This window comes from Schistocerca gregaria, chromosome X (assembly GCF_023897955.1).
Source record: "Schistocerca gregaria isolate iqSchGreg1 chromosome X, iqSchGreg1.2, whole genome shotgun sequence".
NCBI lineage: Eukaryota > Metazoa > Arthropoda > Insecta > Orthoptera > Acrididae > Schistocerca > Schistocerca gregaria.
Genome location: NC_064931.1, coordinates 549799302 through 549871390, shown reverse-complemented (window position 1 = coordinate 549871390; position 72089 = coordinate 549799302).

Sequence of the window (72089 nt, the reverse complement as noted above, 5' to 3'; positions counted from 1 at the left end):
GGTTCAAAGCCGGAGAGAATGACGATGTGACACTCAGAGCTCATTGTCCTCTGAACCATCATGGGTGACAGCAAAACCTACAACATTACCACACTTAACGTCAATAGAATTCAAAGTGCGGTGAAACTCCGTTCGCTAACTGATTTCTTGTATGGTACCAGCGTTGACATTGCTCTCCTACAGGAGGTAGTCACAGCCTTAGAAGTGCCCGGTTACGTTCTTATTGATAACACCAATCTTCAGGATGCTGTAGGCACTGCCATCCTTTTGCGCGACGGTATACCCTTTACGGATGTGCAGCGGCTGCCCAGTGGTCGTGGCATTTCTCTTCTAGTGAATGGTGTGCAGATTGTTAACGTGTACGCCCCCTCAGGTAGCACTCATAAGAGAGATCGTTCAAAATTTTATAAAACCGAGGTTCCCATTCTTCTTAGCGCTTATCGTGAACATCTCATCCTTGGTGGTGACTTCAATTGTGTGCTCAACGACAGAGACCAAACTCCTAACACGAACAGATGTATCGAACTTGAACATTTAATTCATGGCATGCGTCTTCACGATACATGGGAACAACTGCACGGTGAACGGGTAGCGTACACCTTCGTAACCAGTCATTCTGCCAGTCGGCTGGATAGGATCTGTGTGTCCGATGCCCTCCAGCGACACACTGTGAACTGTGACATAGCTCCTGTCAACATCTCCGACCATTGTGCATATCAGTGTTACCTCAACCTACAACGCCAGCCAATTTACCGCGGGAAGGGCTACTGGAAATTGAATGTCAGCCTTCTGCAGGATGCCCAACTTGAAGAGGAGGTGAACTTAACGTGGCAACAGCTCCAGCGGCACCGACGTCGTTACGCTAGCGTTCTACAGTTGTGGATTCAGTGTGCTAAGCCTAAATTACGCCTGACCCTCATGAGCTACGTCCGACAAAAAAGCTTTTGGCAGAAACAGACTATTGAATTTTATTATCGCTGTTTGAGAGAACTTTACAGTCGCATTAACAATCCTTCTTGAGACATCGACGTAAAGATCAAACGATATAAAGCGAAAATCACGGCGATACAACGCCAACGAATGCATGGCATTATCGTGCGAGCCCACCCCAAGGACGTTGCCGCCGAAGAACGGGCCTCTCTGTACCATATCCTGAGAACGACGAAACGGTGTAAAGCCATGTTGATTGAAGCCGTCGTTGATGAGGCTGAGAATGCCATCACGAAGCAACGTGACATCATCTCGCATGTCTACGACTATTATAGTCAACTTTACAAGCAGCAACTCGTTGATGAACACTCGTGCGAGGATTTTCTTAGGACCTCGAGCTGTCGCTTGTCACAACAGGATAACGCAAAGCTGGAATCTGTTTTCACAGAAGACGAAATCCGTCTGGCGGTCCACAGTGCAAAGAAAGGGAAATCACCAGGACCTGATGGTCTCAGCGCTGAGTTTTACCAGCGATACTGGAACGTCCTCCGTCCGACACTCCTCGAGATAGCGAATGAACTCTGGCACCTGGAAGTCGTACCCAAGGCATTTACGGAAGGTATCATCCTGCCCTTACCGAAGAAAGGGAACAGCAGGAAGGTCGAAAACATGCGACGCATCACACTCCTGAATGCCGACTTCAAAATCATCACCAGATCGATTAAGCTAAGGATGCAAACCGTTATGTACAAGGTTTTAGGCAGTTACCAGTACAGTGCACTGCAAGGTCGAAGTGCAATCTCAGTTGCCTGCGATTTGAGGGACATCATCTGTTCATATGCTGAAACTAAAGGACAGGGCGCTCTGATCTTTCTAGATTTTGAGAAGGCTTATGACCGTGTACGTCATGATTTCCTCTTTCAAAGCATGAAGAAATTAGGATTTGGACCTCATCTCATAGAATTAATTGGCAAACTTACTACAAACGCCTCTTCACGGATACTCATTAATGGCCATTTTACAAAAGAAGTTTCCATCGAGCAATCCATCCGCCAAGGATGTCCTCTGTCAATGATTTTGTACGCCATTGCAGTAGAGCCGCTCCTGAACAATTTAGTGCTTAGCGGGATCGGGCTTAGTGTCGAGTCTGTCACTATCCCATGCATTGCGTATGCTGACGATATATGCGTAACTGTGTCATCATCGCAACAACTTCTGTCAGCAGCAACTCTTCTACAAACATTCACGTTTCTTTCAGGAGCAATACTCAATAGAACTAAAACCACAGTTTTGCAAATCGGTGGCGGTATCGGAGACATATCCCATGTTACCTGGTGCAAGGTAAACGATTCTCACACAACCCTCGGTGTTACTTTTGAAGCCAAACCAGACAAATTCCTGACGAAGAACTGGTCACACATGCTTAATAAATTACGTGCTGCTTTGATGCTTCACTCCGACCGTGACTTGAACATACCACAGAAAGTTAAGACCTTCGAGATCGCCATTACGAGCAAGATGAATTATTTGGCGCAAATTATTCCAATCTCCGACCACCTAGCCAAGAGTATACAACAAGCGTTATGTTGGTTTATTATTAGGGGGCATATTTTCAAAGTTCAGTTCGATACCTTAACCTTACCTTCGTCCAAAGGTGGCCTTAACCTCATTAAAGTACACAAAAAATGTGTCACCCTGCTCCTAAATCGCATCAGGAAGGAGTTTCGTACCCGGAGGACCAGTCTCATCAGAAACCTCATTCAGCGGTGGAAACCTCATAGCTTGGACCCACCCGTTAATATCGCCGGCATTCCACTTTCTTACCGACATGTGCGACTGTACTACATGGAAATGAGCTACATTCGACACAACATCGTCGATACCGGAAGCCTGACGAATAGGAAGCTTTATGACCTTCTCATGACCACAAACCACAGGAATCGTCTCGAAGAAAAACATCCACATACACATTGGAGTATAATATGGTGGAATGTGCACAACGACATGTTACCATCAAGCGTCATAGCCGACTGGTATCTCACAGTCAACGATAAAGTAGCAACGAATGAAAAGCTACATAAAATAGGCCTTCATCCAACGCCCAACTGTGACGCATGCGGAAGAGTCGATACGCTCCTTCATAGGTTCACTTGCGGACATGCAGAAGAAACTACAACATTTCTTCGTCAACGATTGTCAGTGATAGACCGTACGACGCCCAGTGGTGTAGAACTTTTAGAGATCACTCAGCCAAAAAACTGAAGTATCCACGAGCAAAAAACAACGCTACAACGTGGATCATGGGCCACACAGCATCGTTTATTATGCAGAATAGGCATGCTACTTTCCTAGACTATTATTATTACATAGAAACTGAACACTTTAAAATAAGCCAACATTGTGACTACAGGAGGATATTTGGAAATATGCTGAAAATCATAATTAACGGCTAAATGCTTCAAATACAATATTTGGATAGTAGAGGTTGCCAGTTGCCTGTATGTATGAATCCTATTTGCTTCCTGGGACTTTAGTTCTTGCCGGAATTTTAAGATACTATTCAGATGCTCACCATTGCAGAAGGCATTTTTTTTCTTTCCCGTTTTCTCTCAACATTTTCCTTCTCTCGCAGAGCAGCGGAGCAACTTTACTTTCGACAATGATGTGATAGTCTTTTGTGCACCTCAAGAAGCCATTTCCTTTCTCTTCTTATATTGCGCAACGGTAGCCTAGAACTCATATATACTATGTTCATTCTATTTTCATTACAAATCGGAGCACATGTTTATTTTCCCTTCCAAAAAAATGAATTTTTTTAATTAAAAAATTAAATAAAAAATAAAATAAAAAAGGGGCTAGTTTAAGGCCCCACAAAAAAGTGGTCTAGGGGTAAAAAAAAACAAAAAAGTGGAATAGTGGTCAGTGCGTCTGCCTAAAAAAAATGGTCTAGGGGTAAATATATATATAAAAAAAAGTGGGCTAGGGGGAAAAAAAGATGGTAGAGCACTTGCCCGCGAAAGGCAAAGGTCCCGAGTTCGAGTCTCGGTCGGGCACACAGTTTAAAAAAATAAAAAAAATAAAAAAAATAGTTGAATGGTCAGCGTGACGGATTGCCGTCCTAAGAGGCCCGGGTTCGATTCCCGGATGGGTCAGGGATTTTCTCTGCTCGGGATGTGGGTTTTTCTGTTGTCTTCATCATCATTTCATCCCCATCCGGCGCGCAGGTTGCCCAGTGTGGCGTCGAATGTAATAAGACCTGCACCAAGACGGACAGACTTGCCCCATAAGGGGCCTCCCGGCCAATGACGCCAAATGCTCATTTCCATTTTTCTACACTATTAAAATGTAATCCTCGAAGGAGTTCTGTTGACGTCAAGTAGAGACTGTAATAGTAAAATAAAGTCTTTCGATTGCTGCAGAAGCCGCCGCACTCTTGCATGGCTTGGCAGTGACATGCTGAAGAAGAGGTTGGTCCATGTGTGGATGAACGCTTCGAATATGTGCTTTTAGTTTCCTGAGGGTCTCGCAGTACTTTGCAAAGTTCATGTCTTTAGGTACGATTTCCATACGTATCACACTTTGAAAGTCACACAACAATATGAGCATGACTTTGCCTGATGATGGCATGATCTTGTACTTTCTTGTTGTTGGTTATCCCTTGTGACAGAACTCCTCTGACGCTCTCTTGTTTTTGGGTCAAAATTGTGAACCCCGCTTTCATCACCTGCTACAGTGTTTTTAAGGAACCCATTACCCTCACGTTCTAAAAGCAAGTGAAAATGTTGACTGATGTCCAGTATCCTTTTTTCCATGTTAAAAGTGAGCATTCGAAGCATCCATCGCGCACACAGTTTTCTAAACCATAGTTCTGCAGTAAGTCCTGTCCACACACTCGGGATAATCCACACTTGCTGAAAGCTGTATCTGTGTTATCAGATGATTGTCACTGATGAGTTCATCAACACGATTACAATGACTTTCTTCGGTTTCCAAGCTCTGTCGTCCACTCCGAGCTCTGTCAGACATGTTGAGGTTAACACCACTGTGTCGTTCACTGCGTGCAGAACAACACAACGTCGCACATTATTGATGTCAATAGAATCATGACGGTAGACAGCTCTCATTCTTATATGCATTTCAGTAGGACGCACGTTTCCTGAAATTAGAAACTCTCTTATAGCAAGCGGTTTCTCGTGCACCGACATAGTTTCGCTACACACTGACATATTAGACGCTACAGTTCATGGGCCTATAGAGTCCGAGGGTTGCAACTTGTGTCATAGAATCAGGAAGTCAATCGAATAATATGCATGAAATGCAATGGCTTCACCGACAAACAGAACACAATAAAAAAATTCGTTGGCTACACCTTAGCACGCATACGTATATGACATTATTTAACAGTAGTGAATAGATTGATTAATGAATAAATACAGAGTCGAGGGACATGAAAGGGAAGCAGTGGTTGGGAAGGGAGTGAGACAGGGTTGTAGCCTATCGCCGATGTTATTCAATATGTATATTGAGCAAGCAGTAAAGGAAAAAAAAATTGGGAGTAGGTATTAAAATCCATGGAGAAGAAATAAAAACTTTGAGGTTCGCCGATGACATTGTAATTCTGTCAGACACAGCAAAGGACTTGGAAGAGCAGTTGAAGGGAATGGACAGTGTCTTGAAAGGAGGATATAAGATGAACATCAGCAAAAGCAAATCGAGGATAATGGAATGTAGTCGAATTAAGTCGGGTGACGCTGAGGGAAGTAGATTAGGAAATGAAACACTTAAAGCAGCAAATGAGTTTTGCTATTTTGGGAGCAAAATAACTTATGATAGCCGAAGTAGAGAGGATATAAGATGTAGACTGACAATGGCAAGGGAAGCCTTTTTGAAGAAGGGAAATTTTGTTAACATCGAGTATAGATTTAAGTATCAGGAAGTCGTTTCTGAAAGTATTTGTATTTAGTGTAGCCATGTATGGAAGTGAAACATGGACGATAAATAGTTCGGACAAGAAGAGAATAGAAACTTTCTAAATGTGACGCTACAGAAGAATGCTGAAAATTAGATGGGTAGATAACATAACTAATGAGGAGGTATTGAATAGAACTGGGGATAACAGAAGTTTGTGGCACAGCTTGGCTATAAGGAGAGATCGGTTGGTAGGACGTGTTCTGAGGCATGAAGGGATCACCAGTTTAGTATTGGAGGGTAGCGTGGAGGGTAAAAATCGTAGAGTGAGACCAAGAGATGAATACGCTAAGCAGGTTCAGAAGGATGTAGGTTGCAATAAGTACTGGGAGATGAAGAAGCTTGCACAGGATACAGTAGCATGGAGAGTTGCATCAAACCAGTCTCTTGACTGAAGACCACAAAAACAACAACAGAAAACATTTACTTTAAAACTGTATTTAAATGTGCATTTATATCTTCCTAATATAATTCATAAACTTTAGTGCTCGGAAGTGATTTTGTAGTAAGATGTCACTTTGATACAAAGCAACATTGGCAGTATTTAATCTCAGGTGATAGCAAATGTTTAGGTGCAAAAGGAAGATCGTTGTAATGCAGAACGTGTGAAACACATTAATAAGTAAATGAAAACGGTTAGGAATCTCAACTGCTAAAATTTGTGTAGCATTTTTCGGGTCTTCCACGGCACTAAAGTATCAAAGATGACGAAATAATTTAAATGTGGATTTTGCTACTCAGAGAGACTATATTATATCGTTACTTTCTTTTTATTCAATGGCAGTGAAGAATTGTCGACATTCCATTGAAAGCAAACGCATATTTTTGCAATAATTATTATAACTGATCAAATACTTCTAATAGAAGGGGACATACCATTTCTGTTTCTAATCCCTACTGAAAACTGCATTTACTGTGAAACGTAAACTCCGTCCACAGAGCCTGAAGGGTACGTCGGTACCGACCAACCGCCGCGTCATCGTATGCCAGTAGTGTCATTGCATGCGCTATGGGGGTGGGGGCGGTGTCAAGCACACAGCTCTCCTAGTCGTCATCAGTTTTCGTGATCTGGAGCCTCTACAGCTCGGTCAACTAGCTGCCCATTTGGTATCACGAGGTGGAGGGCACTTCGTCCAGTCCTCACACCAAGGAAATATCCCACAATCAAACCAGGGTCTTCCGCATGGCAGCTATCTACGCTGATCACTCATCTACGGACACGGATACATTTCTAACAGGATATATTATTTTACTACTTCAGAGTATATCAATATTGTCTGATTTTTTAATAAAATATGTTTCAACTAGGTTACTTTATGAGTCGATAGAAGTTATTAGACACTAAACGGAGCTGAGTTTATTATCTTTATTTTTCAAAGATTATTGGTACTTTGAGTATATCTGAAAGTATTTACATTTAACAGGCATTGTTACAAACTGGAAAAAATCGCAACACCAAGAAAGTTGTGCGACATAAACGAAAGTTGGTGATTTTCTTTCTGCATCTGAAAGACGTTATCTATTCAAATCTCGCGCTAGTTACATAGCGTGGGTGCAGATAAGATTTGTTTGAAAGACCTTTGAGGCTGGGCATCGTGAGTTGATGTCAATAAAGAACCCTCTAAGTCGCTAAGGACGCCATTGTCAACGCCATACTGAGTACTAACGAGTTAGTGTAACTGGGCTACATGAAGCTGAAGGTTCCTTCTACGATACTGCATGAAGACTTGGCAGTCTGGCAGTCACTGTACGTCACTGCTGACAGCAGTTGACGTGAGAATTTACGGTCGCAAGAAGACCGGCCCTCGGACGACTACGCGGCGCCCCCATCTCCTGGTCGTGCGGTAGCGTTCTTGCTTCTCATGCCCGGTTTCCAGGGTTCGATACCCGGCGGGGTCAGGGATTTTCTCTGCCTCGTGATGGCTGGGTGTTGTGTGATGTCCTTAGGTTAGTTAGGTTTAAGTAGTTCTAAGTTCTAGGGGACTGATGTCCATAGATGTTAAGTCCCATAGTGCTCAGAGCCATTTGAACCATTTTTTGACTACGCGGCCCAAACCAGGGAGAAGACCTACAGGTTCGGCATACGGCTCCGGCGCATCGTACTGTATCTGCAGCAGCAGTTTGGGGAACAGTTGGCACCACGGCGACACAACAAACTGTTGCAGATAGGATACTTCAGTGAAAGCTCCGAGCCAGTCGCCCTGTAGTGCACATTCCACTGACCCCAGGCCACCGCCATTTCCGATTTCAGTGGTGTCACGGGAGATCTCGTAGGAGAGCAGGGTGGGGCCTGTTGTGTTTTCCGATAAAAGTTGGTTATGCTTCCGTGGCAGTGATGACGGTGTGTCGGATGTTGTGAGCAACATGACCCAGTGTCTTGAGGCGCATAGAACTTGCCAATAGGAAATAATAATAACTTCTGTCTGTTTAACTGGACAATCGCCTTCACCGTTTCTTTTTTAGTATAACTTGAGTCTGTTGTGTACTTTGTCTTCTGACACTGAGTAAAAAGATCTTACTGATTACTAATTTTAACCAGCTAATTGTTGGAGATACGATGAATGGCTGTAACACAATATATCTACAAAACCGACGTGCGAATGGGGAAGCATCTTGTGTACGAAGCTGCAGACAATCTGTTTACGCAGGCAGCCTACTGGAAGGCGCTTCTTCACGTCGCCAATCGATTGGATTCGCTTGCGTGAGCCTGTTATTCACGTGCACAGCGGTTCACAATCGACATCTGCCGCACCTCTTTCCCCTAACACTCCTCCCTCCTACGACTTACGACTTAAACTTGGAGTTATATGCCAACGATATTTGAGGATAAATGTTGTAATGTGCAATACTGCATCAGCAGGATCATAAAAGATTTAATGCTAATTCTAATGTATCTTCTTTTCCTCCATTTCCCTTGCTCTAGATGTCTCACACAGAAGAAAAAAGCTTCCACTCCAAAACTGTTGCAGAGATGAGGTCCGAGATATTTACTACAAACACATTACTAACGTGTAGCGCTCTCCTTTCTGTCACGTCATTGCGTTAATGAAGATTCATTTCATACACGTTTATTCCTGGTTTCGGTGATCATTTCATGTTGTTCAGTACCAAGCGGTTATCACTCATATAATGTGGCTAACATATAGTGTAAAATTTAAAGAAATCAAGTTAAGCTACAGTTAAAAGTGAATAGTGTAAAGACAAATTTGCCCCATCTTACACATTGCACGCGTCTAACACCAAGGCAAGCACATATTCTGCCTTTAAAGCAATCGATATTAAGAAAAGGTGATGCCATAATTTTCTAGTAAAGAAAAATAAGAACGAAAGTTTTAAGCACCGAAACGTGTAATAGAGTCTCTGAGAGGGACCTAATTTCGTAACAACTTTATTACTAGAGGGAATCGTAATACTATTCTATTTAGATTATCGAACATCTTCGAGTCAAAAAAACTGTTCAATAGTTTTACTCAAAAATTGCAATAACTAATCGTACTGAAATGGTGTATGTAAGTATAACAAAGAGAAACATAAGAACAGGAATCATTGCTTTGATAAATACAGGACAAACACATAACACTACCAAACATTTAACACTCACTAAAAGCAACTCCAATCACGAAACATCACATCTTAAACACAGAAATGCTAAGACAACTATGAATTATCCAGACAAAAACTAAAGCGAACTGTGGAGGTTCAAATGGGCCGAAAAAAACATCGATAACTATTGTGGCCTCTCATATTCCTCGGAACAGATCTATATTGGTAGTCGCTCAGATCTGCAACTGACACAAAATATTTTAATCTCACTGCTGCCTACACCACAGGTGAGGTGTGCCGCCCTTAATAAATTAACTCTGTTTCCTCACTCAGATAATCAATCAATCAAATCATACACTACCAGTTGAGGTGAAACAAGTTACAACAACATCTCAGTAAATTACTTCCTCAAAATCATCCCAAATAACCAGTCGGCAAAACACTTCTTCAGAACCATCTCAGATAACCACCACAACACAGGCTGTACTCAACCTGATATCAGCAAAATATTTTCACAAATAACATCTGAAACAACCTCTACAACATAAACTATAATGCTCTCGATATCAATGGAATACTTCAACATAACTTCCGAGGCAAGGCTAAGCTCAGAATAATCTTACGGATTAGCACCAACTTTAATTAAGACAACTCTCTATTTGTGGATCATCGTAAACTCTTAAAACGACATAAGCTGACTCAAGCCACATTATTCTTTGTCGACCATGAAGGGAATCCATCAGTCCACACAATCATATACCACTTAACACAACAACAAACAGAAATTAATTTTGTATCTCCACACCACAGTTTGGAGAATCAAAAATTTAAAATAGATAAGCGTTCCTGGGAACGGTATTCACATCATATCTAATTTACAGTTGTTAATTTCCCTCGCACAATTTATAAATCGAATAATTTAATTTTGTTATCTTCATACGAACATTCATTCTCCATTTCACAAATGGTAACTGCTCTAAACATTCTAGCAACAAGTATGCAAAGAGTGACGAACAATACCTTTACTCTCCACTAACAACTGCATATAGTCTCAGTGCATATCCCTACCTCTATCACGGCAAGCAGAAATGAACACTTAACGTGGATGAATCCCACCTTTACTGCCTACCATCCCAAACTATGTCTCTATCTGTACACATTCTTTACCTCTGTTCTCCTATTCCTGATCACTGAAACACTGACCTCTATGGTTCTATCTACAGGCTGAAAAGAAAAGGCTTTAGAAGAGTACATACGCTTACATCACGTCCGTCCCCTTTGTCTCGCTAATTTACGTCACCAACTAGTCAGTTCTGTGTACATGTCTTAGTGACTGAGCCTGCGCATGACTTTGTACATTCGTCAGATTTGCTTCTCAAATCTCCGAACACCTCACACCTTGGTTTTGACATCTTGTTCAGACAACGACGGCCCTCTTTGGGGGAATACAGCCAATGCCCCTTTGGACGCTTTTTATGTCTGCGTGTATTCGTCTATAGCCTGTTTCTGCTCACCGTGGAACAGGGAAAAAGTTGCAAGAATAGTCTCATTGAATATTTGAGTATTAAACAAGTACGAGTCCGCACTTGAGCCTGTGACTTCAGGCCGTTACAAGGCGCCACGACACGCCACTCACCTGCTGTTGTGACCAACTGAGATCGGACTCAAAACATGGACGAATTTCAGTAGAACTGCTTCGGATTTCGTGCATCTGTCCCTATGTTTCCTGCAGTATCACAACACTTTCCCGGTGTTGTACACATTCTACTGTTTGTCCATTCGGCTTCGACGCTGATTGCATGCCTGCATCCTTCTGCAACAGTTCGTCCCAAGCTTAATTTTCTACCCTTGTTACTCTCGTTGCGTGATTGATTACTTCACCTGCGTAAAACTCAATCTGAGCAACTAAATAGCCTGAAGTTTCAATATTGACGGGACCAAACACACTCTCCACACGTGCCTGTTGAGTAACCTTTGACACACCGAACAGTTCCACAGAACTGTTACAAATTCGTCTATCAGTGCGTCGGCCTCTTGTAGTGTTACAACGTTCCTCTGATCTGTCATGCACTCTAAACCTTGTCATTTCGGCGTCGTTACTGGCAGGTTGCATTCGATAGTCTTTTGTTGTTCTCCATAAGGTTCTGTAACGGCTTCCCTAACCCCATCACGGTCAGTACTCGCCACCTCCAACCTCGTTGCCAGTTCATTTTCGATTGACGACATACGGCCCCTAAAGCATTCTGGCCTCTCCCGTCGTATCCCTTGAGACTCATCAACTTTCACGTCCGTCTCATCTTCCCTTTTAATGAACTCACAAAGCTTCTCCGTTACTCTGGTCATTCTGCTCATCGAATTTCTTGTGTTGTGCATCGAATTTCTTATTTAGCGTCTCCTCGAATGCTTTTTGCCTTTGTAACGAGGGACTGGCTGCAACGGCCTTTGGAATAGCAGTTTCCGATATTACCAAGTGGTTATAACTGAAGTGCAGTTACACACGAAGGTCGAGTGTGGGCAGCAATTGTCGTACGGAAGCGAAGTTTGGTAGATATGCTAATACATTAACGTGGAACCAACATACGCAGGAAAAATATAGTTCCACACCTTGGCCACCACGTAAAAATCTGATGCTATGATGCAATTGTCGACGCCTCCAGTGCTCATATTGAACAAATTGAGTAAGCGGCGGTTAATAATAAAACCAAAATTATGCCTTTCTCCCCTGTTTGACGTTTACTGCCCACGTCCCATTGCTAATTCATTGTTTATGGAAACATTTCTATAACTTTCTTGCATTCACAGCGCCAGATTTGCACCTGGTGGCCAGCGTAAATCAGTTCCGCGTTAATGAATTAGAGTACCTTCCGCGTGCGAGCTAACATACCATAGATGTTCGGGCTCACATGCGGTTCCTCTTCGTCGAAATGTCTTGGCTCAAACTCGTCTAGGGATTGAACCGCACGTGTCGCATTACACGCCTTGTGACCCTTTGGTTAAATCGTCTGGCTGATGGCCAGTTTGTGAAATACATAGTTAATATAACATATAATACCCGTAATAATAATATCGGGAACTAAATTAACAACTCATAAATCATGTAGGCCACACAGTTACGGAGTGGTTAGAATAATGTTGATTCAGAAAGAAAACTTATAACGAAAGTGGTGATATTTAGAATTACTAATACACTCGAGCGCATATCCACAGTTCGATCATTCACAATCTCATCGCGAAACAAGTCCAATACTCCTCCTCGATATTTACACGAAAAGTTAAGAAATCACACCAAACGCGCGGCTGGACCCCGCTCAGAGACTAAGTCTCGCAATACCACATAACGCGAAATTTTCTAAGACGTTACACTTCCTAGCTGCCTATGGACCGACCAACCGCTTTCGCGTCTGCGTCCGAACTGTACACTTTGGTGTCTCCTGCCGAAGTGTCCGTTTTCGCGTCTCCATCCGAACTGTCCCCTTCGGTGTCTCGGTCAGAACTGCCCTCTGCCCGTCTCCGACCGTGTTTCCCGCCCGCCGAACATCTTCGCTCGACTGACTAGCACAGTTCCCTTTCCTGAAGCCGTCCATCTGATTGGCTACAGCTTATTATACAGGGTGATTCAAAAAGAATACCACAATTTAGGAATTTAAAACTCTGCAACGACAAAAGGCAGAGCTAAGCACTATCTGTCGGCGAATTAAGGGAGCTATAAAGTTTCATTTAGTTGTACATTTGTTCGCTTGAGGCGCTGTTGACTAGGCGTCAGCGTCAGTTGATGCTAAGATGGCGACCGCTCAACAGAAAGCTTTTTGTGTTATTGAGTACTGCAGAAGTGAATCGACGACAGTTGTTCAGCGTGCATTTCGAACGAAGTATGGTGTTAAACATCCTGATAGGTGGTGTATTAAAAGTTGGTATAAACAGTTTACATAGAATGGGTGTTTATGCAAAGGGAAAAGTTCTAGACGGCCGAGAACGAGTGATGAAAATGTAGCACGCATCCGGCAAGAATTTGTTCGCAGCCCAGGAAAATCGACTCGCAGAGCTAGCAGAGAGCTGCAAATTCCACAATCAACTTTATGGAGAGTCCTTCGAAAAAGGTTAGTTATGAAACCTTATCGTCTGAAGGCGATGGATCGGACGCCAGGCAGCCCGTGACAGAGCACTTCATCACTGGCCTCCAAGAAGCCCTGATCTTACCCCGTGCGATTTTTTCTTATGGTGGTATGTTAAGGATATGGTGTTTCTGCCACCACTCCCAGCCACCGTTGATGATTTGAAACGAGAAATAACAGCAGCTATCCAAACTGTTACGCCTGATATGCTACAGAGAGTGTGGAACGAGTTGGAGTATCGGGTTGATATTGCTCGAGTGTCTGGAGGGGGCCATATTGAACATCTCTGAACTTGTTTTTGAGTGAAATAAAATCTTTTTAAATACTCTTTGTAATGATGTATAACATAAGGTTATATTATGTTTCTTTCATTAAATACACATTTTTAAAGTTGTGGTATTCTTTTTGAATCACCCTGTACATTACTTAACATTTTAACACATTTAAATAGTCAAAGCTTGACCACTTTCATGTTCTAAATAAAGTAACAATAATATCCATTACATAATAAACGTTAAATTCTTTTACATAAAACCAATACAATTTCCTTCTTAGCTTTGAATGCAATGGTCAATAGCCTTGCGCCAATGTGCTTTCTGATAAATAAAAGAAGAACAAAAGTAACTATTATGCACTAATCTTTACAACAAATATTCTATTATCTAATGATTCAATAACGTGTCATGCTGTCATCGTTCCATGTGTTTTGTGTGGAGGATATAATGATCTAATGCTTAACTGTAAATACCGTTAATTTAAGTTTACACAGTTGATATTTACAAAGTTTGTCATTATAATTATGCGCTTCTGTATGAAATGTCGATCGTTAAGATCAACCAAAGCCTTCAAATTTTAGCATTCAGGTCTTTGTTACAAAACTTGTTAATTTCACTTTAACAGTAAATCCCAAATTATTACAGATATGATCAGTATTCAAGTTTTATTGGGATCACAATGAAAATTTATAGAGGATGGCAGATTAAAATTACTGTGGCTTGATTCTCTCCATTACTACAGAATTACATAGTTTTCGTAAATGTTTCTCCTTATGGCCGATCTTAGGTCTCCTTGGCCACAAAAGCGTTCTACTGGGATTCCCTATGACGTAGGTTCTCGTCTGTCTCACTCGCATAGTACAGCGTTTATGCCTCAATAGACAATAGACACCTGTGAGTTTCCACATCTCGTGGTGAATCTGCGCCCTTTGTGACATCTGGTCCTGGACGACAGGGTTCGTTTCACAATTACTGAAGGCTGACTCTTTCGGCCATACACTTAAATGTGTGCGCAATTATCGTTGACTCAGACGCGTTCCGCTGCCATTCGTTAACTACAGCTTACACTGGACCTCCGTGAGTAGCTGCACTTTAATTACAACCAAGCTATACCTACTCAGGCTCCAAACTCTCTCTTCAAATGTGTTCCTGTTTCCCCAGTAGCTCACGTTCCCTATTGTATTGCATCTGACCTCCTAGCTATCACCTAGGTATGTGCTCACGTCCTCGCTTACATTCATCAGCACTTCACTTTCCTTGAATATTCCAGAATTGATGTTAACGGTGGGTTAGTCCTCGTAGAATGCTAATCTTGCTTTGCCAGTGGCTGACTGCATCTCGTTCATGTACAAAATTTTAGCGTTAGACCTTGAAGTAATATCCATTTCTACTGCAGTCTAGACGCGGCTTTCGGTTATTAACCACAACAAAAAAGGAAAAAATCTATTATTTTACTTAGCAGATAACGTGAACATTCTAATTAAGTGTACAGTACTCTTTTAAACCATTAAAATCTTAAATAGATAACATGAAACACCAGTAGCAATTTAATAATCTTTTCATAACGCCGGGCCATAGTCATAATATATTTATTTAAAGTTAGTACCACCGTTAGACTGTTGTTTATTTACAATGTTACATTTATACTTACACAATCATGATTTCGGCTTCAAAGTGCCATTATCAAGTGTTTTAAGTGTTATAAATTGCCTAAGATTGCACATTGGCGTATTAAAATACACTATTAGACACGTTGTCTAAGAGTCGATATTTCTGGCAGGGTCTACTGTTTTGTTTCATTACTGAGTACACCATACAGTCAATATGGTGTACTCAGTAATGAAATAAAACAGTAGGCTCTGCCAGAAATAATGACTCGTAGACAATGTGTCGAATAGTATATTTTAATACAGGCCCTTTAACAAATATACCTATGAGAACAAGTTGTACATGCATACATGTCTGACGGAGCATTGCGTCGTTCTTCTTAACAACGTAGGCACTCCAATATCATATTTATCCGCCGATACCGGAAAGCAACTTCTTGTTAAAATGTCCCAGTCCTCGATGGGAATTGCACTGTGTGTGTTCGAGTACAGGTTATGAGGCAGGATCGACGACATATGGATGTTTAGGTTCGGCCGTGTGCCGTGCACGGACAGCCAAAGCGGATAAGACGACCTCTCACGTAAAGCGGTAAATTCGTGTTCGAGTTCCGGTCCGGCTCAAATTCTCATTATTTATTATTATTCCTTTACACAGTTTTGTTTGTTCGCATTTGCAATAGTGTGTTCATTTCATGCATGGAAAAGTGATGATATTCTGCTGGGGTACATGTGAGGACGAAAGGAAACGAGCGAGCTGACTTATTAACCTAAGAGGCCTTAAAGTAGTGACAGAGTTAAACGATGTGCCATTGGCCATTTGGCTGTGAACTCGAAGCTGAGCCAAAAAGCGAAGCATCAATGAGAGGAAGAGTAGTTGTAGCTGAGGCACAACAAGCTGCAAGCATATCCCCTTCCGGTTACTCACTCGAATAGATCAGACATGACATTTTTGACCCATCCGTTTGTGACGCCTGTGACGTATAAACTTCGATAGGTCGCATGTTAAGGCAGTGGGTTTTACTTTGTAATGAGAAGGCAGTAGTGGAAAACAAGACGAGTGTGTTCTGCGTTTGAAAATGTTGTAAATCGTCCACACTCCACCATAAACTCTTATGCTAGAGATTCTAGTCTGTTGCATAGTGGCTGGCTCATTATTTACTACTCCGTGGAGCTACCAGCCAAGATATATGCTGTTCTATTTTATATCTTCCATGTCACTTTTTATCTCTTAATAAATAGTTTTATAACTTAAGATTGACTTTAATATATATATTTGCCGGAAAACTAGACAAAATGAGACTCGTATTTGCAATGTGTACCTGGAGTCAGATCAAAAATGGTTCAAATGGCTCTGAGCACTATGGGACTTAACATCTGTGGTCATCAGTCCCCTAGAACTTAGAGAACTACGTAAACCTAACTAACCTAAAGACATCACACACATCCATGCCCGAGGCAGGATTCGAACCTGCGACCGTAGCAGTAGCGCGGTTCCGGACTGAGCGCCTAGAACCGCGAGACCACCGCGGCCGGCGCTCAAATTAAACAAGTACTGATCATCACATCTTTTATGTGACGTCCTCCTACAAACAAAATTAGTTTTAAAGCGTAATTTTGGCCGGCCGGGGTAGTGCAAAAATGGTTCAAATGGCTCTGAGCACTATGGGACTTAACTTCTAACGTCATCAGTCCCTTAGAGCTTAGAACTACTTAAACCTAACTAACCTAAGGACGTCACACACATCCATGGCCGAGGCAGGATTCGAACCTGCGACCGTAGCGGTCACGCCGTTCGAGACTCGGCAGTGGTAGCGGTCGCAGATTCGAATCCTGCCTCGGGCATGGATGTGTGTGATGTCCTTAGGTTAGTTAGGTTTAAGTAGTTCTAAGTTCTAGAGGACTGATGACCTCAGGAGTTAAGTCCCATAGTGCTCAGAGCCATTTGAACCATTTTGAAAGCGTAATTTTACATACCCGTTCGACGTAACGGTCCCAAATAGTCAGCGTGGGCCAGGACGGTGCTGAAGCTACTGGAGTACTAGTTGTTATTTGTGTTCTTTTGCCCCTGTTAACACATAGGGATGAATATCTCACTAGACTAATTTGGGACCGAACTATCGACCTCCGCTTTTAAAATCATTTTGTTGCAACGGGGAAAACACCGACGCTTTCCGTCGCGTGAGAGACATGGTGAGCAGCATTTATCTCGATTCCTGCTGCACTTTGCAAATAGGGAATCGCAAATATCGGCTGAAAAACCGCTCACACTCACTGACACACACACACACACACACACACACACACACACACACACACACACACACACACACATTGTGTGTACATTGATACATATGTACATATATATGTACATTGATCCATATGTCCATTGATCGTGACCGGGCCAAATATCTCACGAAATAAGCGTCAAACGAAAAAACTACAAAGAACGAAACTTGTCTAGCTTGAAGGGGGAAACCAGATGGCTCTATGGTTGGCCCGCTAGATGGCGCTGCCATAGGTCAAACGGATATCTACTGCGTTTTTTTTTTTTAATAGGAACCCCCATTTCTTATTACATATTCGTGTAGTACGTAAAGAAATATGAATGTTTTAGTTGGAGCACTTTTTTAGCTTTGTGATAGATGGCGCTGTAATGGTCACAATCATATAGCTCACAATTTTAGACGAATAGTTGGTTACAGGTAGGTTTTTTTAAATTAAAATACAGAACGTAGGTATGTTTGAACATTTTATTTCGGTTGTTCCAATGTGATACATGTACCGTTGTGAACTTATCATTTCTGAGAACGCATGATGTTACAGCGTCATTACCTGTAAATACCACATTAATGCAACAAATGCCCAAAATGATGTCCTCAGTGCATTTGGCAATAGGTGTAACGACATTCCTCTCAACAGCTAGTAGTTCGTCTTCCATAATGTTTCCACATGCATTGCCAATGTGCTGACGCATGTTGTCAGGCGTTGTCGGTGGATCACGACAGCAAATATCCTTCAACTTTCTCCACAGAAAGAAATCCGGGGACGTCAGATCCGGTGAACGTGCGGGCCATGGTATGGTACTTCGACAACCAATCCACCTGTCATGAAATATGCTATTCAATACCGCTTCAATCGCACTTGAGCTATGTGCCGGACATCTATCATGTTGGAAGTACATCGCCATTCTGTCATGCAGTGAAACGTCTTGTAATAACATCAGTAGAATGTTACATAGGAAATCAGCATACATTGCACGATTTAGATTGCCATCGATAAAATGGGAGCCAATTATCCTTCCTCCCATGATGCCGCACCATACATTAACACGACAAGGTCGCTGATGTTCCACTTGTCGCAGCCATCGTGGATTTTCTGTTGCCCAATAGTGCAAATTATGCCGGTTGACGTTACCGCTGTTGGTGAATAACGCTTCGTCGCTAAATACATAGAACGAGTGCAATAAATCTGTCACCGTCCCGTAATTTCTCTTTTGCCCAGTGGCGGAACTGTACACGACGTTCAAAGTCGTCGCCATGCAATTCCTGGTGCATAGAAATATGGTATGGGCGCAATCGATGTTGATGTAACATTCTCAACACCGACGTTTTTGAGATTCCCGATTCTCGGGCAATTTCTCTGCTAGTGATGTGCGGATTAGCCGCGACAGTAGCTAAAACACCTACTAGGGCATCATCATTTGTTGCAGGTCATGATTGACGTTTCACATGTGGCTGAACACTTCCTGTTTCCTTAAATAACGTAACTCTGCGCGGAACGGTCCGGAGACTTGGATGATGGCGTCCAGGATACCGAGAAGCGTACATATCACACGTCCGTTGGGCATTTTGATAATAATAGCCATACATCTACATCTACATTCATACTCCGCAAGCCATCCAACGGTGCGTGGCGGAGGGCACTTTACGTGCCACTGTCATTACCTCCCTTTTCTGTTCCAGTCGCGTATGGTTCGCGGGGAGAACGACTGTCTGAAAGCCTCCGTGCGCGCTCGAATCACTCTAATTTTACATTCGTGATCTCCACGGGAGGTATAAGTATGGGGAAGCAGTATATTCGATACCTAATCCAGAAACGCACCCTCTCGAAACCTGGCGAGCAAGCTACACCGCGATGCAGAGCGCCTCTCTTGCAGAGTCTGCCACTTGAGTTTGCTAAACATCTCCGTAACGCTATCACGGTTACCAAATAACCTTGTGACGAAACGCGCCGCTCTTCTTTGGATCTTCTCTATCTCCTCCGTCAACCCGATCTGATACGGATCCTACACTGATGAGCAATACTCAAGTATAAGTCGAACGAGTGTTTTGTAAGCCACCTCCATTGTTGATGGACTACATTTTCTAAGGACTCTCCCAATGAATCTCAACCTGGTACCCGCCTTACCAACAATTAATTTTATATGATCATTCCATTTCAAATCGTTCCGCACGCATACTCCAAGATATTTAACAGAAGTAACTGCTACCAGTGTTTGTTCCGCTATCATATAATCATACAATAAAGGATCCTTCTTTCTATGTATTCGCAATACATTACATTTGTCTATGTTAAGGGTCAGTTGCCACTCCCTACACCAAGTGCGTATCCGCTGCAGATCTTCCTGCATTTCGCTACAATTTTCTAATGCTCCAAATTCTTTGTATACTACAGCATCATCCGCGATAAGCCGCATGGAACTTCCGGCACTATCTACTAGGTCATTTATATATAATGTGAAAAGTAATGGTCCGATAACACTCCCCTGTGGCACGCCAGAGGTTACTTTAACGTCTGTAGACGTCTCTCCATTGATATCAACATGCTGTGTTCTGTTTGCTAAAAACTCTTCAATAAGCCACACAGCTGGTCTGATATTCCGTAGGCTCTTACTTTGTTTATCAGGCGACAGTGCGGAACTGTATCGAACGCCTTCCGGAAGTCTAGGAAAATAGCATCTACCTGGGAGCCTGTATCTAAAAATTTCTGGGTCTCATGAACAAATAGAGCGAGTTGGGTCTCACACGATCGCGGTTTCCGGAATCCATGTTGATTCCTACAGAGTAGATTCTGGGTTTCCAAAAACGACATGATACTCGAGCAAAAAACATGTTCTAAAATTGTACAACAGATCGACGTCAGAGATATACGTCTATAGTTTTGCGCATCTGCTCTACGACCCTTTTTGAAGACTGGGACTACCTGTGCTCTTTTCCAATCATTTGGAACCTTCCGTTCCTCTAGAGACTTGCGGTACACGGCTGTTAGAAGGGGGGCAAGTTCTTTCGCGTACTCTGTGTAGAATCAAACTGGTATTCCGTCAGGTCCAGTGGACTTTCCTCTGTTGAGTGATTTCAGTTGCTTTTCTGTTCCTTGGACACTTATTTCTATGTCAGCCATTTTTTCGTTTGTGCGAGGATTTAGAGAAGGAACTGCAGTGCGGTCTTCCTCTGTGAAACAGCTTTGGAAAAAGGTGTTTAGTATTTCAGCTTTACGCGTGTCATCCTCTGTTTCAAAGCCATCATCATCCCGGAGTGTGTGGATATGCTGTTCGAGCCACTTACTGATTTAACCTAAGACCAGAACTTCCTAGGATTTTCTGTCAAGTCGGTACATAGAATTTTACTTTAGAATTCACTGAACGCTTCACGCATAGCCCTCCTTACCCTAACTTTGACATCGTTTAGGTTCTGTTTGTCTGAGAGGTTTTGGTTGCGTTTAAACTTGGAGTGAAGCTCTCATTGCTTCCGCAGTAGTTTCCTAACTTTGTTGTTGAACCGCCGGCAGCGGTGGTCTAGCGGTTCTAGGCGCTACAGTCCGGAACCGCGTGACTGCTACGGTCGCAGGTTCGAATCCTGCCTCGGGCATGGATGTGTGTGATGTCCTTAGGTTAGTTAGGTTTAAGTAGTTCTAAGTTCTAGGGGACTGATGACCACAGATGTTAAGTCCCATAGTGCTCAGAGCCATTTTGTTGTTGAACCACGTTGGGTTTTTCCCGTCCCTCACAGTTTTACTCGGCACTTACCTGTCTAAAATGCATTTTACAATTGCCTTAAACTTTTTCCATAAACACTCAACATTGTCAGTGTCGGAACAGAAATTTTCGTTTTGATTTGTTAGGTAGTCTGAAATCAGCCTTCTATTACTCTTGCTAAACAGATAAACCGTCCTGCCTTTTTTTGTATTCGTATTAACTTCCATATTCAGGGATGCTGCAACGGCCTTATGATCACTGATTCCCTGTTCTGTACTTACAGAGTCGAAAAGTTCGGGTCTGTTTGTTATCAGTAGGTCCAAGATGTTATCTCCACGAGTCGGTTGTCTGTTTAATTGCTCGAGGTAATTTTCGGATAGTACACTCAGTATACTGTCATTCGATGCTCTGTCCCTACCACCCGTCCTAAACATCTGAGTATCCCAGTCTACATCTGGTAAATTGAAATCTCCAACTAAGACTATAATATGCTGAGAAAATTTATGTGAAATGTATTTCAAATTTTCTCGCAGCTGTTCTGCCACCAATGCTGCTGAGTCGGGAGGTCGGTAAAAGGAGGCAATTATTAACCTAGCTCGGTTGTTGAGTGTAACCTCCACCCATAATATTTCACAGGAACTATCCACTTCTACTTCACTACAGGATAATCTACTACTAACAGCGACAAACACGCCACCACCGGTTGCATGCAATCTATCCTTCGGCTGAATTTATCTCTGGCTTCAGCCAGCTTTCTGTACCCATAACGATTTCAGCTTCGGTGCTTTTTATCAGCGCTTGAAGTTCCGGTACTTTACCAATGCAGCTTCGACAGTTTACAATTACAATATCGATTCCTGCTTGGTCCCCGCATGTCCTGACTTTGTCCCGCAACCTTTGAGGCTGTTGCCCTTTCTGTACTTTCCCGAGGCCATCTAACCTAAGAAACCGCCCAGTCCACGCCACACAGCCCCTGCTACCCGTGTAGCCACTTGCTGCGTGTAGTGGACTCCTGACCTATCCAGCGGAACCAGAAACCCCACCACACTATGGCGCAAGTCGAGGAATCTGCAGCCCACACGGTCGCAGAACCGTCTCAGCCTCTGATTCAGACCCTCCACTCGGCTCTGTACCAAAGGTCCGCAGTCAGTCCTGTCGACAATGCTGCAGATGGTGAGCTCTGCTTTCATCCCGCTAGCGAGACTGGCAGTCTTCACCAAATCAGATAGCCGCTCTAGCCAGAGTGGATTTCCTCCGATACATAGCGACACACATCATTGATGCCGACATGAGCGACCACCTGCAGATGGGTGCACCCAGTAACCTTCATGGCAACCGAAAGGACGCTTTCCACATCTGGAATGACTGCCCCCGGTATGCACACGGAGTGCACATTGGTTTTCTTCCGCTCTCTTGCTGCCCTATCCCTAAGGGGCCCCATTATGCGCCTGACATTGGAGCTCCCAACTACCAGAAAGCCCACCCTCTGCGACTGCCCGGATCTCGCAGACTGAGGGGCAACCTCTGGAACAGGACAAGCAGACATCTCCGGCCGAACATCAGTATCAGCCTGAGACAGAGCCTGAAACCGGTTCGTCAGACAAACTGGAGAGGCCTCCGTTCAGCCCTCCGGAGTGTCTTTCGCCCCCTACCACACCTCGAGACGACCTCCCACTCCACAACAGGTGAGGGATCATCCGCAATTTGGGCAGTATCCCGGGTAGCCACAGTCGTAGTTCGATCGGGGGATGCGTGGGACGAGCTGGCCGTCCCCGACAAACCCCCATCCGGACCCCCACAGTGATGCCCACTGGCAACAGCCTCAAGCTGTGTGACCGAAGCCAACACTGCCTGAAGCTGTGAACGAAGGGATGCCAACTCTGCCTGCATCCGAACACAGCAGTTGCAGTCCCTATTCATGCTAAAAACTGTTGTGCAAAGAACGTCTGAATTAATCTACAGAGAGGACAAACAATTCGACACAAAATTTAAACGGTTATTAAAATACAAGAGTCCCTAGTAAATGCAGTAATGCTGCTACTTGCGCACTGCTGACACACTGCTTGGCGGCGGAAGGAGACTATGCGATTTTACACTATTCAGGTACTAAAAACGCGATGCTACAACTCAAGTACTATAATAAGCCCGAAATTTATGAATTAAACAATGCAAGTACCAAAACCACGCCAAGAAATTAAGAATTAAACTATGTAACAAATGAGTGAGCTAGGAGTATACGACTTGCTGCTGCAGCTGCTTATCCAACGGCGGACGTTTTCCGCGATTGGTAAACTGTCCATTTTAACACGGGTAATGTATCACTAAGCACATACCGTCCGCACTGGAGGAATGTTGCCTGATACCACGTACGTATACGTTTGTGACTATTACAGTCCCATCTATCACAAAGCGTAAAATGTGGTCCAACTAAAACATTCATATTTCTTTACGTACTACACGAATATGTAATTAAAAATGGGGATTCCTACTTAAAATAAGGCAGTTGATATCGGTTTGACCTATGGCAGCGCCATCTAGCGGGCCAACCATGGCGCCATCTGGTTTCCCCCTTCAGGCACACGACTTTCGTTCTTTGTAATTTTTTCGTTTGATGCTAATTTCGTGAGATATTTGTCCCGGTCATTATCAATGGACCACCCTGTATAGAGAGAGAGAGAGAGAGGGGCGGGTGGAGGAAGAGTGAGAGAAAGAGATATTTTGATATTTTTCTGGAACTCGTATTTTTTTGTTCATAGTGACTCCTTTGCGAGTTTCATTGTCCACAATCGCCTCTCGAGGATTTTCGTAACGGCGCTAAAGACCCAAATGAAACGCACCTAACAACATTTACCATAATCATCATCTCCGATTACTAAGAACGTTTCTTATTGGTTCTTCTACTTCTCTTGGAGTTAAATGATTTTTTCTGTTGCCTCTCTATCCCCTTGTAGAAAAATTATACAACATGAAAAGCGACCTCAATTCTAAACGATACAAAGTCACGATAATTAATTCAAAGAATGATTCAAGGTTAAAGCTGTTAGATAAAACTGAATAACTTTTGATGAGCGAGAAGCTGTTAAACGTTGAATCTAACTTAGACACAAAAACCATCAATCAGTTGACACACGTTTTTCTGCTGACCTCCGCAATGCAGGTATTTCGGTTTAGCGCTCTTACGTTGAATTATGTGTCGACACGCGTCGCTATGTCAAAAACCCTCATTCTCCATTTCATGTTTGCTGGCGCCCGAAAAGTTAACGTCGCTGTCAGATTTATGAAAGCGCAGAAATGAATTTATGCGACCCCGAGCATTGGTATTTGTGTCCAGAATTTCAACTTCGCAGCGAACAGCAATCCGACGTGCGAGGTATTTAACCTCTTTCAGATTCGATATGTAATAAAGACTGCTATGTTAACGTCGCCAGCACACTTTATTTTGCCGGAGGAAATGAATTTCTGGATACACGGCCATAAATATTTCACCTCTGTCGCCTGCCGCCGTCTCTGCTGACATTCATTTGAATGCTACCAAGTGTTCATACGCGAGGCGAACGCTGATGGTTCTACATCTTCAGGTGTAACGCTACAAAACCAGTACCTCAGATATCAACACAGTACCGTCAGTGGTTTCACAATTTATAACACTCAAAATATGAAAGGCAAGTATTTCTTTCCTGTGACTTCTGGAAATTCCCATATTTAATACCAAAATTAAGTTATGTATGATGATAACAAATGTTTCTAGTATGATAAAAATATGTATTTCGTTCTGCTCCAACAACCACAACTTCGGAAATACTTAAGGAACGACCATTTGAACACAACAAATAATTATTTGACGCTCGTTATGAGGGAAAGAATTTAAGCATCTACACCCGGATGGGACTCGTAGCAATCATCCTAAGCGTACTTCCTTAGAAAGCAGTTGTAGCATTCTACGTGGCAACCACGAAGTTTGTCCTAGGCTATAGATGGTTACTAAATTATATAATGCAGTCAAGCATTTGCTTCCGTCTCTGTGGAAGAGTGTTCAACGAACTGTAATGGGGTGCATTTCGATTCTTGAGGCTAAATAAAGAGTTCATAGAAAGAGAAGCACCAGCTCTAAAGGATGAAACGCGGAAAACCCCTACTGGAGCTCTTATCAGATACCAATCCGATGTCTTGAACCACAGCGTCGCCTCCGACGGAACCTAATCGACCAAAATCAGGGGGGAATTCTCAGTACTCTAACAGCCTTCTTTGATTTAGCTCACGTTATTTCCCGCATCACTCTTATACCAAACTCCCCTGTGTACCAGTGGCCGGCCGGATTTGCCGAGCGGTTCTAGGCGCTTCAATCTGGAACCTCTCGACCGCTACGGTCGCAGGTTCGAATCCTGCCTCGCGCATGGATGTGCGTGATGTCCTTAGGTTAGTTACGTTTAAGTAGTTCTAAGTTCTAGGGGACTCATGACCTTAGCTGTTGAGTCCCATAGTGCTCAGAGCCATTTGAACCATTTTTTTTTAATATCAGTGTTATGCAATACGCGTATTAAATTAACTCACGAAAGTTAATGATTCTCACATACTAAAAGATATGGTGAAGTTCTTATTAATATGTAGCCCAAGGTGAAATAGAAAAAATAGAAGTACTTTAAGGACTTCTGATGTGTGTACTATGGTGAGCCCATCCACCGTATATGTTACATTATTCCCTTTCGCAACCCCAAGGTAAAGAGTTAATGAACATCTGTTTTGAAGCACTCGTGAAGCTCGCTTGTTAGTAAAGTGTAAAATGACTAGTAGTCCCATTTGCCGATAGAATGGTGGCAACGAGAAGTTCGAAGACTGGAAGAAAAGGCAGCAGACAATTAGCCGTACAGTGTGCGGAGAAGTCAGAACTGAAGTGGAGGCTTCAGCCATCTCTCAGGGACGAAACATAATTCCAAAGAAATGAAATACAATGCATTAAGAGAAATGCACGCACATGAAATAACGAACAGTAGCCAATTTAACACAAATTAATGATTAATTTCTCGTAGCTGGGGTTCACACTCATGCAAAATTTGGAAAAGACGTGGTGGTCGCATTTGACTCTAAAATTTTCTGTGTCAGAAACCGACGGTGAATTGTTCAAATTTTACATTGAAAGGAGACCATGCTGTTTTTTTTTAGAAAACACGCAATTATATTTGCAGAGTTTTCCCTGAAGGTGGTCTACATGCAATCCGACAGGAGGCATCTGTAACAATGCCCCAACGTTTATACTGGATTAGAAACCTCTGGACAGCTTTACATATGTATTTCGAGTTCTATAGCCAGCGAACGGGCGCACTGGGTAAGGTAGTGGACTCGCATTCTGCAGCAAATCTTGGTAGGACCATCGACATTTAAGTTTCCCTTGGTTTCCCTAAATCGATTACAGTGAAGGATGCGATGATTTTTTGGTAAGAAAATTACCGATGCTGTTCCCAGTCCTTGTCTAATCGGAATTTCTTCTCGATCATCGGTGACCTATTTATCGAGTGGACGCTTCATGCTGATCTTTGGGCGCTCAGAATAGTAATCACCAGTTGTTCATTCCTTCTTGGGTAAAATAACTGCGAGTAAAATGGATTTCAGAAACGTCAGTCGGGTAACTCAGGATCAAGTACCATCGCAGTAGCCCACGATGGTTACCACGGTCATGGAACCTCGTAACGGCCAATGTGTTCCCACAGAAGTCTACAAATTTTCTGGGATGTAATAGAGATGATACCATGCGTCAACATGATTTAACGAATCCCACCGTTTTGAGGTGCAGAGTTAATGAATACAATGTAATAACAAGGGTAGTACATGCAAAATAGCTCAAGAATGAAATGAACGGATTACAAAATTACCCATGGCAACAACAATGGTCGTGTCTATAATCTGAGCCTCTTGAAGCTCTTAACAGTGTTTAAGTCTCTGAGACACGTAAAGGTTAGACGTGGAATTATTTCACAAATATTCGCTACTATTTGATTTTATGTTTTTATTGACCTCATCTTAGTTCAGCTTTTCTTTGAAGCTTTTTGATTGATTTGCCGTTTCAAGATGTATGCGTAGTGTTCGTACAGTCAAATTGAAGGTAATCTATATGCTTCGGAATATTCTTCCTTTCCGTGCCTGCCGAACATTTTTTTAATACTGAACAGTGATGTGCATTCTATATTAATGTGGTTCTAGTTAAACCTATTAGTGTCATATTGTTGCACCCAAGGGAAATGGTATGGTACATATACTGATGAGAGGTGATGGTTGGATACCCAATATAGTCATTGGCACTTTTAAGACACCTCCTTATTCTGCATTGACACTGAAATTCCATCTTAACATGAGAAGTATTAGAGGTATGAGTTCAGTATGAGGATACTTGTAGGCTGATAATTATTAATATACCAGCTCTCTTTGCTTCTAATTGGTTTTTTAATATACTTCAATTTAGTGAACCAGTATTTTCCGCCATTGGAACCAACGTAATTATATAGTGACTGGCGCTAAGCTCATACCGTCATTGGCCCGCACCGGAACATCTAAATGTTAATGGAGAATGCACAAAAAAAGTGTTGTGTCTATGTTGAGTGTTATGTCAGTCCACCAATATCAACAGCAGTGGGTATTCGTATCCAAAGCCCTCCATAAGAATCCTTAGGGGTTGAATTATGTGAACAGATGACAGACGTAAAAATTCGTCTTATTAAGGAACATGTACCTTGAGAACGTCCGATGTACCTACGTCTCATGAACTTCTAGTGCGCAACAAATACAGTGAACCTTTTGATGCTACAGTGTGCATGCATTTAGGTGAGGCACATCCCTCTTTACTACAAAATCGATCTCTGATGTCACGTACAGAGCAATATCGCTCTAATTCAATATTCTCCCTCCAAATTTTCTTTTTTTATTTCCTCTTTTCTGTAATCTTTTTTGTTTCTTGTTTTACAAGTTTTTGCCTTTTGGTCATACTGTCTGTGGTTCCAGTACTTACATGTTAGGGCGAAATACATTCTCTCAGTGTTTCTTTTAGATTTTCTTTTATTGTCTTTGTCCTTTTACGAATTTCTTGCTGTCAATAAAAATTAATCTGCAGTACCTCATCTATACCAGCAGTCAAATAATTAACTTGTAAGGTTTGTGAGTCAGTGTCTGTTCGCTTCCAGTGAAGCCATTATTATTATTATTATTATTATTATTATTATTCTGAGTAGACACGGCTAGGATGGATTGCACAGGCCTCTTTACTTCGTTGAATGACCGCCTTAGAGGGAATCATGGAAATTTCATAGCAGAACTCGCGTTGTATGGAACTAAATTCGTTAGTGTTTAGCATTTCTGTTAGATGTACTATAATCGTTTTATTTACATAGATGCGAAGTATCTTGGTGCAAATCCATATCCATGCACTTTACTTAGATTTTAGTGTACTTTAGGACTGTTGTTGGTAAGAGGGCAATTGTATCATTCAGCATTTATGCGTGAATGTATTATCAGTTTTCCTGCTGCGTCACAAAGGACACACCTCACATGTTACTTCCATTGAGTGTTGAAGCTACGTCTCGTCTGTTTGCGAAGTAAAGATAGAAAGGCCTGCCTTCAGTTTCATGTACAGTGGATTTAGAAAGACAAATCAGTTCTAATAGTTTGTATTAACCGATATTGTAGTTTATTTGTCATAAAAACGTATGTGATGACACTTGAAGATATTCGCTGTCACTGGAAACAAGCTCCCAATGAATGGCATCTTTACATTCTGTATTTTCTCATATTCGCTGCTTAGAGATTGTACTCCTTTAGTAACGTCGGTGTTTGAAGCTGCTCTCTCGTTAATGAGTTCCTCATCATGTTGTCGATCTGTTCACTCAGTGACATCTTACATTTTCTATGCAGAGTTTCTAAGCAATTCGATACCTCGAAAACGAAGTAAGGTTAAATAAAATGTATAATCCATCTTGCCCTAAACGAGGACGCGCGTTGCCCCGGGTGGCTGAAGGGTTCTCTTTAAGAGCGGCACAAACAACCAACTCAAGACAGCACCATTACTAATGCACGTGTTGCCATCTCTGCTAGCCGCCTAAGTCGCCACATCGTAAGAGAAATAGAGTGTTGTATAATTTACGTACTGATTAACTTTACTGGAGCCAAGTAAAATTAGATTGCGTGCGGACGGAACAGTGCAGAGGAGGCACCGCAAGTTCACCCCTACAAACGAAATGGCGCTGTCTGCTCTGAAACGCTTCGGCCATGTAATTACCAACTGTACTACCCAGTTCACAGAGCGCAATCGATCGTATCCCATACCTCCCGGCCCAGGTGAAGCGTACCATGTAGCACTTGTATCCATCACCTATCGAAATCAGTTCACGTTGACGAATGAAAGTCATTTACTGAAAAATCTGCTCTGTAGGAAGGACGATCAATTTCTTCCGTGATACTCACTGAGGAAAAACCCCGCGCATGTCGCGAAATCCTTGCTTGGGCGTCTCCACGGAAGATCTTCAAGCCACTCGACAACATACGTGTACATTTCAAACTCTATACTCGCCTAGCAGAGCCGACAGTTGCTATGCGACTTTACAAACGTACTGGACTCAGAATGAAAGAAGAAATAGAAAGGACCTATAAAGCGTATTTCCAGCAGAAGAAATTTATCAACTCTTATGCTAATAACGGTAGTTTGTTTTGAGGAACATTCCTACCGTGAATTTAATGGGCAGTTCTCGTTTATTTCAAATTGCGTTAGTGGCTCATAATTAGAAATTGTTCAGTTTGTGTCCAATACACTTTGAGACATTAGTTTCATCCTTCCTTTACTGGTCATCACCATTCACTATATACTCGTACACAAATGGCCTAGCAGATAACGTCGGAAATTCAATCAGGCTTTTCGCGGATGGCACTGTTGTCCACAGAGAAGTCGCAATGCTAAACAATTGAAGCGAAATGCAGGAGGATGTGAATAGAATCGATGCTTAGTGAAGGGGGTGGCAATTGATCCTCAACATAAACATAGTAGCTATCGTTGCTGCCTCTGGATCACGGGGTCCCATGATCGATTCCCGGCATTGTTAGGGATTTTCTCTGCCCGGGGACTGGGTGTTTGCGTTTTCCTCTTCATTTCATATTCATCATCATCATCGAACGGGTGGTGAAAAAATTGGACTGCGTAAAAATTGGGAATTTCTACCGACGCTTATGACCACGCAGTTGAGCGCCTCACAAACCAAACATCATCGCCAAAAAAATGGCTCTGAGCACTATGAGACTTAACATCTCAGGTCATCCGTCTCCTAGAACTTAGAACTACTAACCCTAACTAACCTAAGGACATCACACACATCCATGCCCGAGGCAGGATTCAAACCTGCGACCGTAGCAATCACGCGGTTCCCGACTGAAGCGCCTAGAACCACTCGGCCACCACGGCCGGCAAACATCATCATCAACATAAACAAGTGTAACGTATAGACAGAAAGACCATTTATTGCATGATTACATGATTGCGGAACAATTAATGAAACCAGTTACTTCCATAAAATATCGAAGAGTATGATTACGGAGCAATTGTAAGTGTAACGACCAAATAAAATTAATTGTCAGTAAGGCAGATGCGACACTCGGGTTCATTGGAAGAATCCTCCGGAAATGAAGTCCAGAGAAGTAACACCAGTTCGACGTATACGTGAATATTGCCCGTCAGTTTAGGATCCGCACCAGATATGACAGAGAGAGGAAAAACAGCAAATGCAAAGAATAGCGGTACCTGTCGTTAAAGGTTCATTTAGAAAGCGCGGAAGCGTCACAGGCATGCTCAGCTAACTCCTGTACCAGACGCTACAAGAGGTTCTTTTTGCATAATGTTACGGTCTACTGCTAAAATTTCGAGAGTGTGCGTTCCTAGAAGAGACAATGGATATATTGCTCCTTTCTACGTGTATCTCGCGAGAAGACCATGATATAATTACAGAGGTTCGAATGCACACGAAGGCTTACTAGCCGTCGTCCTTCTCAGATATCATACGCGAGAATAGATGTACATTTGGATGTTTATACTATTTTTAATTTTGCTCCCAATTTTCTTGGTCAATGCACCAGAAGTAAAAACACAATCAAAAATGAATTTTTTTGACTCGTTATCTTCGAATGACCTTAAAAATTGAAGAGTATGGTATTCCATGGCTAAGGTTATTTTCAATTGCACAAGGCTTAGTCTTTATTTTGATACGCAATTAAAGACAATAAAGAAAAAATGTCTGTGATAATATTCACAGTTACATAATCTTAAGCCCAGGTACTAATTTATATACAACTGATGCCACACAGTCAGAAATTTATATTATACTATGCAATTTGAGACACAACAGTACTGCTGAACTACTTAAATCACTCTCACTTGTCCCTGTCCATCCGGGAACTTATACTATCACGAGTCTACTCAATAAGCAGTCCTTCCTTAGGCACCTGAGATGCGAACATAGACAACCCAGTCACATTAATGTGACCACCGCCTATGTTCGAAGTCAGCCTGCAATAACCAGGTGGCAGCACTAGCAGTGGAGGTTGTGTAATGGGTGTCGGAGGTGACGCGAAAAACAGTGCAGTCGTTGTCGTAATGCAGAAAACGAAGCGATTTAACTGACGTTCACAAGGGCATGATCATTGGCTTTCGGGCCACGGGTGGAAGCATTTTCGAAAAGGCTAATTTCGTAAATAGTTCGCGCTCCACTGTGCTTGAACTACACTCCTGGAAATGGAAAAAAGAACACATTGACACCGGTGTGTCAGACCCACCATACTTGCTCCGGACACTGCGAGAGGGCTGTACAAGCAATGATCACACGCACGACACAGCGGACACACCAGGAACCGCGGTGTTGGCCGTCGAATGGCGCTAGCTGCGCAGCATTTGTGCACCGCCGCCGTCAGTGTCAGCCAGTTTGCCGTGGCATACGGAGCTCCATCGCAGTCTTTAACACTGGTAGCATGCCGCGACAGCGTGGACGTGAACCGTACGTGCAGGTGACGGACGTTGAGCTAGGGCGTATAGTGGGCATGCGGGAGGCCGGTTGGACGTACCGCCGAATTGCTCAACACGTGGGGCGTGAGGTCTCCACAGTACATCGATGTTGTCGCCAATGGTCGGCGGAAGGTGCACGTGCCCGTCGACCTGGGACCGGGCCGCAGCGACGCACGGAAGCACGCCAAGACCGTAGGATCCTACGCAGTGCCGTAGGGGACCGCACCGTCACTTCCCAGCAAATTAGGGACACTTGCTCCTGGGGTATCGGCGAGGACCATTCGCAACCGTCTCCATGAAGCTGGGCTACGGTCCCGCACACCGTTAGGCCGTCTTCCGCTCACGCCTCAACATCGTGCAGCCCGCCTCCAGTGGTGTCGAGACAGGCGTGAATGGAGGGACGAATGGAGACGTGTCGTCTTCAGCGATGAGAGCCGCTTCTGCCTTGGTGCCAGTGATGGTCATATGCGTGTTTGGCGCCGTGCAGGTGAGCGCCACAATCAGGACTGCATACGACCGAGGCACTCAGGGCCAACACCCGGCATCATGGTGTGGGGAGCGATCTCCTACACTGGCCGTACACCTCTGGTGATCGTCGAGGGGACTCTAAATAGTGCACGGTACATCCAAACCGTCATCGAACCCATCGTTCTACCATTCCTAGACCGGTAAGGCAACTTGCTGTTCCAGCAGGACAATGCACATCCGCATGTATCCCGTGCCACCCAACGTGCTCTAGAAGGTGTAAGTCAACTACCCTGGCCAGCAAGATCTCCGGATCTGTCCGCCATTGAGCATGTTTGGGATTGGATGAAGCGTCGTCTCACGCGGTCTGCACGTCCAGCACGAACGCTGGTCCAGCTGAGGCGCCAGGTGGAAATAGCATGGCAAGCCGTTCCACAGGACTACATCCAGCATCTCTACGATCGTCTCCATGGGAGAATAGCAGCCTGCATTGTTGCGAAAGGTGGATATACACTGTACTAGTGCCGACATTGTGCATGCTCTGTTGCCTATGTCTATGTGCCTGTGGTTCTGTCAGTGTGATCATGTGATGTATCTGACCCCAGGAATGTGTCAATAAAGTTTCCCTTCCTGGGACAATGAATTCAAGGTGTTCTTATTTCAATTTCCAGGAGTGTATATCATACATGGTAAAATAGCGCTATCTAAAACTGGCATCGAGGCAACTGTGATGCACTACTGGCCATAGATGACACGGGTGAACGACAGCTATGGAGATGTGTACAGACGAAATGACGTGCAACTGCTGAGCACGAAATCACCCACACAATACAATGGGCTACAAACAGTGTCTCCTCGATGAACATTCAGCGAAGGTTGCTGTTTAGGGCTTTCAAACAGGCGCGCTGTTTATCCACCCACGCTGACTGCTGTTCATCGACGGCAAGGGCTGCAATTTCTGGACGTCTACTGAGTGCCAACAGGTTGGCTTTTCAGATGAATCACACTTTACACTACTGGCCAATAAAATTGCTTAACTACGAAAATGACGTGCTACAGGCGCGAAATTTGACCGACAGAAAGAAGAAGCTGTGATATGCAAATGATTAGCTTTTCAGAGCATTCACGCAAGGTTGGCACCGATAGTGACACCTACAACGTGCTGACATCAGGAAAGTTTCCAACCGATTTCTCATACATAAACAGCAATTGACCGGCGTTGCTTCGTGTACGGAGGAGAAATGCGTACCATCATATTTCCGACTTTGATAAAGGTCGGGTTGTAGCCTATCACGACTAAGGATTATCTTACCGCGACATTGCTGCTCGCGTTGGTTGAGATCCAATGGCTGTTAGCACAATATGCAATCGGTGGGTTCAGGATGGTAATACGGAACGCCGTGCTAGATCCCAACGGCCTCGTACCACTAGCAGTCGAGATGACAGGCTTCTTATCCGCCTGGCTGTACCGGATCGTGCAGCCACTTCTCGATCCGTGAGTCAACAGATGGGGACGTTTGCAAGACAACAACCGTCTGCACGAACAGTTCGACGACGTTTGCAGAAGCATGGACTATTAGCTCCAAATCCATGGCTGCGGTTACCCTTCACACCGCATCACAGACAGGAGCGCCTGCGATGGTGTACTCAACGACGGACCTGGGTGTACGAATGGCAAAACGTGATATTTCGGATGAATCCACGTTCTATTTACAGCATCATGATGGTCGCACCCGTGTTTGGCGACATCGCGGTGAACTCACATTGTAAGCGTGCATCCGTCATCGTCATACTGTCGTATCACCGGGCGTGATGGTATGGGGTGCCATTGGTTACACGTCTCGGTCACCTCTTGTTCGCATTGACGGCACTTTGAACAGTGGACTTTACAGTTCAGATGTGTTACGATCCGTGGCTCTACCCTTCATTCGATCCCTGCAAAACGCTACATTTACGCAGGATAATGCAGATCCTGTACGGGCCTTTCTGGATACAGAAAATGTTCGACTGCTGCCCTGGTCAGCACATTTTCCAGATCTCTTACCAACTGAAAATGTCAGGTCAATGGTGGCCGAGCAAATGACTTGTCACAATACGCCAGTCACTACTCTTGATGAACTGTGGTATCGTGTTGACGGTGCATGGGCAGTTGTACCTGAACACCCCATCCAAGCTCTGTTTGACTCAATGCCCAGGCATATCAAGGCCGTTATTACGGCCAGCGGTGGTTGTTCTGGGTACTGATTTCTCAGGATGTATGCCCCCAAATTGCGTGAAAATGTAATCACATCTCAGTTCTAGTATAATATATTTGTCCAATGAATCATCTGCATTTCTTCTTAGTTTAGCAATTATAATGGCCAGTATTGTATGTTCCGTAGGAGAGTTGGCCATTCGCGTATACGTTCCTGGAACAATCGCCGAAAGAGTCCAGGAGAGCTTCTGTAAAGTTTGGAAGGTAGGAGACGGATACTGGCAGAAGTAAAGCTGTGAGTCGTGCTTCGGTAGCTCAGATGGTAGAGCACTTGCCCGCGAAAGGCAAAGGTCCCGAGTTCGAGTCTCGGTCGGCCACACTGTTCTAATCTGCCAGGAAGTTTCATATCGGCGCACACTCCGCTGCAGAGTGAAAATCTCATTCTAGTAAAATCATGTTAAAACAATAATTATGATGAATAAATAATCTACATCAACAATGTCATCAAAACTAGTACAGTGCAACAGCTAATTAGAAATTACAATATTAGTTTTATTTGGCAGCACTGTTGCCTTAGATGAATTAATTAGTTTTATTTTTTGTTTTTCACTTTATTTTATGTTTTATTTTTTACTGGACTTCACAAACCGCCAGTAACGTTTAAATTTGTTTGAGGAGTTTTACAATTCATCTTCATTAAGTGTAACATTCAAGATATGCTGTATTTTCTTACAGTGGGAATCGCACATGCATTTCTTGTTTCTCTCAAACTTTGCCCCAGTTTATCAATCATTTTTTCCTGGACATAACTGACACCGTCCTTTCAGTGATCTTTCTGTAACGTTGACATTCTTCTCTTCCTCGATCGGATTTCGAATGGAATTTGTAATAACTGTTGTTGGCCGGCCAGAGTTTGTATCCTCTTCTTCACGAGTGGAATTATCAGCTAGTTTCCTACTTCTAGAAGGAAATATCTGCTACGGTCTGAAGAATTTGCTTTACACGTGGGGTTTGTCGTCTTCTACAACAAAAACCCATTGATGGATCCCACGTCAATCAAGTTCATGGAGGGAAGATACGGCCACCTTCTGGTTGTTCAATTTGTGGAATACTCGAAATTCATTTTAGTCATTCTATCCAGACCGCTTTTTCTCACTTTCAATTGTCTTGTCGTGGTGCTCAGTACGTAGCAAACCTACAGCCTCATTTTCTGGGTACATAGGATAGCATTGTTAGTCCATCTTTGAAGGCAAAAGTAGAGGAGAACACTGGTCTGGATGCATTAGGAAACATAATTTAAGGAATATCTGCCTAGTTCTTTGTGAGGTACTACAGTAGGTCAAATTCTTTTTATAAAGCTCTTGTGCAAGAGGAACAGAAGTATAGAAGTAATATGTTGTGGCACAGTGACCCATTTGAAGACAGTTCGTTAAGCTAAGAGCAACGCCTTATCCTTGGTTCTTTTCACTTGGATTTCCCACTTTTGCGGTATAAACTTGCAAGTTTATACAATGTTTTGAGTTCGCAACAACATAGTCCAGATGTTGATGCCATATTCTGCCGTCTTTGACTTCATATACACTCTAAAGGGGCAGTGTCCTCTGAAGGAAACAAGATTTTCGTGGACAATCACATGTGAATCAGGATTGTAGGGGGATTTGCTGTAGGTAATTAAAAGCTCAAAAATAGCTCTAAATGCTCGTAATTTATCAGTTTATTTTCGTTCGGCCCTTGCTACACTTATATCAGCAAGGCTAATAAATGAAAAAAAAACTGTTGTCACCTAATTCGAGACATTGTAACAAAGAAAATGAATCTCTTGTAGAGTGGATCTATAGGTCACTGAAATTTCACAGACTATCTTATCGTTTAGGGATTTCATTGCGATGAGAATACCTGAAAATTCATATATTTCAACAGTATTTGCAGCACTGTATTGTTGTTTTATTCGAGTATTTTGCATGCCGTTCATCAAAAAACACTGAGCCATTTTATCAGTGGTATCTACAATAATTTTATCATTCCTTAATCGATGAATAATTTGAAAGTTTTGCTTATTGACTGAGTACCTTGAGATGAGGTGGTCAAACTAGGAAGCATAGTAATTAACTCTATGGGCAGTCCGTCGAGTTGTGTTTGGTCAGCCGGCCTAAGTGGCCGAGCGGTTCTAGGCGCTACAGTCTGGAACCGCGCGACCTCTACGGTCGCAGGTTCGAATTCTGCCTTGGTCATGGATGTGTGTGATGTCCTTAGGTTAGTTAGGTTTAAGTAGTTCTAAGTTCTAGGGGACTGATGACCTCAGCAGTTAAGTTCCATAGTGCTCAGAGCCATTTGAACCATTTGTGTTGGGTCGGTCAACCGACCATACCATACCACTTTTAACAGTGAGGCAATCTACACTGTTGTGTTCATTGTGTCTGTCACTGTTATCTTCGCGATCATTTCTATATTCTTGTGTATCTGGAGTTCCTTCTTTTCACTCTAAAGTATTCCCATTCTTTCAGTCCAAACCTTAAGCATTTGTTTCATATTATGTTCATCATTGCTCTCATTTATTATTCACACACATTTCTCTAGACTTCACCTTTCCGTTTAAACATCACTACACCCTGCAATGCTCACTAGGAGAGTACGGGACTGTTTCTGCACTATTTCAAACCAACAATTTATGGTAGAAAATAAACAAGGCGGCCAATAATGCATGCTAAATTAAATGGAAAACACCAGACACCCAAAATAAAACTCACAAGGAACAGAAAATTTTATTAGCCATGAACTTCTATGAGGTTTCCGACTGGACCCTAAGTTATATTTTACACTTACAAAGCTGTATTGACTGGAAAATTTAAGGAATTTCTTTATGGTGATAAATCTGATTAAATCCTTAACATAACAAAAAAACTTTCTAAAAAAACTAAAAAGTTTGACATTGGAGTCCAGCTGGATCCCGCATATGAGTCTGAAGGCATATTTAACCAACACTTTAAAAGTTTGCCATAAAATTAAATTAAAAGAGTAGCAATTCAAATAATGATATCAAAGTCTCTCTCTGTATAAGAAAGTATAAATTTATTAAGTAACCGTAATTTACTTAAGAAATACTGTTTGTAAGTTAAAAAATACAAACCTTGCAACATAACGGATGCTGAGCACTCACAGGGGACCTCTCGATTCTAACATGAGTACCTGTCGGAAGGAGTGGTGATAGTCTAGCCCAAGAGTCGGAGATTAAGCATGGATAAACGGCAAGGCGGTATTAGCATCCACAGTAAAGCAGCGAGACATTCTGTAAACCGGGTGGATTTCCCTGCTGCCGAGATACGTCACATCCGCAGACAGGGAACAAAAATGGGTGTCATGGTGACCATGCTCAATGAAGAAAGCATACCTGAGTGAAAAATGCTATAAAGCAATATTAAATCCAAAGCTAAAGAACTGAGAGCGCCGATGAGACGAGTCTATTGCCAATTAGAATGTTTTTATACGGCAACAAGTAGTACAAGTTGAATCAGTACTAATAACTTAATTTACACTTACTTCCTTAACAAATTAATTGTAACACATAAGCGCAGTGGCTTAGAACATAAATAATTTGAATGCTACAAGTAAAGAACAATTTTGCCAGAGTAAACAATTAAGCCAGAGTATGTAATTCTTCACTGTTCCAGGTATTATGAAGTCAGCACTGTTAAGGCACAACCAACACCTGTTACTTGTCTCACTGACTTTTACAGTGCGCAGTGTTTTTAATAATAATATTAAATTTGTGACTCTTCATGGTTTCCCGGCGGATGTGTTGTAAATAGTTTTCACGATATTGAATTTATTCAAATCGGCCAACAATGAGGGCTTTTGTCATGTGAGTACGGTACATACTGTATATTGTAAATTCTGAGGCACTAGGTGGAAGATGGTCGAAAGACGATTCCGAATAACAGAACACCTAATTTTCATGTTAAATTATAAACATGTTTACGGAATTATATTTTTACTCTACAGCGGAGTGCGTGCTGATATGAAACTTCCTGGCAGATTAAAACTGTGTGTAACTCCGAGAGTCTTGACCTTTGCCTTTCACGGGTAAGTGCTCTACCAACTGAACTACCCAAGCATGACTCATGACTGCTCTCAGCTGTAATTCCACTATTACCTTATCCCCTACCTTTCGAACTTCGCAGAAATTCTCCTGCGTAGCTTGCAGATCTAGCACTGCTAGAAGATGGGATACTTTGAAGATATGACTTAACCACAGTCTGGGGGATGTCTCCACAATGAATTTTTCACTCTACAGCGACGTGTACTCTGTTATGAAACTTTGGCAGATTCAACTGTGTTCCCGATCGAGACTGGGGATTTTTGCATCTTGCGAGCAAATGCTCTACCGTCTGACCTACCCGAACACAATTCACGACCCATTCTCACAGCTTTACTTCCGCCAGTACCTCATCTCCTACCTTCCACACTTCACACAAAGTTTCATATCAGCACACAATCCGTGTCAGAGTGAAAATTTCACTTGCTTAGCTTAGCTGGTAGAGCACTTGCCAACAAAAGGCAACGGTCCACAGTTCGATTCTCTCTGCAGCACACAGTTTTAATCTGCTAAGATGTTTTATAAACATGTCTTATTTGTGTAAACTAATGATGTAAAAAGGTTACAATAGGTATATTGACAGTAACAAGGGAACCAATAAACTTTCAGTGTAGTTTGGGCGCAAGAAAGGCGGCTATCTTTATCTATGTATAGTTTGAACGTTTTATTTGGACAATTTTAAGTTGGTCATAAAAGTAATTTTCATTGCAACGAACAGTACTGTGGGACGTTACCGAAGCTTTATAAGCTAGACTCTCCAGTGTCGCACCGTCTTTTGTGTCGAGTTCACGGTTGTCGTCTTAGCGCTCAGATCGGCGATAGTTAGCACTGGAGAGAGGTTTTTATGCAGTTTATCGGCACAGCCTAGTGCGGAAGAATTTAAATTTTGTTCTATGTGTTGAGTCCTACCTTCAGCGATTGCTTTCGAGTAGTCTGTTTGTATACTGCGAGAACTTTAACTTTCCATTGGTGTTAGACACTGCAGTGAGCTGAAACACTATGTTTTGCAGTAATAGTGTCCCCATATGCCACAGTAAAAGAAAACCTATTTCAATTAATTCCTCGCAATCTAGTAGCTCTAATGAGGAAATGCAAAGATATTATTTTACAGTTTTAATCCCGGCTTTCAGTGACTTCAAAATCATTCAGTCAACTTTGATTTACGATTCTCATGAAGTCAGGGCACATTCGTACTTTGAAATTTAGTTCCAACGTGTGATGTTTGGTTAGTATGGGAGTTCGCAGTATTCAAATCTGGTGTACAGCGTAATTATAATTAGCCTGCCTCTAACTAAAGCGGCCTCCAGGAAAAACGAGTGCTCGTGGCAAAAGGAAACTTTGTGGATATGAGGAAGAGATATAACGAAGAGACCATTGAAAGAAACACATTTTAATTTAGGCGTGGCAGAGAACATTTGCCAATTGCGTACCACGTATCGGTTCCAGGTTACAAACTCCGCTTAGTGTGCCGGCCATCTGCGTCTACAACAGCCTGGAACAGCACTGGAAGTACCATTTCATAATTATATGCATCACTTTTCAAATGGTGGCCTATGCAAAGTTCAGGTGTCGTGACACAGTTGGTGCACTGCTAGAAGGTCGGACATTGTCAACACTCTCTGTGCGCAATTGCTGTCGGCCTCTGCCAGAAGCAATTCCCAAATAGGCAGTTAATTCGAAGTTCTAAATCATGTTCTTCAACACGAATGCGTCGATATTCACAAACAGCACAAACACTGTTGATGTTGTTTTGATAAAATAGCTTTACGAGAAAAAAACCCTGTTTACCTTGTGCAGACCCATGTTGCCTGTCTGCATCTGTAATGCACACTGATGCTAGAGTTTCAGTCCTACGTCGCAGTACCAGTACGGTCGCCTAGCGGCAAGTCTTGTTACTAACAGTACTAACAATGCAAACCCTGCTGCGAACACTCTGAACATGATTCCCATAACGCTGGATACCCATACGATGAATAGTTTTCCGTCCACACTGGCTAAGGTAGCTGAAATTCAACTGTAACAACCTGGTACTGCCAGCTCTACTACTCGCATATATGGACCCTGCTGTCGAATTGTTTAGGTGGAAACTATTTCTATTTTATTTCCTTTATTGTGAGGCCATAATTCGCAGCTGAATTCAATATTATTTAATAATACAGACTTGCTCAATTTTAATCACTTAAAGATATCTGTTTATTAATTTTACCTGCAAATTTTGCCGTATATGGCAATCTTCGCCCATTGCTAACAATATCTCAGAAAGAAAATCTAACGAATTTACATCCAAACTTGGCAACCGGTGATAAATGGAGTGTAGTGTACTCACCCCTTGCACATGTGTGCCAGCCTGAAGACAACACATTTACCCAAACGTCAGCTACTTTGACAGCAATTTTTAACACTAACTTTATTAGTGGAAAAAGACATGGGTGCTCACATATGGGGGCTTGTTCCAGGAATTAGATTAGCACACATAGTTATCCGAAATCTAAAAATCATAGTCGAGAAACGACAAGTTTAATCGGATCTCCAAGCTAGTTAATAATGCAGCAGCTGAGCAGAGATCGTGAACAGAAAACGAAAACTAAGTGGAGAATAAGGGAATAAGACGCCTTTTTCTAGGGCAGCAGATTCGTTCACCACACGTGGACCCGATGGACTGAACAGCAGAAGCAGAGGCGTCAGCATATTTCAGAGTAGCAGTGGTAGTCCACATGGCTCAGCGGAGTAACTACCTTCGCTGACAGTGTTAGAGCATGTGAATTTTAAGACCTGCTTGTACATATGGAAAGTTTGGAGATCAAACAATTTCCGAGTCACTGCCTTTCAGATTGCTTTTGCGGACTTGAGAGCCTAAAATCAGATAAAGAAATTACTCATGTTGGTCAAGTGATGCTACTGTTCTGAGTAATTTTAAGCAATAAAACAATTTATGTTGGTGTCACTGGGAGTTTAAATCAGAAGTGGGTAATATGAATACTGAGATGGAGAATATGAACAATGAGTGAGGTAAGACTCATACTGAAATGGATAAAATGAAAAATGATATAGTCTAATGATATGTAAAGTGATGTGGGTAAATTTAAAACAGAAATCCAGGGCTTAATAAAAGAAAAGAAATGGAAATGAGCGTATGGCATCGTTGGACGCGAGGTCCCATTTGGGGAAGTTCGGACGCCAAGCGCAAGTCTTATTTCATTCTTCACCACATTGGGCGACTTGCGCACTGGTGATGAGGACAACATAAGACCCTGTCCACTAGCGCAGAAAATCTCTAACCCGGGCCAGCTTGCATAGGAGGCAAGCACGTTACCACCCATCTAAGCTGGCGGACTAATAAAAGAAAAGTTAACGCCTGTAAATGCAGAAATTAGGAGCATTAATAAAACCATGGGACAAATTAGAGAGAAAATTAACAAGACAGAAAAACCTCTGGGTGAGAAGATCAGGACTGTTGAGCATAATTTCAATGGCAGGATTGAAAAGTGCGAGTAAGGCAAACTGCGTCTGTCAAAGATACATACGGTAAATTACACACTTAAACCATGAGGGATACGAAGTGCTTAGACGAAATCTTCACTAGAGAAGAGTATTCGGGAAAAATGCGCAGTTGTTGGGCAACAGATTCCTGAAGTACGTGAAATAATCAGTAACATTGTTTCTGGACAGGAGGAAGTGTATTGGGTGCGTCTATATGTATGTTCTCTGGTGTAAAACGCATTTCTGTGGAATTAAAGTACAGTCCGCTGTTGCTTTCACTGCTATGTATGAGGATCTTATCGTGTGCACTATACGTGGGGACATAAAAATAAAATTCGCTGTAAACCAATTGCAAAAGAGTGCAGTTTTGTAGTTTAACCAAACGAATGAGTTCTTTATCTATTTTAATAGTTTTGAGAAATAATTTTTTAACACACAATGGACCGAAGACAAGCAGATGAAGCTTCAGAATGAGTTTCTGAAAGTGACAGCGTACAGAATTAGGCCGCAGTCTATGAGAGAATTTTGTGTAAGGGTGACAACAATTAACACATATCAACAGGCCGTTGGATGTGTTAACCGAGATTTCCAAATTAGACGTTGTTGTTGTTGTTGTTGTTGTCTTCAGTCCTCAGACTGGTTTGATGCAGCTCTCCATGCTACTCTATCCTGCGCAAGCTTCTTCATTTCCCAGTACTTACTGCAACCTACATCCTTCCGAATGTGCTTAGTGTATTCATCTCTTGCTCTCCCTCTACGATTTTTACCATCCACGCTGCCCTCCAATGCTAAATTTGTGATCCCTTGATGCCTCAGAACATGTTCTACCAACCGGTCCCTTGTTCTTGTCAAGTTGTGCCACAAACTTCTCTTCTCCCCAATTATATTCAATACCTCCTCATTAGTTATGTGATCTACCCATCTAATCTTCAGCATTTCGAAAGCTTCTACTCTCTTCTTGTCCAAACTATTTATCGGCCTTGTTTCACTTCCATACATGGCTACACTCTATACAAATACTTTCAGATATGACTTCCTGACACTTAAATCTATACTCGATGTTAACAAATTTCTCTTCTTCAGAAAGGCTTCCCTTGCCATTGCCAGTCTACATTATATATCCTCTCTACTTCGACCATCATCAGTTATTTTGCTCCCCAGATAGCAAAACTCCTTTACTACTTTAAGTGTCTCATTTACTAATCTAATTCCCTCATCATCACCCGACTTAATTCGACTACATTCCGTTGTCCTCGTTTTGCCTTTGTTGATGTTCATTTTATATCCTCCATTCAAGACACTTTCCATTCCGTTCAACAATGTCATCAGCGAACCTCAACGTTTTTATTTCTTCTCCATGGACTTTAATTCCTACTCTGAATTTTTCTTTTGTTTCCTTTACTGCTTGCTCAATATACAGATTGAATAGCATCGGGGACAGGCTACAACCCTGTCTCACTCCCTTCCCAACCACTGCTTCCCTTTCATACCCTCGACTCTTATAACTGCCATATGGTTTCTGTAGAAATTGAAAATAGCCTCACTCCCTGTATTTTACCCTGCCACCTTCAGAATTTGAAAGAGAGTATTCCAGTCAACCTTGTCTAAAGCTTTTTCTAAGTCTTCAAATGCTAGAAGTGTAGGTTTGGCTTTCCTTAATCTATTTTCTAAGTTGCCCGAATGTTTAAGATGGGATCTATTCCCTAGCCACACGATTCCGGTCGATGAATTTCTCGCTGTTATTGAGAAACTACATCCCGCAATGCAGCACAGGCCACGTGGTTCACACGAATACCATTCTAAAAGTGACTCACGCATTTACGGCTCATAGCAGCTGCTCAATAACAGGACAAAAAAGGGCGAAACTGGGATCAGAACAGGCCACATAATTCTCAGAATCAGCCAGAGAATAACTGGCAACATGGTAGCAATAATAACCATAGCAGTAACGAAATCAATAGATCGCACCATTATGGCCACATAATAATAATTATTCACAGAACAGAGATTAAATTCATCAGAACAATAGATTTGAGAGACCTGCTAGCAACAGACCTCAAAGCAAGAACAGAATTTCAGAAAACTAGGGTGCGCTGTGTCCAGGATCAAAGGATGGAAAAAAAACCGCCGAAAGAGGCCGGTCTGTATTAGTAGAAACGGAATGGCAGGAGTGTAAGGGCTGTGGGAGGAAAACAGTCACTAGCCATGGACGCGATTCTAGATGTCAACATACGAACAGGATGAGCTGAACATTTTAAGTGGCTGGAGTATGTGAGAAGAAAGTGCAGAATTCTTCGATAAATGAGGAATCAAATAATTTGAATCATACCAGTTTTCAGTGTATTAAAACATCGGAAAATTTAGATTTGGGACTCCTGTCAATGTACGTCTCTGTGTTAGTGCTGTACGCAAAACGAGTCATTTCGCAAAGCAGGTGAGCTGAGTTGTCTGTAGAATCGTAGCAACAGTGATACTGCACGAGACGAATTAAAGGAAATTGTAGCTGTCGATGGCGGCGTGACTGCAGGCGCTTCTGCTGGAGGTGAAATTGTTGGCAGAAGTGGGGGTGTGTGTGACGTAGGTGGCAACGAAATTAGCACGTCATTAGATGTGGCTCACACCGCGAATGCCACTAATGATGAAGTGTCGCTGTCAGGGGCAGAACTCGCTTCTAAAGTAAATGATGAATGTGTAGGTGAAGAGATTACCACGGGTATTGATGGCACCGAGGATGGAATCAGAACATTTGTTTGCGTAGAGGAAGGTGAGTAGTCAGCTTTTGACAGATGTGTCAATACGGCATGGATGTCGAAAGATGAACAAGATTTCAGGGGGGTGCACCGGAAGCCGTATGTCTTAATGAACAGGGCTTTACTTCCTAACCAATGCGAAAACAATAAACATGGAATCGCTTGAAAGTTTGGGAAGTATAGTAGTGATGTTCACTATGTCGTTCAAAGAGGATGATGAGATAGAAGGTGTATATTTCGATTATACGTGTGTAATGGAAGCAGATCTACAAAGTTGCGGTAGGGAAAACGAGTTTTTGGTAGAGCGGTATTTGGAAAGAGACCCTATTGAGTGTGTTCAGCCCGTCACTGACACTTCTGTCCATGACGTGCGAGAAAAGGTGATTTTAGATTGGGGAGCAACATGCCTCAATAACACAGTCATTTTTAAATAAAATAACGAGCAGAGATCAAGTGATTTTTCTACTTAAAGGTGGAAAAATAAAAAGGGTTACACGAGGGCTAAATAAGCCCGATAAAGAAGAAACTTTGTTGTTAGTTACATGTAATAAAATAGAATGTAAAATAAGTTGTTTAGTAGTGAGTGATCTAGTTCGGGAAGTTATTCTAGGCAAGGATTTATTGATTAAATACAAAATTTATCTGTTATATGGGGAGAACTGTCTCAACTTCAAGAAGGAAGGGAATCGAGGTTGTGTAAAATTGAAAGATAACATTTCACGCGGAAACTGTTTCGCACGTTTGGAGAAGACCAATATCAGAGGAAGAATATGAAGGAACAAGTCACGACCAAATTCGACTCAGCCGACAAGTTAGGAATAACACGGTAGAGCGGTGCATTTCGGAAATAAGCTGGAAGTTGTACATGTCATATCACACTTGCGGATGGGGAGGCTGTAGTTTCTGGGTTAAATCAAACGCTAGATTGGGGTGTCTCTGAGCTCTGAAGAAGCGATTAATTTAATGCCATAACAAATGCTAAGAAAAGGGATAAATCAGTAAGAATTGCTTTAGTCGCACGTAAACTGAACAGTATTATAGTTAGAGAGCAGATCATATAGAACTTCAGGAATGTGGAACGCATTTCCAGTGCAGTACTGACGTCACTGTCGAAAGAAAGCAGGTGATGCACTGCTTTCATGTTTCAGGAACGAATTCGCCGTTTCAAGGTTGTCCCTCTGCGTTCTCAATTTCAGTAGCGATATTCGCTATGGTGCTGATCCGTGTCTTAGAAGCTAATCTTATGCGAAAACTTTCATTTTCCGTTGATGACATTTTGATAGCCAAAATGTCATTGGAAGAGCACTGTAAGTCGCTAGAGGATGTGCTCATAACTCTAAAGAAGGTTGGAGTACGGGCACTTCTTCGACACGGTACGCAACAGAGTTAAGAAGACTGTTACGGGTTTCTCCTCGTGTGAGATGAAACTGGAGATCAGCTCACATTTCTATTGTCACACGTTATAAAGTTTCCGCCAGCCGTGAGAGGGGATTCTGTAAAACACTAAGCGAAGAATAAGGCTGCTGAGAGAAAAAAGAGGCATAATGCCAGATACAAAACTGACAAATATAAAGTCAGAGATATGGTGTTAGTCCTCACAAAGAAAAATAGTGTGATATCGATAGGGATACCAAGAAAATCTTCGAATTACACCACGGACCATTCGTGGTTTCAGAATATTCATGTCCCAAAGCGTACAGATTAAATTATCCTGTGACTAAGAGAACCTTGTGATTACAGAATGAAACTAAATTACGGCTACATGTATAAGAGAAAGACATGCCATGTGCAAGCGATTCGCTATGTTTGTAGTTAGGCTGTCTGAAGGGTATGCCAGAGAAGGTTCGTGTTATCCGTACTTGGCAAGAGTAAGGGCTTGCTTGCGCAGTTCATATGGGAGTTCCATTGCCTACGTAATTTTTTTCTGTGTGATGTTTCATTCAGCTGAATCAGTAGCTTTTCTTTACAGCTCATAAATTATTTCTCTGATTATTGTGACGCACAGACATGGATACACCAACGTTCAACATTAACTTTTCTAAAGGGATGGCACATTTCGTACGTGGGGTGGTGGTTGTCAGGAGCATTTTCAATTGAATTGAGTGGAATTATTGCGTTAGTTTCGATCTGGATTAATTCGTGTAGTTTACTTGTAATTTATTTATTTTATGTGTTGTTTTCATTTTATTGTTTGTGGATGCTAGAAGAAAGGCATTTTAAAGCAGGGTATAGAGAGTAGTACTAATTGTAGGAAGATTTGAACTTTTTCAGAAAATTTTGTTGCAGACAATTGTCTTAAGTTAGGTGCCTCACATAGTATTCACACAGCAGCATGAGCTGAGTAGAAAAGACGGTAAGTAATTGGTATTACACTGAAGCGATAAAGAAATTGGTATAGACAAGCGTATTCAAATACAGAAATATTTAAACAGGCAGAATAAGATGATGCGATCGGCAACGCATATATAGGACAACAAGTGGCTGGTGCAGTTGTTAGATCGGTTACTGCTGCTACAGTGGCTGATTACCAAGATTTAAGTGGTGTCACGGTGGACGCACGAGCACTGGGACACAGCATCTCCGAGGTAGCGATGAAATGGGGCCTTTGCCGTTAGACCATTTCACGAGTATGTCATGAATACCAGGAATCCGGTAAAACATCAAATCTCGGTCATCGCTGTGGCCAGAAAAAGCTCCTGCAAGAACTGGGCCAACCACGACAGAAGAGAATCGTTCAACGCGACAGAAATGCAACCTTCCGCAAAATGCTGCAGATTTCAATGCTGGGCCATCAGTAACTATCAGCGTGTGACCCATTCAACGAAACATCATCGATATGAGTTTTCGGAGCTGTAGGCCCACTCATGTACCCTTGGTTACTGTACGACGCAAAGCTTTACGCCTAGCCTGAGTCCGGTCAACACGGACGTTGGACTGTTGATGACCGCAAACATCTTGCCTTGTTGGGCGAGTCTCGTTTCAAATTGTATCGAGCGGATAGATGGATACAACCTCATGAATCCATGGACCCTGCATGTCAGCAGGGGACTGTTCAAACTGGTGGAGGCTCCGTAATGGTGTGGGGCGTGCACAGTTGGAGTGATATGGGATCACTGATACGTCTAGATACGATTCTGAGAGGTCACACGTACATCCTGCTGACCACCTGCATCCATTGATGTCCGTTGTGCATTCCAACGGACTTGGGCAATTGCAGCAGGGCAATGCGACACCCCACATGTCCAGAATTGCTACAGAGTGGCTCCAGGAACACTCTCCTGAGTTTAAACACTTCTGCTGGCCACCAAGTTCCTAAGACATGAACATTATGGAGTATATCTGAGATACCTAGCAAAGTGCTGTACAGAAGAGATCTCCACCCCTATGTACTCTTACGGGGTTACGGACAGCCCTGCATGATTCGGGGTGTCACTTCCCTCCAGCACCACTTCAGACATTAGTAGAGTCCGTGCCTCGTCGTATTGCGCCACTGCTGCGGGCCCTGCACGATATTAGGCAGGTGTATCAGTTTCTTTGGCTCTTCAGTGTATATAACAAAAAAGAAGCAGATATAACAATGAGACAATTTGTGAGGACCATCTTTTGAAGTATAGTAATTTCGAATCACTTTTTCTTATGAGAGTATTCAAGCTTTAATTTATTCAGCTGTACCTGTATGAATTAGGAAGAATCCCAGCACAGTAACTGAAAATAACTGTGAAGTCAGGTTCTTTCCTTACAGTTCAGATACGAAGATTATTTAGGTACTTATAAATTATATCAAACACGTTTTAGTTGAACGGCTCACACGAACAGAGCGTCATGGTAAACTATGATGTGAAACGATTGTTTTACCGTGTATCAAGTACTTGCAAGGTCATCGCTGTTCATAGCAGTCAACTCTTTGGTAACTGTTTGCATTTATAAAGCGTGAGATTGACAAAAACTGCTTATGTTTTAGATCATATGGTATTTGCTTCATAACAATCTGTTCCTATAGGTACTTACATTGCTGACTACCAGCTTCACTCGACTCGGAAAATATCCAAGGATTTTTGTAGCCTCATAGTTAGCTCCACTCTTCGTGTCACGCTCAGCCTCGCCAGAAACTAAGTCTCACCACCTTAACAGCTTCTTTAAGCGGTTGCGTCACTTTACCAAGCACGTCTTGTCCGCCCCCGGTAGCTGAGTGGTCACTGCGACAGAATGTCAGTCCTTTGGCCCGGGTTCTATTCCGGGCTGGGTCGGAGATTTTCTCCGCTCAGGCACTGGGTGTTGTGTTGCCCTAATCATCATTTCATTCTCATTGCCTCGCAAGTCGCCGAAGTGGCAGCCGGTGAACGGTCTACACTATTGTAGGCCCTAGTCACACGACATTTACATTTTACCAAGCACGTCTTTAACTGTGATGATCAGTTATGGCTCATAGAAACATCCAGAGACACAAAGGTGTCGCAGAGAGTATCCCAGAGTGCCCCAGAGAACTAAAACACCAAGAAGAATCGCTTCTCGGCTTTAGACACGATCAATGAGTAGTCTTTTCATTCCATGTCAACACTTTATTGAAGATAATACAGAGTTAAGTTACCAAAAATTCAGTTGTAGAGTTCGTTTGTTATCCTAAAGTTATAATTAAGAATATTACTGTTTTCCTTATGTTGTGAGCAGTTGTCAATTGGAATCACAGTACAGTAGAGCATTTTATCAGTGTATCCTTTTGGTGTCGAGAGCAAAATGTGGTACCATAATAAAATTATATTTGACGAGATCGAGGTGAAAGTTCTGAATTTCATGAATTTCGAACAAGGACAGAAGGTCTCTATCAATGCTATCATAACAAATACCATTTTCCAAATTGGCATTGGAGACATCAAGGAGACATCTCGCTGGAAAGATCCCCGCTGCTAGTCAGAATTGCTTTCTCCACAAACACCGAGCTGTTTATTGATGTAAACTGTTGGAACTTTAATTACTCCACGAATAATTATAGAAAACCCTTTCGAATTGTTTTAGCTGTTTTTACTCTGTTACGATAAACTTCATTACAGTCTCAGCGTCATCTCAGTGGAAAGGAAATGGCGTAGTGATTGTCTCATGCTGAAGTACTGTCAATCAGCTTCGAAAATGTAAATGGAAAGTTGATTACGTATCACAGTTACTATCCGCAACTGTTGCTGTCAGCACCAGTGCTCTCACTATGTTTGAAGAGGACAACAGCAGCAGTTCATAGGTAATCGTATTGGTTTTGTCTGTAGTACAGGTAACTGGCAACACATGTGAACAACACTGAGCGACACATTTAGAAGGTCACTTTCTAGATATCGCCTATTTGTGTCCCATTGCAGCGCAGAGGTTTGAAATTTGGCTGAAAGGTGCACTCAGCTTTCCTCTGTAACGGTGAAGAAGCGTAGTGTCTGCGACGTCAATCTCAGGCTCAACAACGCTTCAAACAGCAAGGTGTCGGCACATGCGGAAAAAAGGCCATAGCTCAGAATTTCATACGAGTCGTAAGGTGGGTTAATGATATAACATTGTCACCAAAGTTTGCTAAAATTCTACCCAGTGCCACCGTTTACGTTTCACACGACGAAAATGTCGTCACACACCATCTTATCCATATTTCGCCGCTTCCTTTGACGCCTCGGCGAGTGAGGTCATACCCGTGACGTACAATATTGACATCAGGGGGTTTTAGTGTAAGTGGCTGAGGAAAACATTTCAGACGCGCAGCCGCTCAGAATCGACACGAGAAGGGCTCAGTGAATGGCATACAGAACGTCACTGAAACCACCCCTTCTGTTGGGGCGTTGATTCCCTTACACTTCGCGGTTGAAAACAACATTTCCCAGTGTGATGAGCAACCAGTTCTTGACAACCTTTGAAAGTACAGACACCTGCGGACGATTCAACCTTTCTATAAGGATACTGTATGCCTGTAACTGCTTTAAACATGATCACATCCCTTTGGAGTGTGGTCCTGCCACAATTTCTGCTCTGGTGTACAGGGTGGAACCACTGGCGTCAATTCAAAACCATTCAACGATATTTGAATGTGATGAGAAGCAGCAATGTGTGTTTATGCTTTCTCGGCACTCTCGTTTTGCATGCTTCCGTGGTGTGAACACGGAGATGCTACACTGACACGTGCGTGGATAAATCGACAAAGAGTCCATCTAAGAGCCCACAGTTCGGTAACACAGTTGTTGGGCACTTCAAAAATGTCCCTATACAGAGAGAACCATTCACTGTTGCCTAGGCGCCGACGTGAAAAGCATCCCTTTCGACACCTCTGGGAGTCAGTGTGCGGACTGCAGGGGCTAGTTCAGTGATGTAGCACCACTCAACTGAGATGTGCCGAAATGGTTGCCCGTCACACTGGGGCGTAGAAATGAGTGAATGCCTCTCTCGATCCAAAGACATTTTTAAAATGCACAGCAATGGTTTGCTGGTGGAACCTAGGTTGTTGCCAAATTGCGGGTCTTAGAGAGAATCACGCTGTCCTTAGTGCTCTGGCGTAACCACAAGCGCCGGAACGCAGAGGAAGGACGCAAGACCAGAGAAGGCGGTGAGGCCACTTCAGCCAATAGTGCGCTGACAAGGACAGCGCTACGAAAGGAACGACCTCTGAAAGAAGTGAATATAAGCGCCGTTCCGGCCACATTAAATATTCGCAGACTATTAGCACGGACTAGTAGAGAGTGCTATGAGAACAGTTATTAGTGATCCATATCCATTGCTTGTTAGGACTTTGTCTATAGCGAAGAAAATTACTGTTTGCCTGTTGCCCATCGCTTGCGACTCTTGTTCTAAATACAAAGTTAGGTATTGTCAGTCTGCTTTACTGAAATAAAACTAATAATGTTATTTTCTTGAATTATTGTATAGCATTACATGAATGCAGCATGCTTTAGGCACCCTTTACGAGACGAGTGGGGAGGACCCCTCACTTAGGGAAGATTGAATCGTCTTGGGGGAGGTGTCAGCAGTGTCAAGCGCCATCAAAGACGTCGCCATATTGCACGTCGCACTGTGCACTGTCGTTTCCGACCACAAAGTCTGTGGGAATCAACGCCCCAAGGGATGAGGTAGTTTCATTGAAGTCTTTTACGGCATCCCGTGAGGCCCTTCCGTGTCAATCCTGAGCGGAGATGTGTATGTAGTATTTTCCTCCCCCCCCCCCCCCCCCCCATAAGAAAAATGTCGCTTTTCTAATCTCCATTGCAGAGGCGTCGAACAGATCGTGTAATGTGGATAAGAGGGGAAGTGACGACCTCCCCATCGCATAGCACGACCACTGTGGCGTTGGGTAGAATTGTGGTGATGTTTGGTTCCAATGAAACATCATAAACTCACCTTACAAATCACATGGACTTCCGAGCTCTGTCCTTTTTTCCCCTAGTGTCGGCAACGTGCTGTTCAGTTGGCTCTGAGCACTATGGGACATAACTTCTGAGATCATCAGTCCTCTAGAACTTAAAACTACTTAAACCTAACTAACCTAAGGTTATCACACACATCTATGCTCGAGGCCAGATTCGAACCTGCGACCGTAGCAGTCGTGCGGTTCCAGACTGATGCGCCTACAACCGCTGGGCCACTCCTGCACGGAATCACAGGTGCCAATGGACCTCATGGGGGAATGGGCGGTTGGGACCACCAAGATTTGAGAGTGGGAGTGGGTGGAACTGATGTACATTAGCTAGGTTAAGCGGTGTTGAGTTTTCAAGTTGAGCAAATAAATTCCGGGTTTTTATGGAAGTTGTACCTCGTATAGGCAATGGTTACTGAGCAATCTTAGGCTTATATTTCTCTCTTGAAAATCACGCTGAAATTAACCTTGATAGGCGTATGCCACAACTCGATAGGACACCGTCATCTCTGTTGGAAAAATCCGGAAGTGCTACGCAGCCGGAGGTTCAGCCTGGCGCAAGGGGAATCACCTTAATCGCGTGCATGGACACTAACGATCAATTTATATGATTGAGCACAGAAAATTACTCTGAAAATATTGTGGGTAAGTGGAGAAACCCATATACTAATAGACATATTCTTTGTAGTTGAGCTGCTACGGAGAGATGAGGAATTAGTTACAGCACTGTTTTTCGTACACGGGAGTGTAACACACGTACAGGATATAGATGATAAGCAGGAAGTGCCCTTGGGAATACATAATTTGGGCATCACGGACTTGGAGTTGTCTAAGGTTTGTTCAAATGGCTCTGAGCATTATGCGACATAGTTTCTGAGGTCATCAGTCCCCTAGAACTTAGAACTACTTAAACCTAACTAACCTAAGGACACCACACACATCCATGCCCGAGGCAGGATTCGAACCTGCGACCGTAGCGGTCACTCGGCTCCCGACTGAAGCGCCTAGAACCGCAAGACCACTCCGGTCGGCGTTGTCTAAGGGATCGACAGTCAGCAGTTGGGAAACCTGATAGAAAGTATATCTCGATAGGGCTATTCGGATTCTAAACAAAGCAAACAGCTAGTTCAGCTACATTACACGAGAAAACAGTGTACTTGAAAGGAAGAGAGAAGATCTATATCTGCATCTACATATATACCCTGCAAACCACCGTACTGTGAATGGTTGGTACCACGTCATTGCCTAATCATGTAACTTCCTGTTCCACTAGCAAACAGAATGGGTGAAAACGATTGTCTAAACGCCTCCGTACGTGCTGTAATTAATCGCATCTTTGCTTTGTGGTACTTACCCGATGGAGTAATTGTTGTAGAATTATGAAGATTAATTTAAACCGGTTAGGTCTTTCTCAACGACTCCAGTGATATAGTGCACAATCCCAAATGGAAGTGGACTGCCTGTGTACCGTAATATGTAACGTACATCCCATTACCTACAACCGGTGATGGAAGACTTTCTTAACAACACTTACGAGACAGTATTATTGTGAAATGGACTAGCGTCTGGGAAACGCTAGCGGAAATCATTCTGCAGAAAAAGATACGCTATTGATACCTTAACAAACATACCGTTATCATATCTCACTTTCTTCACGAGAAGCTTTTCATTAGGTCTAACTCAATTTGCAACAGCTTACCCTTAAAATTTTTTGATGATTCTTCGGTATGTATTGTCTATCTTACTTATCAGTCATGCGAAAGCAAAAAGACTGAAGTTCCTTTTTCGCCCTTATTCCATCAGAAGAGTTACTAAGAATTAACTAAAATCCGTTAATGGGCAATACAACCCATTCAAATACTAAAATACTTAGCTCTGAGTACCTTATTGTACCACACTATAAAGAATAGAAAGTATTCACAATATTGCGCCTTTCATATCCGAAACATAAAACCGTTCTACAAAGTAATGATGATAACATGATACAGTTAATGTTGGTAGCATTTTACACAGTCAAGCATCATTAATGTGACTACAGCATACGTTCGACATCAACGTGCAATAACAGCTTACAGGTGGCAGGTTTGCAGTACTAGTAGTGGATTGTACTTAAAACGTTTCGGCGGGACTCGAACAACGTCGTAATGCGGAAACTTATCTGACCTTCAAAAGGGCATGATCATCGGCTTTCGAAACGAGGTTGGAAGAATTTGCGAAACGGCTAAGTTTGTAAACTGTTTGCGCACCGCCGTCGTTAAAATATACCTCGGATGGCAAAATGGCGCTATGCAACACCGACTCCCAACATCCAGGCAACTGTGGTGCACCACGGGCCATAGGAGACATGAGTGCACGGTGACTGCGGAGATTTGAGCCGGTGAGTAGATGTGCAACTGCTGACCAACTGACCGCCCATTTGAACCAAGGGGCTACGAACAGTGTCTCCTCAACGACTGTTCAGCGAACGTTGCTGCGTGTGCCTGGTTCATGCCCCAGTGCTGTTCATCAGCGACGTATGATGGAATTTACACGCAAATAGTATACCACAAATGTTCAAATTTGTGTGAAATCTTATGGGACTTAGATGCTAAGGTCATCAGTCCCTAAGCTTACACACCACTTAACGTAAATTATCCTAAGGACAAACACACACACCCATACCCGAGAGAGGACTCGAACCTCTACCGGGACTAGCCGCACAGTAATATAACACACTTCGACTTTCACACAGTGGCGAAAAATGGCATTTCCAGATAAATCACGTTATATGTTCTTCCGGACAGATGGCAGTTGACGTGTACTGCGTGTCAACGCAAACACTCTGCAACAATCCCCGGAAAGGTCGAGGCCGGAGGAGGGAGTGTTAAGGTCTGGGAAATGTTTTCGTATAATTCCCTAGGTGGTCTCGTCGCTCTGAAAAGCACACTGGATCAACTCAAGTATGCATCCATCCTTGAGGGCCATGTCCACCCCTACAGTCAGTTTGTTTTTCCTCAGCATAATGGCGTCTACCAGCATGACAATGCAATGTTTCACACAACTTGCAGTGTACTTGCGTGGTTCGAAGAGCACCAGGATGAGTTTATCGTACACTCTTGGCCATCAAGCCCCGCCCCTTGTACCCCTCCTCACCCCCTCCCCAGGTTTAAACCTAATCGAGAATATGTGGAATCACCTCGATCGGGCTAGTCTCAATAGAGAAACCTAACACAGCTGGCCACGGCACTGGAGTCATAATTGTTCCACATTCCTGACCTCACTGACCCTGCAAATGCAGCAAAAGGTGGCTATTCTGGCTTTTGACAGGTGGTCACATTAATGTGACTGGACAGTGTACAGTGGCAAATAACGATGAAATTAGAATATAGTACTGATCCATTCCAGAATATTTCATTAACTTCTGACCATACCCCTTCATGCGTGTACTTGTAACACAGTTCAGAACAGACTCTAACGTTTTAGAAGCATGTAAAGTTTAATGGTTGCTAATGTGGGGAACTGCATACTTAGAGAGCGCTTTGGCAGGCACAATGGAGCACTTGATCATGGAAGGAGAGTCTTACACAGACACAAAAATAAATTTGGGTGTGCTTGCAGAGAAATGTGATAGGGTCAGTTTTACAATGATTTTAAATAAATGGGGTAGCATAGAGATTTGCTTGCAGTATCGCATTTTCCTTAAAGTACATACTTTTGCATGAGGAAAGTACTCTGACCTGTCACACTAATGTGAGCAACTGTCAAAAGCCTGAAGGCTTGTGCAGTGTGGACCCCTGCTAGAGACGCAGAAAGAGAGTCAGTGAGGTTGTAGAAGGTACCTGGGATGTGGAGCCGTGGCCAGCTGCGATAGCTTTCTTGGCGGAAGAACTGTGGAGCGAACCGCTTGATCGAGGTGGTTCCACACATTCTCGTTTGGGTTTAAATCCGATGGGTCTGATGGCTAACAGAGTACGGTAAATTCATCCTGGTACTCTTCGAGCCACGCACGTGTCTTGTGAGCTATGTGCCACGTTTCATTGTCCTGCTGGTAGATGTCACCGTGCTGAAGAGAAACGAACTGCATATGGGGGTTGACATGACCTCCAAGGATAAATGCATACTTGTGTTGATCCATTGTTCCTTCCAGAGTGACGGGATCACCCAGGCAATTACACGAAAACGTTTTCCAAACCGTAAGGCTTCCTCTTCTGGACTGGACCCTTTGCTTTCATACGTTTCACGCTCTACACGTCAACGACCATCTGTACGATTGAGCATAACAAGTGATTCATCTGAAAAGGTTACCTGTAGCCACTCAGTGGACGACCAGTTGCGGTTGAAAAGCGTTAAAGCTTTTCATGTTTTTAATTAAAGGAGATAATTGCTTTTAAGATCAGGCATTTGTTTATTGCAATATATGAAGTGTGATGGAGGTGAATTATTGTCATTAAGCATCGGTAAAGGGCTATGGTTCTTCTCTTTGCAAACTTGGTACACTTTGTGAATGGAAGGAATTCTTCTATGCGTTCCTAGCTAGGAAGCCAGGCGGCCAGGTGGACACAGGTAGTGCGCCCACGAGCGAGCGGCGGTCGCGCGCCTATGTCGGCACGCTTCACAGAGGGCAGGCCCCCACAGGATTAGCGACAGGCGAAGACGCTGCATAGATCAACACGCTGCGAAGTGAAGCCGTGGACATTTGCACGAGTGTCCGAGGCAGCGGAAACTACAAGCTTAGAGAGAAAAACAGTTTTGTCACGATTCTAGGTAACGCGGACAGAGTGGGTAGTTAAATAGCAATAGCACGACTTTGGTGTCCAAGAATCTCAAGTGTCTCTGGGAATTCTGGCCGTTTCCCACGATCAGAACTCCTGGGAACGTAGTGGCAATACTCAAAGGGAGAAGTCTTGGTCTCTTTGTATACTCTGTCTCACAAAGAGCATCGCTCTCATTTCCTCGCGGAATGCGATGGCAAGGAGGGAGGAAATTTTGAAAGGGACTTCTTCATTGGCAAAAATATAATGTTTGCTTTGAAAAATAGTACGAGCTACGTAACTTGCGGAAGGGCAGAGACAAGATGCTGGAGGGGAGCGGCTCTCTCTCTCCAGGTGCGAGGAGCGCACTAGTATGGGGCATACTGCTTCTGAGGAGGCAGGAGTTCACTCTTAACTGCTTCCGATAAGTCGCAAGGATTCTCTTATCGCTTGTCATGAGACGGTGCACTTTGCATTCGTCGCAAACAGCATGGAGAGCAAAGTTTGTTAGATCCAACTAGGTGAGCTCCACTCACTGTGCGCGTTATCAAGAGATTAACTCAGGATCACATTTTGATTTACTACATGTCCGATGACAGTAGTACTGTTAGAACAGTTTTGAGTTTTGTTTAATGCAGTTTCGCGTAGGTTTGCACTTTGAGCTGGGCGCATACCGTCGTGCAGTAATAATAACTTCCGGAAGCAGGGTTCGGTCACTATTTTCAGCGTAGGGCATGTTAGACGCCATCAACTACGACGCCGGCAGTCTTGATGCAGCCGCATGCGATCAACAGACTCCACCGCCACGCCGACTACGCTATGAACATGGTAATACAGAAAACGCCCGCCTTCCTAGCTGCGCATTCTTCATTCGCTTTCTACAATTTTTTTGCAATGTGTTAAATGCTTATACAGACGCAAGGCACAGTATTTACCGTTTGCCCGTTAAGAGAGTCATATGTCCAGCTGTTTTTTTGTATTCTTTCCTCATTTAATACACCAGGTCAACCCGTCTCCCATAATTTATTTATATGTTAAATTAGAATGAAGTAATACAATGCTCATGTTAAAAGGCAAATACCAGGGCGGGCACCTTATATAATTCACTTGTTGTGAGTTCTTGGTGCCAATTACCCAATATTTTTATTTTTGTTTATCATTATTTGAATAATTTGTGAGTGATTGTTAAATGAATTTGATGAAATTTCAATAATTATTGCATGTGCCCTTTAATGCAGTTTCACCGAATAAACCACTCACATGTTGAACAGCACTCCTTGCATTTCATATATAGAATCTAAATAAAATTCACACCTCTTTCTCCCTCTCACATGAGGTATCTTGCACGGTACTGGCGTGCAAATTTCAGACTTCATCGGAGACGACACAACAATCAGCATGGGTGCATGAATCATTCGCCTCCTGCGGAGACCTACACGCAAATGCGTTCGCTGAACGTTAGTTTAGAAGACGCTGCTGGTAGCCTCTTCGTTCATTGGAAGTCAGCTGCTCAACACGACTCTTCGCCCATACCCATCCCCACAGCCGTCGTTCACATCTGTCATCTACGGCCCGTAGTGCATTACAATCGTTTCTGGAATGCTTCCACCCTTGACCCAAAAGCCAATTATCATACACTTTTGGACGTCGGATAAGTTGTACCATTTCCGAAGTACGACAATGACTGTACTGTGGTCCGCGTGCCCCCGACACACTTTATGAGCGCCCTACTGTTGGCGCCACCACCTGCCGTCTGTCAGTAGTTATTATGCGTTGAAATGAACATGGGCGGTGGTCGCGTTAATGTGTCTGGTCTGTGTGTTATTCTGAAAATAGTGCAGCCGTATTCTGTTTTTTCTTCAAAAGCTATCATCACTGTTGAAAGACTGCTGCTTTAAGTGTGGAAAAGGGTAGAGTTGTGCACGTGAAAATGTAGTTGACGTTGATTGAGGGATTACTGGTTCAGAACAGGAGATAAAATCGGGTTAACAGAGATCGCTGCGTATTGTTAAAAGGATTACCGCCTTTCGGGCTAAACACGGTAAATCTCGACCGGTAGACTCTCGAAGAATTACACTTCACATCTCCCGAAAAAGTACCTAGAAAAATCATAGAATCGGTTTCGGAAGAAAAATATGCGAATAATTATTTCCAAGCTTCATTCATACTTTCAACACAAGGAACATTAGGATTCAGTTAGTTAGTTAGTTACTCGTTCCGTAGATAATTTGAACGATTCTTTTGTGGAAATTATGTACAAAAAGTCAGTTTCATGATGTTTAACGTGATTAGTGTTAACATTAACGAGCAAATAATATTTAACCCTACTCATGGGACCACATTAAAAACTAGTCTTTTTTTACAAGCTACCAGTTATAAGAAATTTTCCATAGAATGGAAGGAGTTGCCCAGGAGAAGTGATTGTAGATTAAAGTTCAAACTTGCTTTGCTACCTGTCGGACATTTTATGGCATTTGGCAACTGATCAAAAGACTTTATTGCTACATAACGAACTCCTTTCTGAGCTACTGACAACTTCAATAGTGGATAATTAAGGTCACTTTCTCCTCTAGTGTTGTAGCTATCGGCATCACTGCTCTTATCAAATTGTGGTGGATAATTTCATTAGAGAAAATATGTAATGTGGTGCTGCAGCTAAAATATCTAACCTCTTGAAGAGCTATCTACATGACGAAAGCAGGTGAACTCAGCATATTATTCTTACTGCTTGCTTCTGCGAGCTTTATTTTTAATTACCCCAGAAAATCACTGTAGAAGACATTATTGAGTGGAAATACGCAAAATACGTGAAGACACAGAATTTTTTGTTTCCACGAGTAGCAAACATACGAACAGAAAGAGCGTCTGAAGTTACTTGTGTGAGCAGCTCAGCAATATGCTTATTCCACTTTCAGTTTCCATCAGTAAATACATCAAAAAATTTGAAGCATTCGACCATGTTTACTGACTCCCGTTCAAATTCTGCGGCAATTGTTGGTATGCCTGTATATGTTTTTATAGAACTTAATATTGTTTGTTTTCTCAAAATTAAGGGAGAAACAATTTTTAGACAAACACTTAACAATTCTTGGAAAAACTTCCTTAACAATTTCTTCTGTTGCTTTCTCTCTAACTGGATTTATTATAACACTAGTATCGTCTGCAAAAAGTGCCCACTCTGCTTGATGAATGTTAAGTTGAAGGTCATTCACGTATGTAACGAATAGCTTTGTATCCGAGATTCAACTTCGTTATAATCCCTCTCTTATTTTTCCCTAGTCACTAAAATTTTCCCTCCATCGATCGGCGATTGAATTATTCGGCACAACGTTTAGTATTCTGTTTGTTAACTATGATTCGAGCCATTTGCGTGTAAAGCCATCAGTTCCATAAAACGTAAGTTTTTCTAAGACACTAATATCATATACGCAATCAAAACGACTTTGTTAAATTACAAAAATATCAACTGGAGGTACTGTGATTTAAAGCTTGAGATATTTGGTGAGTGAATGTAAACACAGCATTCTGAGTCGAGCAACCTTTCTTGAATCCCAACTGTGACGTAGTAACTTAAAAGCGATACTACTCTTAACTACATTAATTTTTCGGATGTTTTGGAAAAAACGTCAATTATTTAAATCTTTCTTGTCACCTTCCTTAACTGCTCTTTTTAGTCTGCCTGGAAATATCCATGTGCTAGTGATATGTTTCATTTGTTATTAAGAACATTACTTACCAAGTTAGAAAAGTGTTTCAGAATTCTATTAGAAATTCCATCAACACATTATGATATTTCACTTTTCAGAATTTTTATAACTCTATTAATTTAAGTAATGAATGTTACTGCTCCTTCCAGTTACTTAAAGTTTCCATGAATGACATTTTAATGTGCCCTCTTAATTTGCAGTTGACCGATTTAAACCTTTTTTGCTGCTACACTTTAAAGTGATTGTTAAAAATATACTCAAACTTTAAAAAATGCAGCACAAAGTAATTATCAGAATGGGACGGGAATCGGTAGATATGATGTACATGTACAGACTAACAGATGATTACAATTTCATAAAAATGGGATGGTTTATTCAAGACAAAGAGTTTCACAAATTCAGCTAGTCAATAATACGTTGGTCAACTTCTGACCCTTTTACAGGCAGTTATTGCATGTCCCCATGAAGGATATCCTGCCAAATTTTTTTCCATTTGTCGCATTATATCATCAACATCCCAAACTTGTTGGAGGGGACTGCTCCAAACGTTCTCAACTGGGGACACAATCGGCGAATTTATTGGCCAGGTAGCATTTGCCAAGCTCGAAGACAAGCTCTGACGGTGTGAGGGCGGGCATTATCTTGTTGAAATGTAAGGCCATAAAGGGCCATGGTTTGCCGTGAAGGGCAACAAAACTGGGCGTAGAAAATTGTCGACAAACCATTGTGCTGTAAAGATGTCACGGGTGACAACTAAAGGGGTCCTGCTATGAAAAGAAGTGGCACCACAGGCCATCACTGCTGGCTGTCATGCCATGTGGTGGCCGACAGTCAGGTTGGTATTCCACTGCTGCCCGAGCTAATCATCGGGGCTTAGACATGTCTTCGACCTGGAAACTCATTCAATGGGGCAGAATTGTCCTTTGTGATGAGTCCCGCTTAGAAATGAGCCCCGATGATTAGCGCGGACGTATCTGGAGACGCAGCAGACATTGGTGGGATACCAACCTCACTGTCGCCCGCCTTACAGCCCGACAGCCAGCAGTCAAGATCTGCAGTGCCATTCATTTTCAAAGCACGAGCCAATTGGCTGTTATCCGCGGCACCATTACGGCAAAGCGGTATGCCAATAGTATTCTACGCCCCATTGTGTTGCCCTTCATAGCAAGCCATCCTGAGCTTACATTTCTCCAAGATAATTCCCACACGCAAATGATGAGAGTTTCCACTGCTTGTCTTGATATTAGCCAAACCCTACCTCGACCAGCAAGGTCATCGGATCTCTCAAATGGCTCTGAGCACTATGGGACTTAACATCTATGGTCATCAGTCCCCTATAACTTAGAACTACTTAAACCTAACTAACCTAAGGACATCACACAACACCGAGTCATCACGAGGCAGAGAAAATCCCTGACCCCGCCGGGAATCGAACCCGGGAAACCGGGCGCGGGAAGCGAGAACGCTACCGAACGACTACGAGCTGCGGACACATCGGATCTCTGTCAAACTGAGAATGTATTGAGAATTGCGGGCAGAGACCTCCAGTCATCTTGGGATATTGATGATCCAATAAGCCAGTTAGACAGAGTTATGGGCTGTGTGGAAGGGACTGGGCGGTTTTTTAGGTTAGAGGGTCTCAGGGAACAACAGAAAGGGCGTCCGTCTAAAAGGGGACAGGTAAAACACAGTAAATTAGTTGTAGAAACGATCGGTATTGTAGTTGTAAATTGTCGTAGCTTTGCTGAGATAGAACCAGAGCTCCAAGCCCTAATAGAAAGCACTTAAGCTCAAAAAGTTATAGGTACAAAGAGCCGGCTGGCTACCACCTGAAATAAGTTCAGCCGAAATTTTTTCAAACGATCTAACAGTGTTCAGGAAGGATAGATTAAATACAGTTGGTGGTGGAGTATTTATAGCTGTCAGAAGTAGTTTGCCTTTTAGTAAAATTGAAGTAGATAGTTCCTGCCCAACAGTATGGGTAGAGGTTATACTTGACATTCGGACTACAGTATTAACTAGATCGCTTTACTGACCCCGCGACTCAGAAGGTATAGTTGCAGAACAGTTCAAAGAAAACTTGAGTCTCATTTCAAATAGGTACCCCACTCATACAGTTATAATCGGTGATAACTTTAATCTTCACTAGATATGCTGGAAAAATTATATGTTTAAAGCTGGCGGCATACATAAAACGTCATCCGAAATTGTACTGAATGCTTAATCTGAAAATTAGTTTGAACTATTATTTCATGAGCCCACTCGAAGCGGAAAAGTTTGCGAAAGCATACTTGACCTCTTAGCAACAAATTATCCTGCACAAATAATAAGCATCGTGACGAACACAGGGATTAACGACCACAAGGCAGTGGCTGCTAGGCTGAATGCCATAACACCTACAATCATCTAAAACAAACGCAAAGTATATCTATTTTTTTTTTAAGAAAAAGGTGATAGGATTGTTCTCAGCGCCGTTTCAAGAGACAGTCTTCACTCCTTCCGATCTGGTCATGTAAGTGTAGAAAAGTTGTGGAATGACCTCAAAGAGGTAGTAACGACAGCAATTGAGAGATATATACAACATAAATTAATAACCGATGGTACTGATCACCTATGGTGCATAAAACGGGTCAGATCGCTGTTGCAGAAGCAACGAAAAAAGCATGCGAAATTTAAATGAACGCAAAACCCCCAAGAATAGCAAAGTCTTAGAGAAGTTCAAAATATAGCGCGTACTTCAAAGCGAGATGTTTTTAATAATTTCCATAACGAAACTCAGTCTCGAAATGTGGCAGGAAAACCCGAAAGAGATTATGGTCATGCAAAAAGCACACCAGTGGCAAGACGAAGTCCATCCCTTCACTGTGCAAAAGCAAGGTGAAGTCACTGCTGACAGTGCCACTAAAGTAGAGTAATTAAACACGGTTTTCCGAAACTCCTTCACCAAAGAAGACGAAGTAAGTATTTCTGATTCCAGTCAAGAACAACTGCCAAGATGTGGAAAATAGAAGTAGATATCCTCGTTGTCGCAAAGCAGCTTAAATTACGTAATAAAGGCAAGGCTTCTGGTCCAGATTGTATACCACTCAGGTTCCTCTCAGAGTATGCTGATACAATAGCTCCATATTTAGCAATTATATACAACCGCTCGCTCACAGAAAGATCCGCACCTAAAGACTGGAAAATTGCTTAGGTCACACCAATACCAAAGAGCGAAGTAGGAGTAATCCGTTGAATTACAGGCCCATGTCACTAACGTCGATTTGCAGTAGTGTTTTGGAACAGATACTGTATTCGAATATTATGAAGTACTTCGAAGAAAACGATTTATTGAATCATAGTCAGAACGGATTCAGAAAATATCATTCCTGAGAAACGCAACTAGCTTTTATACTCATGAAGTAATAAGTGCTATCGACAGGGGATGTCAAACTGATTCCATATTTTTAGACTTTCAGAAGTTTTCGACACCGTTCCTCACAAACATCTTCAAACCAAACTGCGTGCCTATGGAATATCGCCTCAGTTGTTCACCTGCATCCGTGTTTCGTGTCAGAAAGGTCACACAGTTCGTGGTAATAGAGCGAAAGTCGTCGAGTAAAAAGGAAGTAATATCCGACGTTCCCAAAGGAAGTGTTATAGCCCCTCTGTTGTTCCTGATCTATATTAACGATATAGGAGACAATCTTAGTATTCGTGTTACATTGTTTACAGATGATGCTGTCATTTACCTTCTTGTAAAGTCATCAGATGACCAAATCGAATTGCAAAATGATTTAGATACATCTCTATGGTGTGGAAAGTGGGAATTGACCCTGAACAAAGAAAAATATGAAGTTATTCATATGAGTACTAAAAGAAATCCACTAAAATTTCGATTACGCGATAAGTCACACTAGTTTGAAGGCTGTAAATTCGACTAAATTGTTAGGGATTACAATTAAAAAGAGCCTTAATTGGGACGATCACATAGATAATGTTGTGAGTAGAGCAAACCAAAGACTCCGATTCATTGGCAAAACACTGAGAATGTACAACAGGTCATCTAAAGAGACGGCATTCACCACGCTTGTCCGCTCTATTCTGGAGTATTGCTGTGCGGTGTGGGATCCGCATCAGGTGGGACTGACGGATGACATCGAAAAAGTGCAAAGAAGGGCGGAACGTTTTGAATTATCGCAACTAGAGGCGATATTGTCTCAGACATGATACAAGAATTGGAGTGGCAATCGTTAAAACAAAGGTGTTTTTTGTTGCAATAGAACCTTTTTATGAAATTGCTATCACCAGTTTCCTCCTACGATTGCGAAAATATTCTGTTGGTACCTACCTACATAGGGAGAAATGATCATCACGACAAAATAAGAGAAATCAGAGCTCGCACAGATAAATTTAGGTCCTCGTTTTTCCCGCGCGCCGTTCCAGAGGGGAACGGTAGAGAGAGAACTAGAAGGTGGTTCATTGAAGCCTCTACCAGGCACTTTATTGTGAATAGCAGAGTAATCATGTAAATGTAGATATCCCTCGGAGTATAGCAAACAATTCTACCAATCAATGCCAAGCCGAAAAACTGCCTGCATAAGGGCCAGAGGGGGACCAACGTGTTACGTACTTGGTCCATTTGTGAGGCTCTTTCTCTTGCACAAAACTTCAAATTTTTTTGAAACATTAATGATATGTTTGTCTCTACATATACATCACATCTAACGGTTTACTTCCCATTCAAACAGTTTCGTCGTGGTGCGTCTTTTCTTTATTTGTGTCAGAGTGTATACGCAACTTGTGGGTTATTTGTCACGAAGTTGTCGTTTGGCCTAATTGTTCTGGTATCTTGTACGGCGAGTGGTTGTCCTGTGTTCTGTTTCACAATATCTCGTGTAGTTTTTTTATTATCTGCAGTATTTGTTTCTATCACGGCGTGCACACATATTTGCAAATTTTCACGATTTTCCTTAAAGTGTTATAGTATTTTTTTTTTCTTTTTTAAAATGCATGTAACTTCGGATGTTGCCTTATTCATGCCTGTATATAAATTTCCATTTTCCTCTCATATTTTTAACGCTGCAATAGTGAGTACTTCATTTCATTGGCAAAAAAGGTGATTTGCAAAGTATAGATGCAGTTATACAGTTACGTAAAGTAAGCAAATTTAATTTTGTTTGCTGTGAGACGTAGTTGCTTGAAACAATATGACGACCAGCAACCAGCAAGAGAGAATGTGGAGCAGGGTCCCTTGGCAGCCATACTGGTGCTGGGCACGGCTAAGACGGAGCGACCAACTTAAGCCATTCGTCATTTCTCAGCTTCTTGGAGAAACTGTAGGAGAGCTATCAAGGCACCACATGCACGAAACTGGCCTACCAAGTAACGTCATGTATTAAACGATTCTAACAGGTTTTTCTAACAAAACATTGTAGAAGCAGGACTCATTCGTGCTCTTCATACAGCAACTTAACGAATATTCTGCCTCTGATAATAAATTAAGTTTATTTTATATCGCTGCAACGTATTGCAGTAAATTTAAATCCTTTGCTCTAGATTCTGCTTGTTTCGTTTGTTCGTTGTTATGGAAATTCTGTTAGATTGTAGCCAAAATTACATGTATAGAGTGCTGTAAACGGCGACAAGAGTACTGTGAACAAATGACTAGAATAACACAAGTAAAATTATAAATATCGAATGAAATAGCTGGCTGGGATGTCCAACGCGGCGGTTAAGTCTTCCACCCGGAAAAAAATGTTATTCCGCCGCGCACGTTGACCTCATTCCTTGTGGCTATGTGCGAGTTGTGTCGTATACGTATGTGTAGAGCGTAGGAGAGTGTACTGGATGCGCGTATAGTGCATTATTATGATTGTGCTGTATGATTCTGGCGAGAGAAGTGAGAGGGTCAAACCTGGTACCCACGCACAACCTACTCCTCTTGAAGAGCAGTAAGGGGTCGCTGAGCTTGACGTCCCCATTCAATGGACGCATCGCCATTGCCAGTCGTATACTATCAGTGGAAGTTACAGTATCCATTAGGATGTGAAAAGCCTTATCTTTGAGTCGACTGCCAGTGCACAGGCGTGCATTAGTGACCTCGGATAAGGAGACGGATATACTGCAAGTGATAGTCTGCTTTTGGAGAGGCAACTCAGAATGCTCTGCCTTGACGACGGTCGTCCTGTAATTGAGGCCAGCACTGCTACAAGTAAATTACCAGTGACTGAAGACTGACTCATTCTTACAAATTAACATTCAACCATTGCCACCATGATGGAGCAATATAAGTAATAATAGTTTAGGCTCATTTTATTTTGGGTTAATCAAGGAAACGAGGGAGGCGACACAAATGTACGAGTTGAAAACAGAGCCTATAGAATTGTAAGATGCAGTTTTATGTAAATTAGGACATACAATCATGTAGTGTGAACCGTCTTTCCCGTGTATTTCTCATATATTTTAAATGTCAACATAAACTTACTGGGAAACTTTGAGCTGTTTATGAGCAATACAATTTCGTTGTGGACCAAAGCGTAAGGCAGGAAGGCAGATGAATAATTTGCCGACAGTTCTACATATATTTCTTGAAAGATTCTGACACAAAACGTAGCTGTAAATATCATTTAGGCGTTTCCATATTATTTCAGCAGTGAATTATCGTTCCTGTTCACGGCACGATAGCCGAAATCTTGAAAAAAATGTTAGTTTGAAAAAAACTGGTGTTTATCCCAGACTGATCGGGCCTTGTAACATTAACCAAAACGGCCTTGCTGTGCTGGTACTGCGAACGGCTGAAAGCAAGGGGAAACTACAGCCGTAATTTTTCCCGAGGGCATGCAGCTTTACTGTATGGATAAATGATGATGGCGTCCACTTGGGTAAAATATTCCGGAGGTAAAATAGTCCCCCAGTGGGATCTCCGGGTGAGGAATACTCAAGTGCAAGTCCTTATCAGGAGAAAGAAAACTGGCGTTCTACGGATCGGAGCGTGGAAAGTCAGATCCCTTAATAGGGCAGGTAGATTAGAAAATTTAAAAAGGGAGATGTATAGGTTAAAGTTAGATATAGTGGGAATTAGCGAAGTTCGGTGACAGGAGGAACAAGACTTTTGGTCAGGTGAATACAGGGTTATAAATACAAAATCAAATAGGGGTAATGCAGGAGTAGCTTTAATAATGAATAAAAAATAGGAATTCGGGTAAGCTACTACAACATAGTGAACGCATTATTGTGGCCAAGATAGACACGAAGCCAACGCCTACGACAGCCTATATGCCAACTAGCTTTGCAGATGACGAAGAAATTGAAGAAATGTATGATGAGATAAAAGAAATTATTCAGAAAGTGAAGCAAGACGAAAATTTAATAGTAATTGGTGACTGGAATTCGATAGTAGGAAAAGGAAGAGAAGGAAACGTAGTAGGTGAATATGGATTGGGGGTAAGAAATGAAAGAGGTAGGCGCCTGGTAGAATTTTTGGCAGAGCATAACTTAATCATAGCTAACACTTGCTTCAAAAATCATAAAAGGAGGTTGTATACATGGAAGAAGCCTGGAGATACTGACAGATTTCAGATAAATTATATAATGGTAAGACAGATATTTAGGAACCAGGTTTTAAATTGTGAGACATTTCCAGGGGGGATGTGGACTCTGACCACAATCTATTGGTTATGACCTGTAGATTAAAACTGAAGAAACTGCAAAAGGGTGGAAATTTAAGGAGATGGGACGAGGATAAATTGACTAAACCAGAGTTTGTACAGAGTTTCAGGGAGAGCATAAGGGAACAATTGACATCAATGGGGGAACGAAATACAGTAGAAGAAGAATGGGTAGCTTTGAGGAATGAAATAGTGAAGGCAGCAGAGGATCAAGTAGGTAAAAATACGAGGGCTAAGAGAAATCCTTGGGTAACAGAAGACATACTGAATTTAATTGATGAAAGGAGAAAATACAAAAATGCAGTAAGTGAAGCAGGCAAAAAGGAATACAAACGTCTCAAAAATGAGATGGACAGGAAGTGCAAAATGACTAAGCAGGAATGGCTAGAGGACAAATGTGAGGATGTAGAGGCTTATCTGACGAAGGGTAAGATAGATACTGCCTACAGGAAAATTAAAGAGATTTTTGGAGAAAAGAGAACCACTTGTATGAATGTCAAGAGCGCAGATGGAAAGACAGTTCTAAGCAAAGAAGGGAAAGCAGAAAGGTGGAAGGAGTATATAGAGGTACTATACAAGGGCGATGTACTTGAGGGCAATGTTATAGAAAGGAAAGAGGATGTAGATGAAGATGAAGTGGGAGATACGATACTGCGTGAAGAGTTTGATAGAGCTCTGAAAGACCAAAGTCGAAACAAGGCCACGGGAGTAGACAACATTGCATTAGAACTACTGACACCCTTGGGAGAGCCAATCCTGACAAAACTCTACAATCTGGTGAGCAAAATGTATGAGACAGGCGAAATACCCTCATACTTCAAGAAGAATATAATAATTCCAATCCCAAAGAAATCAGGCGTTGACACATGTGAAAATTACCGAACTACCAGTCTAATAAGTCACGGCTGCAAATTCTTAACAGACCAATGGAAAAACTGTTAGCAGCCGACCTCGGGGAAGATCAGTTTGGATTCCGTAGAAATATGGGATCACGTGAGGCAATACTGACCCAACGACTTATCTTAGAAGCTAGATAAAGAAAAGGCAAACCTCCATTTCTAGCATATGTAGACTTGGAGAAAGCTTTTGACAATGTTGACTGGAATACCCTATTTCAAATTCTGAAGGTGGCAGGGGTAAAATACAGGGAGCGAAAGGCTATTTTACAATTTCTACAGAAACCAGATGGCAGTTATAAGAGTCGAGGGACATGAAGGGGAAGCAGTGGTTGGGAAGGGAGTGAGACAGAGTTGTAGCCTCTGCCCTATGTTATTCAATCTGTATATTGAGCAAGCAATAAAGGAAACAAAAGAAAAATTCGGAGTAGGTATTAAAATCCATAGAGAAGAAAAAAAAGTTTGAGGTTCGCCGATGACATTGTGATGCTGTCAGAGACAGCAATGGACTTGGAAGAGCTGTTGAACGAATGGACAGTGTCTGGAAGGGAGGATATAAGATGAACATCAACAAAATCAAAACGAGGATAATGGAATGTAGTCGATTTACGTCGGGTGATTAGATTAGGAAATGAGACACTTAAAGTAGTAAAGGTGTCTTGCTATTTGGGGAGCAAAATAAATGATGATGGTCGAAGTACAGAGGATATAAAGTATAGACTGGCAGTGGCAAGGAAAGCGTTTCTGAAGAAGAGAAATTTGTTAACATCGAGTATAGATTTAAGTGTCAGGAAGTCGTTTCTGAAAGTGTTTGTATGGAGTGTAGCCATGTACGGAAGTGAAACATGGCCGATAAATAGTTTGGACAAGAAGAGAGTAGAAGCTTTCGAAATGTGGTGCTACAGAAGAATGTTGAAGATTAGATGGGTAGATCACATAACTAATGAGGAGGTATTGAACAGGGTTGGGGAGAAGAGAAGTTTGTGGCACAACTTGATTAGACGAAGGGATCGGTTGGTAGGACATGTTCTGAGGCGTCAACGGATCAATATCAGCGTGGTGGGTAAAAATCGTAGAAGGAGACAAAGAGATGAATACACTAAGCAGATTCAGAAGGATGTAGGTTGCAGTAGGTACTGGGAGATGAAGCAGCTTGCACAGGATAGAGTAGCATGGAGAGCTGCATCAAACCAGTCTCAGGACTAAAGACCGCAACAACAACAACATCCCATTGTTAGTGCCGTATATGATGATGAAATAAACCGAATTGAAATCTATGATGTAAAACGATACAACCAAGAAACAACCTAATACAAAATATGCAGGCTTAATAATGATGCCAGGATACAGCTTTTTAAGAAGAAGAAAAAGAGGTGACGTGAGATGAGAAGTGTAGAGAAAGCCACACTAATTTCAACTTCATAAACTGCTTTGTAGGAATACGAAATCGTTTACGCACATCATAACAGAAATTATAGTGCTGACAATAGAATTAAGGCCATGTGAAATAATCTTAAACAGGACACAGGAAAACGATCTGGCGTGCAAGATAATATTTGCATTAAGCTAATTAGCATTATGTGAGACTTAATTTTTTAAGCTGCAAGTACCTTTAATAACTACTTTTTAAATCTAGAGATGGGATGAAATAATACCTTTTATAAAGTAAGAGAATATACTGAAAATCACATTATGAAAATACTTCATCAACTTCTGCATGACAAATTGGGGTTCACAATTAAGTGCCTGGCAGAGGGATTATCGAATCACATTGAAGCTATTTATGTAGCGCTCAGCTCCTAAACAGCACGCTGGAAAAGTGAACATTTAAAACTTTCAGGCAAGCTCTTATTTCTCTTCCTGTGTGACAAAGATCATTTCTCTCTATGTATTTGAGCATCAACTAAATATTTTCGCATTTTAAGGAGACAATTGGTAATTGAAATTTCGTAAAAAGATACTGCTGCAACGAAAATTTTCTTTGTTTTAATGATCGCCGCCCCAATTCGTTTATCATATATGTGAAATTCTCTCCCCTATTTCGCGATAATACAATACAAATTGCTCTTCTTTGAAGTTTTTTGATATTGCCTATCAAACGTACCTTTTGCAGATCCCATGCCACGCAGCAGTAATCCAGAAGAAGACTGACAGGCGTGGTATATGCAGTTCTCTAGTACACCCGATGCATCCTCTAAGTGTTTTGTCAATCAAAAGCAGTATTTGTTTCGCTTTCCTCACATCATTAAGTATCTGACTGCTTCAGTTTAAGCTATTCTTTTTATAGTCCCTAAATATTTGGTTGAATTTACATCTTTTAGATT